General features: G+C 34.0%; 8 protein-coding genes and 1 pseudogene across 12 annotated transcripts; 6 read left to right on the top strand and 3 right to left on the bottom strand.

Annotated features, from left to right (window-relative positions):
- The first annotated feature begins 13,512 nt into the window (after positions 1-13,512).
- On the top strand, positions 13,513-14,548 carry LOC104702907 (defensin-like protein 181). The gene is made up of 2 exons (XM_010418828.2): positions 13,513-13,612; positions 14,137-14,548. Exons 1-2 carry the CDS (start codon positions 13,555-13,557, stop codon positions 14,445-14,447), a joined length of 369 nt encoding a protein of 122 aa, XP_010417130.1. The 5' UTR covers positions 13,513-13,554; the 3' UTR covers positions 14,448-14,548.
- A 2,007-nt stretch (positions 14,549-16,555) lies between these two features.
- LOC104702906 (putative polygalacturonase) lies at positions 16,556-18,849 on the bottom strand. The gene is made up of 5 exons (XM_019228177.2): positions 18,704-18,849; positions 18,241-18,582; positions 18,010-18,130; positions 17,519-17,767; positions 16,556-17,387 (listed from the first exon to the last, which is right to left on the bottom strand). Exons 1-5 carry the CDS (start codon positions 18,734-18,736, stop codon positions 16,699-16,701), a joined length of 1,434 nt encoding a protein of 477 aa, XP_019083722.2. The 5' UTR covers positions 18,737-18,849; the 3' UTR covers positions 16,556-16,698.
- Positions 18,850-21,750: 2,901 nt separating this feature from the next.
- LOC104702905 (uncharacterized) lies at positions 21,751-25,352 on the bottom strand. Of its 2 annotated transcripts, none has more exons than XM_010418826.3 (14): positions 25,115-25,352; positions 24,964-24,997; positions 24,662-24,877; positions 24,427-24,563; positions 24,171-24,320; positions 23,987-24,088; positions 23,722-23,886; positions 23,507-23,617; positions 23,252-23,349; positions 23,030-23,153; positions 22,846-22,935; positions 22,678-22,722; positions 22,178-22,498; positions 21,751-22,049 (listed from the first exon to the last, which is right to left on the bottom strand). In XM_010418826.3, exons 1-14 carry the CDS (start codon positions 25,175-25,177, stop codon positions 22,023-22,025), a joined length of 1,683 nt encoding a protein of 560 aa, XP_010417128.1. In that variant the 5' UTR covers positions 25,178-25,352; the 3' UTR covers positions 21,751-22,022. The 2 variants fall into 2 exon arrangements, with proteins under 2 accessions (XP_010417128.1, XP_087315752.1); XM_087459626.1 differs by having other exon boundaries at positions 24,171-24,315; positions 25,115-25,266.
- Positions 25,353-26,535: 1,183 nt separating this feature from the next.
- On the top strand, positions 26,536-27,486 carry LOC147941825 (uncharacterized). Its single transcript, XM_087458658.1, has one exon. It carries the CDS (start codon positions 26,536-26,538, stop codon positions 27,484-27,486), a length of 951 nt encoding a protein of 316 aa, XP_087314784.1.
- Positions 27,487-27,771: 285 nt separating this feature from the next.
- LOC104702904 (uncharacterized) lies at positions 27,772-41,486 on the bottom strand. 2 transcript variants are annotated; one of them, XR_015562479.1, is made up of 8 exons: positions 41,116-41,486; positions 40,115-40,239; positions 39,994-40,031; positions 39,792-39,902; positions 39,554-39,670; positions 39,432-39,473; positions 39,030-39,342; positions 27,772-27,825 (listed from the first exon to the last, which is right to left on the bottom strand). XR_015562479.1 is itself a non-coding variant. In XM_010418825.3 (7 exons), the coding sequence occupies exons 1-7, from the start codon at positions 41,386-41,388 to the stop codon at positions 39,272-39,274; spliced, it is 777 nt and encodes a 258-aa protein (XP_010417127.2). In that variant the 5' UTR covers positions 41,389-41,486; the 3' UTR covers positions 38,955-39,271. The 2 variants fall into 2 exon arrangements, 1 of the variants encoding a protein (XP_010417127.2); XM_010418825.3 differs by lacking the exon at positions 27,772-27,825 and having other exon boundaries at positions 38,955-39,342.
- A 3,996-nt stretch (positions 41,487-45,482) lies between these two features.
- LOC104702902 (uncharacterized) lies at positions 45,483-46,038 on the top strand. Its single transcript, XM_010418824.2, has one exon. It carries the CDS (start codon positions 45,559-45,561, stop codon positions 45,868-45,870), a length of 312 nt encoding a protein of 103 aa, XP_010417126.2. The 5' UTR covers positions 45,483-45,558; the 3' UTR covers positions 45,871-46,038.
- Positions 46,039-48,592: 2,554 nt separating this feature from the next.
- On the top strand, positions 48,593-50,389 carry LOC104702901 (tetraspanin-8). Its single transcript, XM_010418823.3, has 2 exons — positions 48,593-49,377; positions 49,905-50,389. The coding sequence occupies exons 1-2, from the start codon at positions 48,871-48,873 to the stop codon at positions 50,217-50,219; spliced, it is 822 nt and encodes a 273-aa protein (XP_010417125.1). The 5' UTR covers positions 48,593-48,870; the 3' UTR covers positions 50,220-50,389.
- A 5,197-nt stretch (positions 50,390-55,586) lies between these two features.
- LOC104702900 (heterodimeric geranylgeranyl pyrophosphate synthase large subunit 2 pseudogene) lies at positions 55,587-57,037 on the top strand (annotated as a pseudogene). The gene has a single exon (XR_015560797.1). The product of XR_015560797.1 is annotated as a heterodimeric geranylgeranyl pyrophosphate synthase large subunit 2 pseudogene (transcript).
- Positions 57,038-61,627: 4,590 nt separating this feature from the next.
- On the top strand, positions 61,628-63,630 carry LOC104702899 (calcium uniporter protein 3, mitochondrial). 2 transcript variants are annotated; one of them, XM_087459627.1, is made up of 2 exons: positions 61,628-62,309; positions 62,553-63,630. In XM_087459627.1, the coding sequence occupies exons 1-2, from the start codon at positions 61,746-61,748 to the stop codon at positions 62,610-62,612; spliced, it is 624 nt and encodes a 207-aa protein (XP_087315753.1). In that variant the 5' UTR covers positions 61,628-61,745; the 3' UTR covers positions 62,613-63,630. The 2 variants fall into 2 exon arrangements, with proteins under 2 accessions (XP_087315753.1, XP_019083730.2); XM_019228185.2 differs by having other exon boundaries at positions 61,641-62,309; positions 63,118-63,630.
- Positions 63,631-68,643: the final 5,013 nt, after the last annotated feature.

Raw genomic sequence — 68,643 nt, 5'->3', positions numbered from 1 at the left:
TATTAATAAATTAAGTATGGCAAAATCCATAAGCTATCGTATCAACATATATTATAGCACTACAGATGACTTGTTAAATAATAAAATTGAGAAAGCGATTAGGATATATTTGCAAAAGAAAAAATGAGATGATAAGATATATCACAGCATAAAATCTTTGCCATTATATGGAGATCTTTCGTAGCACATCGTAAGAGCTATTAAAAAAAACATTACCCAAAAATATATTGCTATAGTATAATAATTAAAAACATACAGAAAACGTTATGTTATCTACATATATCATTGCATTAGAAATGTGCTATCGTAGGGGTGACCTCTACCACAGCTCCGGAGGACACAACAGTTACTAAAACGCTATTAATAACATATTATAGTGAAAATCCCGTGCTATAAATGTTCATTTTTCTTGTAGTGGCACTAGGCTCAGCTCAACAATCTCAATCCGACACAGTCACACAGGGTATATTCCAATCAAGTCACGCAAGTCAAACAATTCAATAGGATAGTTGTCTAAGTCGTTTAGACCAACCAAGACAAGCAATTAACGAGAATAAATAAACCACGGGTCAAGAGAATCGACCTAAGGTGTTAAATCTCTCGATTCCTATGCCCAAATCTGATCCCCGCTTCTATACGGACAGATCAACACTGTTAACAACCGATGTATACCCCATATACTATCGACGAATCAAGGTGGAAGGATACTTACCATTCCTTTCTCGACTTAGACTTAGGATCTCTTGGTTTAAGCTTCGATGGAAACTCTTCCTCTTTCTCGCGGCGGCTCTTGGATGTGTATGCGAATTCAAGAGAATTTCTAAGGGTTTCTATCTCTTATACATGGGTGACCAATTCACCTCGAGTTTCCTCAAAACGATAAGCCTTATCGTCCCCTAACTTCCCTTATTTTTCGCATTTATCCTTATCCGATCAATTTTGCCTTTTCCGCGAGTTTCCATTTCTCTCGGGTTTCCTTTCCCGTGAGTCGGCTTAAATCTCTGCAAGATTACTGAGTTCCCGGGCCATTCATCGGCCCATAGTCTAATCGATCCATCCTTGTCCATCGGCCTGATCCATCGTTCACCGATGCAACCATTTCCGGATAGTCCTACTTCATTATCACTCTCACTATCACTATCACTATCACTAGGACTTTCACTATAATGACCCTCACCACCGGGTAAAATTTAAAATAAAAACCCATGACCAAAGGACCTGGAAAGGACTTGAAAAGAAGGCAAGGAATGAAGGTAGAAGAATCGCCGAAGAAATGTCCGAGAGAATATTAACGGATCGAGAGATGGCCGATGGTACCGTACCACGTACCGCGTACCATGGACTGTACCATGTACCTCAAGTCCATCTGTGACCCTACCATGATCCGACTGTTGACCGTACATCGTCCGTTGACCGGACCGTTGACCCGTACGCCGTACCGTTGACTTCGAAGCAGAACTGCGACCTGGAATTTTTGGACGTCTGTGAGGAGCGTGCGAAGGAGGAGATTCATCTTCCCTTGATGGCCAATGAAATTTCATGAAAGAATGTTGGAGACACAATCATTACTTTTCTTAAAAAGTAACCAATGAGAATTCATGCAAAGGAGGATGTGAGACAAAGGAGAGAAGAGGACATTCTCTAGCCAAGTATTGTGTGTTTCCACCAAGTATTTTTGTGGCAAAGAGGAGAACACTTGCTCACCAAGTTTTCAAGAAGATTGTTCACGAAGTTTTCGAGAAAACTTGCTCACCAAGTTTTCGCCAAAGGAGTGGAGGAGAAGCTAGAGACTTGCTTGCCATGATTGGTTGTTGAAACCGCCTAAACTCACACCTTTCCACTATAAATAGAGAGCCTTAGGAGCCATTTCGTTTTCATCCCACCCTTAGACGAAAGTTAGAGAGAGTTAGAGAAAAAGAGAGAAAGTTAGAGTTAGAGAGAGTTCTTTCCTTAGAGTTTTTCTCTCCCGCGAGTTGTTAGCCGCGTCCGCCTAGGTCATTAGCTGTGTGCCGCCGTAGGAGCTGTTCGCGTCTAGTGCTTGCCAGTTAGGACTAGAAGTCTGTTAGAGTCGATTTTTCCAGCCAAGTCTAGGTGAGTCTCGAAGCATGTATTATGGTACATGATAGGTGGGGTTTTAGTTGATTTTTGCTTAGGATTTTTGTGTTAAATCTAGGCATTATTGGGTAGATTCGTTTCTTTTCTTCTAGATTGAATTCTAGTTAGTTAAGTCTCGTTTATTGCTTCCTTGCATGTTAGAGTGAGGTTGCGTCTAGCTCTTAGTTTCTAGATTTCATTCTAGTTTCTTAAGTTGCTTGTTTGTATTGCAGGATTGCTTGTGTGCTTTGCATGTTAGTATTTAGCGCTTAGTCTCTAGATTACCTCTAGTTTCTTAAGTTGCATGTTAATACTAGTAGGTTTGCATGTTTAGCGCTTAGTCTCTAGATATTCCTCTAGTTTCTTAGGCTTGCATGTTAGTTGTTGCATGATTGCTTGTATGCTTTGCATGTTAGTATTTAGCGCTTAGTCTCTAGATTACCTCTAGTTTCTTAAGTTGCATGTTAATACTAGTAGGTTTGCATGTTTAGCGCTTAGTGATATATCATGGTTTTTAGGTATTTTTAGCCATGATATAAGTCTTATTTATAGAGTCTTTTTTTGTATTTTTAGAGTCTTTTGAGTCTTTATAGGATTTAGCATGGATGGGAGCAAAATTGAGCTAAGTAGGAGGATTTGGAGCATAATCAAGCATTGAGGTTGAGCTACGAAGTTGGGAGACCAGTTCAAGAGTAAGCATCAATCGATGCGTCATATGTGTCGATCGATGCAGTGTCCACAAGACAAATCGAAAGTTTTCCCACAAGTTTTGAAGATTTACAAAACCGCCCCAAAGTTTTTCCATATTTGCATTATTAGTCACTGGACGTGTTTTAGGAATATATATAGGATTTTTATGGTCATTGTTTAGACCTAAGCTTTATTTTTCCTGCAACTTTTGAGAGAAAACCCTGAGAGATTTTAGAGAGCTTTTGGAGAGAAGAATCAAGAATCCTTCAGAGAAGATTCAGAACTCATTTTCTTCTTCTTTAATCTCTTAATGCTATCTATTTTATTCATGATTTGTGTTCTTGCAATTATGTCTGAGTAGATCTGCTTGTTAGGTTTAGGGTTTCTCATTAGGGATTTCATGGATTGTTAAATTGATTAATTGTTTGGATTCATTATCTTTCTTATTCTTCACCATAGGTTGTTCTTCATATTAATCCTTGATTGGTCATCTAGAATTAATAATTTAGGAAAATAAATTGATATGAGAATATAATTGGTTTTTCTTACAAAAACCTTTGGTGAGCAAAATTACTTTTTGCAAAGAGATTTGAATTAGTGATTTTGTGAACTATTCTAAACTTGATTTTATTGCTGGTTTTAAAACTTAGATAATATTTGCAGTGAGAACTGATTTATTTTACAATTGTGTTTAAAGTTCAAGAACGGTGCTTAATTATTGAATCCTGCTTGTTTAATTAATTGATCTGATTTTCCATGATTTCCTGAGAATTTCCCTAGGCCTAGCGTTTAATCCTTCTGAATTTACAACTATTTTATTTTCTGTTTTTGTATTGCTATTTAAATTACAATTTTGGTTTAGCATAATCAAAAGATTATTAAATCTATTGTGTGATCTAGAGTCCTTGTGGATACTATCCATAAGTACTACAATTGATCTCTTAATTTGAGTGAGTAGCTCTAGGGTAAATTTGAGCATATCAAATTTTGGCGCCGTTGCCGGGGACTCTTTTGATTCACCATTAGATTAAAGTCTTTGATTTTGTCTAGATTTTTATTTTTCTATTTTACACGCTTTTGTTTCTTTTCTCTTGTGTGTTTCAGGTACATGCCTAAGCCTAACACCAGGAAAAATCCGACTGGTCCAATTGTTAAGCTTACAAACCAAGAGTTAGGACAACTAGAGCGTGAAAACACAAAAGCAGCCAAATCAGCAAGGATGGTCAACACAATCATATTGAGACCTGATGAGGCTGGAGTTTTGAGGGATCAAGAGGGTCATGTGCGCAACGAGCAAGGCCAGAAACTTGATGCTGAAGGACAAGTTATTCAGGAAGAACTCGTCGTGGCTGAGGATGATGCACGTGGCATCGAGCGACGCAACGACGACATCGATCGACACAATTAGGAAGGCATCAACCAACGCAACCTTGGCGTCGATCGATGCAATGCCAGAGCCGATGCAGAGAATGTTCAGAGGCGACAAGACGACAATGGAGAGCTTATCAAGACTCTTGCGGACTTCAACAGACCAGACTTGTTCTATGAGAACCGCTCCGCAATTGTCCCTCCTCCATTCCCCAAGAATGATTTTGAGCTGAAGCCTGCTTACTTCGCTCTTGTTGGACAAAGACCATTCCAAAACTTGTCGCATGAGAAGCCTCTAGACCACATTGAGCATTTGGAGGATATAGTCACAAGCATCAAAGCTAATGGAGTTACAAAGGACTATCTCTACTGCAAGCTTTTCCCCTACTCTCTTGCTGGGGAAGCTTCTCATTGGCTACGACAACTCAAACCACGATCTCTGACAACCTGGCATGACATCAAGGTAGCATTCTTGAACTACTTCTATGATGATGCGATGTCTGATGAGCTGAGGATTAAGCTCTCCGCCTTTAGACAAGGACCATCTGAATCTTACAAAGCTGCTTGGGTAAGGTTCAAAGCATACCAGAGAGATTGTCCGCATCATGGGTTCTCAGAGATGCAACTGATTAGTATTTTCTTCAGCGGGATTGACTGGGGGTATCAAATGGCTTTGGATGCTGCTAGTGATGGGAACTTCAAGACAAGGTACCCAGATGAGGCTGAAAAGTTGATAGAATGGCTATCATCAAGCAACAGTACCAAGAATGCAGACTTAGAGCGGAGAAGAGCACATGAAGGCAATGGTTCAAATCAGTTTGCTGCGGTGAATGCTAAGCTGGAACAGTCCACAATCTTCTTGTGGGAAAGAAGTCTGTTCATTTTGCTGAAGATGTTGAGACTTTTGAGCCAAAGCCAGAAATTAAAGAAGATGTCAACAATGTGTATGGAACTGGGTATCAAAATCAGAGATTTGATCAGAAGAATTCATTCTCAGGAAATCCAAACAGCAACTTCACTAGGACCTATGGATCTTCTTCTTACCAACCCCTCCCTCCACCCAATTCAGAGAGCAAGATGGAATCAATGATTGAGCAGATTCTTCAAGGTCAACAGAAGTTAACAATAGACTTCAATGGAAAGATTGATTCTGTTTACACTGAGCTGATTGGGAAGTTTGATGCATTAAACACTCATGTCAAGAAGCTAGAAAATCAAGTAATTCAGAATGTTGGGTCTGTTAAAAGACAAGAAGAACTTCTTTCTCGAAGAACGGAGACGGATCCAAGGCATGCTTGCAATGCAATTCTTGTGAATGAAGGAGAAAACCATGATACGATGAAAGTAAAACCAGCATCGACCGATACACATCAGCATCGATCGATGCAACTACCATCTAGCGTCGATCGATGCACCACCATTATCGATCGACACTCCCCATGACCAGCTCTAGTTTCTCCTCAAGTTCAACCATCTGATATGTGAAGCGGATGGTCACCAATGGTTTGAGTCCTGAGGAAGGAGCTTTGCTAACCAAGGATGTCAGCTCAATTCTGTTGAATCAGCCTCCAAAGAGGAAGAAGGAGAGGAAGAAAGAAGTTGTTGTATCTAAGGAAGTAAGTGCACTGATTCAAAGTAGGATTCCAGAGAAGTTACCAGATCCTGGAAGCTTTGTACTTGATTGCTCTATCTCTTCAGCACGGTTTGCTCACTCTCTTTGCGATCTCGGTTCTAGTATAAACTTGATGCCACATTCTGTTGTTGTAAGACTTGGGATGACAGATTTCAAGCCAACTATGATCTCTCTTATCTTAGTTGATCGATCCAGAAGGATTCCTGAAGGTGTCTTAGAAGATATTCTGATTCAGATTAGGGATTGCATGATTCCCGCTGACTTTGTGGTGCTGAAATATGACAAAGAGCCTAATGATCCACTTATCTTAGGACGCTCATTCTTGGCTACAGCTGGTGTCATCATTGATGTTAAGAAGGGACAAATAGCCTTGAATGTAGAAGATTTGGTTATGAACTTTGATATGGACAAGCTGAGAAGGGTTCCCACTATTGATGGTCAGACATTTTCTGTGGAGGTTGTTTCTGATGACAATCCGATCATAGAGCTTCATGGAGACATTACTGCTGGGTATGTCAAAGAATTGGAGATTGTTGAGAAAGTGAGTAAGCAAGCTGTTAAGCTTGAGGATTGGAGTGGAGATCATCTCATCAGTACTAGAGACCACAATGAGGTTCTTATCCATGACAAGTCGCTGGTAGATGATGTTTTTGTAATGGAAACACGGATTGCTGAGGAAAGTTGCAGAACTGTTGAAGAAACACGAGTTGCAGACACATCATCGATCGATGCAGCTGTAGCATCGATCGACGCACCTCCACGAGAACGTCCAAACTTGTCCAAAGCCAAAGATTCTCGAGTTGATTCCTTAGCTGCAAATCCTACACCAGTTGAACAGTTGAAATCTCACCATTCCAAAGTCCAGAATCAACAGGTAAAGCCAAGGTATGTATCTCCTTCACCCAAACCTTCTCCTATCATCAATAAGAATTTCAAAGGTACAAAAGCTGTTTTGTAGTTAACCAAGCCACAAGATTATCGTAGAGCGCTTGTTTCTTCTGTTGATGATTTTGCATGACTTAAAAGAAAGCCACCTATACCTAAATCCCGCCCTTCTCATGTTCTTCATATACTTGGCAGATCTCATGCACCTAATGCCTACACACCCCCTTGGATGAAGAGGACATTCACTCGGAAGCATTCATTGCCTTGTTCCGATCCACCGGATGCCTGAGATCCAACACAGTCAAGCTAATGACTGAAAACAAGCGCTTAGTGGGAGGCAACCCACTCCTAGGTTTTTCTTTTCCACTTTGAGTCATTTTTATTCTTGCTTTGAGTCAATTTGAATTTGTATTTAATTATGAACTTCTATCTATCATGTTGCGTTTAATCTTGTGTTCGAGTGATTCTTAGCAGTGCTAACATCCAGGAGTGAGAGAAACACAAATTAATCGCAGCTAACTCAGGAGTAATGTTTGAACTCTCTGCATATGCAGAGTGCATCGACCGACACACCATCATCATCGGTCGACACAGAACATCCGGTTTGGTAACACGATTTTGTTCACAATTTCAATACTTATTCGTTTTTGTTGATTTTTCTTCGCCAATCTCTTACTTGATAACACTGGAGACAATGTTGTTTAAGTCTGGGGAGGCAGTTACTAACTACGTTTTCGTTTTTGAGCGGCAAAAAAAAAATGGTTTTACTGAGTCAAAATTGTGTTGGGAACTATGATTTTTCTTTTTAGTGTATTGCCTTGGTTGATTAATGCTGCAGATTGAATCCAGAATCCGACTAATAAAAAATCCAATGGCTGACCAGTAAACCAGTGACATCCGAATTTCCAACAGAATCCATAAAAGCCTGAGGTAATTTCTGCGCTTTTCTTTTTACCTCATCAAAGAGATTAATGTTCATAGAGTTTGACTCCTTATTCATACCTGACAAGTAAGATTCCAGAAAAGATAAAATGGTACTCCTCTCACTTATTAAAGTTTGAAATATTTTTCCTGAGAGCTTTGTTAAAAACAAAAGAGTGAATAAAAGATGAAATGATTTTGATCAGTTTAGAGAGGTAGGTAAATTACCTGTGACCTCATTATTCTACTCTTGAGTCAAATGATCACACAAAGCTTGGAAGCGAGGGGTAGGTAAATTACCGATGACCCCATTATTCACCTACAACCTTGAGAAAAAAAAAAGAGAATAGTAAAAAAAACATAGCAAAGCTCTAAGGAAGATAAAATAGAATAAGTCTGGGGGAGAGAAAGAGTACCACATGTTGTAAAATATATATCTTGCTTGTTATGGTATTGTACGGGAATGAGTCTAGAAGGTTCTTGACGTTGATCAAATTGATGAGACCCACCAATGAAGGCTTAATGGAGGAAGTAGTGGAATTTGGTTTGAATTTGGGAAGCTATGAAAGTCAACGGAGAAGTACATGGTGGTTCGATTTGGATTTATCTGCTAAGCATATGGATTATGGTTTGGATGATCATGGCAATACTTTAAAAAGAAAAAGAGTTTCTGCGTTTTCAAACCTCTTTCACAGGTGATGCTGCTGTTTTGCTTGAGGACAAGCAAATGCTAAGTCTGGGGGAATTGATATATCATGGTTTTAGGTGTTTTTAGCCATGATATAAGTCTTATTTATATAGTTTTTTTTTGTATTTTTAGAGTCTTTTGAATCTTTATAGGATTTAGCATGGATGGGAACATAATTGAGCTAAATAGGAGGATGTGGAGCATAATCAAGCATTGAGGCTGAGCTACGAAGTTGGGAGACCAGTTCAAGAGTAAGCATCGATCGATGCTTCATATGTGTCGATCGATGCAGTGTCCACAAAACAAATCGGAAGTTTTCCCACAAGTTTTGAAGATTTACAGAACCGCCCCAAAGTTTTCCATATTTGCATAATTAGTCCCTGGACATGTTTTAGGAATATATATAAGATTTTTATGGTCATTGTTTAGACCTAAGCTTTATTTTTCTTGCAACTTTTGAGATAAAACCCTGAGAGATTTTTAGAGAGCTTTTGGAGAGAAGAATCAAGACTCCTTCAAAGAAGATTCAGAACTCCTTTTCTTCTTCTTTAATCTCTTAATGCTATCTATTTTATTCATGATTTGTGTTCTTGCAATTATGTCTGAGTAGATCTGCTTGTTAGGTTTAGGGTTTCTCATTAGGGATTTCATGGATTGTTAGATTGATTAATTGTTTGGATTCATTATCTTTCTTGTTCTTCAGCATAGGTTGTTCTTCATATTAATCCTTGATTGGTCATCTAGAATTAATAACTTAGGAAAATAAATTGATATGAGAATATAATTGATTTTCCTGACAAAAATCTTTGGTGAGCCAAGTTACTTTTTGCAAAGAGATTTGAATTAGTGATTTGTGAACTTATCTAAACTTGTTTTTATTGCTGGTTTTTAACTTGAATTTTGCAAAGAGATTTGGATTTTTGGGTTTTAAAACTTAGATAATATTTGCAGTGAGAACTGATTTATTTTACAATTGTGTTTAGAGTTCAAGAACGGTGCTTAATTATTGAATCCTGCTTGTTTAATTAATTGATCTGATTTTCCATGATTTCCTGAGAATTTCTCTAGGCCTAGCGTTTAATCCTTCTGAATTTACAACTATTTTATTTTCTGTTTTTGTATTGCTATTTAAATTACAATTTTGGTTTAGCATAATCAAAAGATTATTAAATTTATTGTGTGATCTAGAGTCCTTGTGGATACGATCCCTAAGTACTACAATTGATCTCTTAATTTGAGAGAGTAGCTCTAGAGTAAATTTGAGCATATCACTTAGTATCTAGATATTCCTCTAGTTTCTTAGGATTGCATGTTAGTTGTTGCATGATTGCTTGTGTGCTTTGCATGTTAGTATTTAGCGCTTAGTCTCTAGATTACCTCTAGTTTCTTAAGTTGCATGTTAATACTAGTAGGTTTGCATGTTTAGCGCTTAGTCTCTAGATATTCCTCTAGTTTCTTAGGTTTGCATGTTAGTGTTTGTTGTTGCATGATTGCTTGTGTGCTTTGCATGTTAGTATTTAGCGCTTAGTCTCTAGATTACCTCTAGTTTCTTAAGTTGCATGTTAATACTAGTAGGTTTGCATGTTTAGCGCTTAGTCTCTAGATATTCCTCTAGTCTCTTAGGCTTGCATGTAGTGTAGCATAGTTGCTTTTCACTTGATTTTCTTGTTTGAATTTCTTGTTCAGTTGCACTTGCTAAGAGGTTAGTCTCGGACTAGATCGTGCGCAAGGTGAAATGCCCGTACACAGGTTCTAGTGCCAAAGAGCTTAAAACTGGTAAGGATACTTGTAAATTATGAGCTTAAAAACAATAAAAACTCAAGGTATCAATTGTTATAGGTCTTAATGCATGTATTCGCGAGAAATTCCGGCTAGCGTAGTAAGACTTGGTATGGCTGTCCTCATGACTTCCGTACAGCATACAACCGCGTTCATGTAACCCATGTCATGAGTTGTAGGGTCTGGGGACGAAGAGCTCGGAAGTTACTGGGCTCGCTACCCTAGCTGCAGCTGTCTACACGACGGTGTAGCTTGAGTGAAGTTCCGGTTGCGTGCCTTTGTGGCTGCAGCGCGGGTGTTCACAGGACGATTGAGGAGAGGAAGCATACCGGACCCATAACTAAAACTTGTTTAAAAAGACATTTAATTTTTCTTTTATTCAAGTTTATTGAAGTTGTTGTTATTGCTTGCTTGCTTGGTTAATTGCTTTATTGTTTGCTTGATTGATTGTTTGATTGCTTGCTAGATTAGTTTGCTTAGCTCACTATCTTCTGCATTGCCATCTCTGATTAGGTGTTGCATTGTTTGCATAGGCTTTCATGTTGATAGCTTCGTCTTTCATGTTGATAGCTTAGCATTGCATATTATTAGCTTAGTCTTGCATATTGTTAGCTTAGGCTTTTATGTAATTGTTTAGCTTGCTTGTTGTGTGTTGCTTGTTGGGGTTGGGGTTGGGTTTTGGTTCTTGTTAGGTTCCCAAACTCACTGAGTGATTAGCACTCAAGACTCCATATTTTGTTTTGCAGGTAACCTTAGTGAGGAAAAGCCTAAGGGGGAGCTCAGGACGTTATGCCAGCCGGTGTAGAGTTGTATTGCCTTTGCAAGCTGTTATTGTAATAATTTAAGTTAATCGTATTTTGGCCTTAGGCCTGGCGCCATTTTCGTATGAATGTTTTCTGAACTCATTTTATGAATTAGTAAAGTATGAAAGTTATTTTCTTTAAGTTGTGTGGTTTTCAAATGGTACTAGCCTTGTCCGGGCCAACACAACGCACCAGGCCGCGAGGGTTGCAAAGCCTAAGTAGTCTCGGTTGCGGGCGGAATTGTGCTACTGAGGACCGGTCGGGAAGTCTGCAGCCTCCGTCCCTCGGCTGGACCACCTCGGTGTAGTTCCCATCGTAGCGTTCTGTGGCTGTCCGTTGGCCTGCGTGGTCATAGGAAGGTTCGGGGGCGTTACATTCACTCCCACTTCACTCGGACTGTCACTTAGACTAAGTACCGAAAATCTCCCATTTCCATCCAGAAACTTACATGCCTGCATCATCTACAATGTAAGCTAAGGATCCCTTTTCTTCAGTTCAAACATTTGTTCACTACTTCGGTAGTCTCGAACTCCCTTCTTTGGTACGGAGGTTCGTACCAAATTCGTCATGACGACGTCCCATTCGCGTACCGCTATCGAAACTTATCCGCACTGATTGTCGTACCGCTATCGGCACTTATTGGCAATGATTTCCGTACCGCTATCGGCACTGGTTGCCGTACTGCTATCGGCACCTATCGACACTGATTACCGTACCGCTATCGGCACTGGTTGCCATACCGCTATCGGCACCTTTCGGTACTGGTTGTCGTACCGCTATCGTACCATTTCATGTACCGCGTACGTACCATCTCATGTACCGCGTACGTACCATCTCACGTACCGCATACGTACCGTGTACGTACCATCTCATGTACCGCGTACGTACCATCTCCTGTACTGCGTACGTACCATGGAAATGGGTCGTTACACTATACCTCAGTGCATCATTTGATCATCCTTAGAGTGGCAGTTTCGAGCCACAAACCAAACGCAAAAATAAAACTTTGATGTTCCATGAGTGAGTGAACCAAACCCCCTTATGCCACGTCACCGTGGTTTGTGGTAGTAATAGTGCGAGTGTGATTCCAAGTGTCTTTGGTGTTGAAAGTATCCAAGTAGGCTTCTTGACATGATCTTTTTTACCTTTCTATAATACAACGTCTTCACACTCTCATTTCTGTTATGACGTTTCCAGAGTTATATATTACAAGTCAACTAGGTACTAACACGCACATAGTGCGGGATATATCGATTCAAATAAAATATTATGAATAATATTATTATTTGAGATTTAAGATTTGTTTGTGTAAAACAAAATCTGTAAATAAAATTTATTTTTTTGTTTATTCAAGTTTGCGTTTATTTTGTGTAATACGTTTCACCCGTAAACTATTTAAACGTGAAAAAAAATTTCAACGTGGTGAAAATTATAGAATGTCCCCTTTGTGATCAAACAGTCCGTCTGTCTAGGACTCGATCTTGGAAAAGGTTTTGATGTCTTTTTGTGTTTCTAAACTCAAATTCACATCTTTTATGTTTCACATTGTTATCTATATCATTATGCGATTAAATAGATAAAGCAATATTTTTTAGACTAATCGAATTAATTTAAACTAATCCTAAGTGTAAAAATGCAATGAGAAAAATGTATAAAAAGTGGTAAATAATCAAAAAGTGTAGTTCTGGTGAAAACATATAGGAAAAATGATTGTCCTAGGGTTTTAAAAAAATTTAGTAACATGAATACCATGTTAAGATTGCTGAGTCGCATATATTTAAATAGTCAGTAGAATTTTTATATAGAAGACAATGTTTTTGTTTTTCAAAAATTTGAATTGGTGAATAGATTTAAAATTGTTTGTGAAATGTTATTTATTTTTAAGATTATATTGTGATCATTAATTTTTAATACTTGAAACCGGAGAATAAGTTTTGCGTTTCAAAAATTTAAATTGGTGAATAAGTTTAAATTGTTTGTGGTATGTTATTTACTTTGATGATTATTGTGATAATTTATTCATTTATTTTTTAGAAATATAGTTGAAAGTCATCAGACTTTTTCAAAATAAGAGAATAACTTTAGCATTTCAAAAAAGAAATAAATGGTTTATAATTTTTTTGTGAAATGTAATTTACTTTTAATAATTAAATAGGTAATGTAAGTGATAATTAAATCTATTTTTAGATTTTAAAAGTTGATTAAATCTTTCATTTTTATAAACTAATAGAAAAAACATTAACTTATATATTTTAATGGCATATTTATGTAAATAGTAATGAGAAGTAAAGGCATTTATTAAAATGGTACCAGAGCTTTGTGAGCGCGAAACCTCAGCTTTTTATTGAAAGTGCTTCTCTATTAATATATAGGGGATAAAGAAAAATAATAAAGAAATATCCTTCAAAAAATCTTGCAAAAATATAATATGGGAATTTTCTTCTTAATTTTGAAATTATATTGAAACTGTTATGGATTGATGCCAAGCATTTTATTGGTTTAGAAAAAAGGAAAAAGAAGATTTTAGCACTCAAAAATATGTTTATAAGGAAAAATATCATAAGAACACATTAATGGCTGGTTTTTGTGAATCCTCAGCTTGCTTTTAAATAGATTATAACGAAGTGCCACAATAACACAAAAAACAATTATCTTATAAAAAAGTTTAGAAGAAAACTAGAAAACGTGAAAGCATGGAGAGGACACCTACACTTGTATCCCTTGTTAGCCTACTTATCATATTTGCCTCAGGTATTTTATTTTTTTATTTACACCGTTCAAGTGTCATGTTTCTTTTATTCATTTGATAAATTCTGTTACAATTATAAATTCACAGTAACTAAAATGTTCAATTGCTAAGTTTGCATGGAAAAGGGAAGAAACAAAAAACTCTTTTTATATACACCGTTCAAGTGTCATGTTTCTTTTATTCATTTGATATATTTTTCACAATTATAAATTCACAATAATTAAAATGTTCAATTGCTAAGTTTTTGCATGGAAAAGTGAATAAACAGAAAACTCTTCTTGAGATTTCTTCTAAAACACCATAGATGAATTAACGTTTTCATGGCATCGAATGAAAAATAAAAATATGTTATTATGATATTTTTTATTAAATGATTATTACTTATAATAATTATTTAAATAAACAAGATATCTACTAATTTCACGACATAAAAGCTTGGATTCAGAGTGAATTAGGTATATGATAAGGTATACATATTCTTATATTAAAGTTAAATTTAATATGGTATACATGCACAATGCTCTAGTTGTTGAACAGACAAGAGCAGATAAATGCAACGAGAGGCTAGGCCCTTGCAACGGTTGTGACCAAAGATGTAAGGCCAGATACGGGGGATCGTGTGAAAGCAAATGTGACGGTATCGTTGGAATGTTGTCGTGCACGTGCATTTACCAGTGCCACCCCCGAAAGATTTGCAATGCTGGGCTTGGCTATTGCGGTGTGAGCTGTAATAGTCAATGTTGTAATGCAAAATGCGCACAAAGATACAATGGTGGAGGTGGATTTTGTAACAACGTTGCTGGCTTTAGTGTGTGCCAATGCCAGTACCCTTGCTGAAAACAAGACTACAAATTTGGTAAAACCATAAGATGTTTTTTTTTTTTTTTTTTTGTAACCGTAACATCAAAAATATGGTAATAAATTTCCTTTTCGTAAAACAATATTTTTAGTTCCATATAAGTACTCATCCAATACCCATGTGACCATGGTATGAAATTATATGATACAGCGTAAATTTGCACTTCTCGAGGTTCCAGAATGTTCACTTTAGTTAATTAGGTTTTTCATTAGTTTTTTTCATTATTATATTTGAGCGTAACTTTGGTTTTTTCAAAATCATAACTCTATAAAATATAGAAAATTTTACTTATGTGATTGGGTTTATTCGAATGATTGTTTTTGTAGGAAACAGTTTTTTTTATTAAGATTGTAAAATAAGCAATTCACTTACGTAATTAACATATAATAGATTTTTTAATTTAGGTTTAATAGTTAACTAATTATATAGCAATCAATGCATTGTCGAAAGAAAAAAAAGCAATCAATGCATTATTATATATATATATATATATATAATTTTACTAAATATAGAATGTGTTTGTAATTATATAGCATTATAAACTATTTAATAGAATCGAACAAATTTTTTAAAAAACACATTTGAAATTTTTTAATTGTTTGGTCAATGCCGAATCATATACCGAAATAAAATGGTCTTTCTGTTGACAATAGGCGTGAACATAAAAACCGTACCCGAATACCAAATCCGGAATCCGACCCGAAAAACCGGGTTTGGGTTGGGTACGAGTTTGCCTATAAAATTCTATTGGATTCTATTTTCTAATACTCGTGGGTACGGGTTAGGGTCGGGTAATACCCGGTACCCGTTTAGGTACCCATTAAACCCGAACATATAAACATATTTATAATATTTATCATTAATATAATACAATTACCCCAAAATTATGATTATAATTTTGAATATTTCATTTAGTTTTATACCTAAATATCAAAAATAATCAAAATATCTAAAATATTTTGTTATGTAAGTCAAAATTTAACTAAATTTATTTAAATTTAATTATATTTTTTCGGGTACCCGGTAGTTCGGGTGCTAATCGGATTCTAAAATTTGTAACCCAAACCCGATAGTACCCAAACCGAACCGAACCCATATATCTAAAAATACCCAATGGGTTTTATTTTTCTAGATCCGTTTACCCGAACCCGAATGGATAATATCCGAACCCGAACGGGTTACCCGAATGCCCAGCCCTAGTTGACAACATGTTATCTTATAATTGATGTATAGTCATATATTCTGTTATATTTCTTTTAGCTAGCTTTATTTTTCCAGAAAATAATCATGAAACGAGAAGAAAAAATGCTTAATCATTATCACACTATAATGGAGCATATATCTATTACTGGGGGGGGGGGGGGGGGAGGAAGATAATAAGAAAGTGCACGCAAAAAAAAAAAAAAAAAGATGCAAAAAGATAAAGGTGATATTAATAGTTGACACTTGACAACAAAGTATCCAGAAATTAGTAGGTAGCGATTGTGGTGGAGAGATGATTTACGATGAAACCATGAGTGCAAGCTTCATCCTAGCTAGATTCTGAATGATAGGTACAACAATCAAAATACATATATTTTGTGCTAAACGAACAGAATAGATAACACCGAGTAGCACAAACGGAATTTTAAATATATCAACTCTTGTATAGATGGAATGTAATCTTGTAAATGTAGTTAACATTGTAAATTTTGTAGTTAGTTACATTAAAATTTTACATTCTTTTATCATAAATATATAAACTAATCAAGGCATATAATCATTTTTTTGTATGAATGTAAAATTTATTTAAACAAAACGTTGTTATATATGCATAATGCATCCTTGTTGTTAGAGTAGTTTGAAATTTAAAACAGAATATGTTTGAAAAATATTAAAAGAGGGTTTCGTGTCTTGATTCAAACCATAGCCGTAAGCCGTCTTCAAGCTTTAGCTGGTTTAGTTCTGGTTTAGATTGGTTAATGTATTTGGTTTAGTTTGCCTTTACGATCGAATAAAACAAAATATATTAATTGTTTTTTTTTTGCAGAACCTCAACGAGGATGCTTTAGCTTTGTATCCGTATATTAAAAACCAATATCGCATGTTTTTAATTTATTTTTATTTATTTATTATTATTATTATTATTTTGATTAATAAAAGCTGGGGAAATTTTATCTGAGGAAATTAATACATTACACTGTTAAAAGACAATGTATATATAATTAAGTAATTTCTCAGGCACAATCTCTAAGCAGAACATTTCTTCAGGACAACAGATTCAATAGGAATCTTATCAACCGGAAAAGCACAATGAACCGGAGCTCCTCTCTCCGGCAACAAACTACACGGTTTGGGCGTCACCTTACTTGAAACCCCGGAGATGTGAGTACAATTCCACAACAACTTCTTTGGTTCAGGAGCCAAAGTAATGTTTATATCCGACATACATATCTTTGTGAAAGGATCGTTCTTCAACCCATCTAGCTTTGCGGGTTGCGTGACATTATCCGCGGTCATGTCACTGTAGTTAATGTTCGTAATTTGGGGCATAGCCTTGGGATCAAACCCTGAAACGGGGTGTTGGTTATATGCACCGCTCATCCAGAAAACGTATTGCATGGTTTTCATCGTAAACCGACGGGCGAAAATATCCTTAACGTAACCACCACGACCAACTGCGGTTTTGATTCGGATAGCGGATTGTGTCTGGAGTAATGTAATGTCTTCGATTCTAACATCTTTGATTCCACCGGACATTTCGCTTCCGAGTGCTATTCCAGCGCTGTCGGGAGAGATGCATGTGAGCCGTCTGATCGACAGTTGTTGAGTTGGCTTGCCGACTTTGATACCAAACTGATCCCAACCGCTCTTCACGGCGATGCAATCGTCTCCGGAGACTACGTAACAGTCTTCTATTAATGTGTTGGTGCATGAATCTAATAACGAAGAAAATAGACAATGCCACGTGAATACAAAGATTATAATCTTATAACATGAAAACAGAAACGCAAACACAAACGAACATATACTATTCAATATATATGCGACGTGGGATATATGGACTTACCCGGGTTGATTCCATCGGTATTAGGAGAATCGATAGGAGCAATAATGGTAACGCCTTTGACAATAACATTGTTACAATACACGGGATGAATGTTCCATGCAGGCGAATCAATGATCGTGATGTCTGAGATCTGAACGTTTTTAGAGGATATGATTTCGATTGTGTAAGGTCTCGTGATCGACTTAAATCCACCACTCCGGTACTTCACCCACCAGTATTTCCCTTGCCCGTTGATCGTTCCGTTGTTACCTAACCAAACAAATTCGATCAATTCTTTTTAACCAAAAAAAAAAAACACACACACACACATAATTCAAGATCTTATAGAGTAGAGCCTTGATTCTTGGTCGTTAACGATTCTTTATTAGATGATATATTTTTCTTAGTATTTGACTAATTACTAGACGTATTGAGTTTATTATGGTCAAATAGTTCATAATTTTTGTTATAGCTTTGATATGTCATTGTATTCATTTTTTGGCTAATCTTACCGGTAATAACAACATCAGTTAGGTTTGTGCCAGAGATTAAACTAGCAAATGTTGGTCCTGCTGCATCTCTTCCTTGTCCGTACGATGGCAAAGGTGCAACAACTGGATACTCGGATTCATCCTTTTTATATAAACCAAAAGATAAAAAAAACTTGTAAATAAATGACTAATTCCTTACACAAAATATTTTATCCAAATTTACTTTTGTATAATACAAGATGGAAACCATACCTGAGAAGCAAGAATAGTTGCACCTTTTTGGATGAACAAAGTAAAATGGCTGGTGAGGTTAAAACTTCCCGTTAGCCATTTCCCTGGTGGAACAATGAGTTGCACTCCGCCGTCGGCCGCTTTTGGAGCAAGCTTGGTTATGGCTTCTTTAAACGCTTTCGTGTTCGAGGTCTTTCCATCACCAACTGCTCCAAATTCGGTTAAAACTGCGCTATGTTTTCGACAATTCAAGGCCATATATTTAACATTTGCCTTTCCTGTGATGTCTAGATCCCGAGATTCCATCATCGAAAAACTACTAATAGCCAAAACTACTAATATACAAAAACTTGTTTGAATCATCTGTTGTAAAGAAAAAGAGAAAAAAAGGTATATCATTTATTTGTTTTTTCATTCAAAATTTTAAATTAAACTCACTAAAAACATAAGTTTTGAAGGATGTCATAGTTTAAAATCGTGTTACCTTTAGAGTTGAAGATTTCATAGAGAACTCCATTTTGATTCTTCTGACTTGTTTTTGTTGTATTTTTGGTTGGTCTGAAAACAAAGTAATTTATAGAAGAACAATATAGAGAAAAACATGCTTAAACTTTTATCTTAATCAAAGCATTGAATTGAATTACCAAAATAAGTAAAGCTAAAATAAGGTGAGATCATGTACCAATCTTTTTTCATTAAATTTCTGTTATCAGAATCCATTTTAAATTAATGTAGATAAAGACTAACATTCCCCATTTTGGTAGAAAATAGTCCAACTTAAGTAGTATATCTTAAATTAGGTAAGTAGTATATCTTAAATTAGGTATAGTTTGACTGAAGAAAATCTGTAGAAGCACTGACATATCCGGACCTTCCTATAAGACTTATCAGCTTTACATATTTAGATTTAGATTATATGTGCTAAGGCATTTTTTTATTATTATTCAAGATCTTATCTGTTTTTAAATTATCATCTTGGATCTTTCCTAAACACTTAATAGAATGCTGATTTAATCTTATATAGTAAATGTTAAACTTTTAAAAAGTTTAATTTATTATAATTGATATATCTAAATTTAATTAAAATAAAAATAAATTATGAATATTTAAACATATTAAATTTTCAAAATAACAATACTAAAAAATAAAATATCATTAACATATACTTCAATATAGATTAAATCCTTATTTTACTATTTTAACAACAACCATATAAAATACTACAATTACTAGAATTATACCCCAGATTATATTTCTACCAAAAAAATGTACCAATCATTTTTCTTTAAAATTTATGTTCTCATAATCCATTTTTAATTATTTTTTTCAACCAAACAATAAATTAGAAAATAACTCTAAGGTAGGTTGCCTAAACCGGAGGATAAGTGTTTACAAAAGTATTAGCAGAAAGTAAAGATCTTGAAGAGCGAGCAAGGCAGTCAGTCCGCTCATTTGATTTGCGCGGAATCTTCAAAAGCATGAAGGATGGAAAGGATGATCGAAGTAAGCTGAACTCATCCAAAAAATTGGAGAAAGCGGGCCAATCATCAGGGGACTGCACCATCGTCATTAGTTCTGCACAATCCATCTCAAAAACCTGACAGTCAACACCCGCCGCCAAAATGGATTCCATCGCTCAAATCAACGCCTGAAGCTCCGAATGAAGGGGTGTAGGACCGCGTCGCTGGCTTCGTGCACCCAATAATAATGTTATATCCTCACAATTGCCAAGCCAACAGCCTAAACCTACCAAAGGATCTGAAGCCTTTCAATATCCATCAACCTGACATCGGGAAACAGGATCCCGAACCTCCAAGGGTATAGGATCTAAAGAAACCGAATCGAGGGACTTGGCCTCCTCCCATAACAATTTATCAGTATCCTCCTGATTAATAACATCAATTGGTTCTGCCTCAATACCCTGAAAAACTTTCTTATTCCTATCTTTCCAGATTGACCAAACAAACCACAGTAAGCGAAGACTAATATCTAGAGCAGCCGTCTGAGACGGCATCCGCCAATATAGGAAATCTAAATTCGAAAATACTGAACCATAGGGGAAGCCATCAAGGGATATATCAAGCGGGGACAAATCCCAAATCCGGCGCGACCAGGGACACTCAAAAAGTGCATGATTTATAGTTTCCACCGCCGAACCACATCGTTTACATAGATGATCACACCGGACGCCCTGATGAGCAAGACGTTCCATCACAGGGAGGGAGCCGGAGGAAATTTGCCAGAAAAAATGCTGAATCTTTGGGGGAACCTCAAGGTTCCAAGCCTGTGCCTTAAGGGCCGTACACAACGGTCCATATTCAACCTCTTTAATTAATTCATGTGCAAGCTGGTACCCAGACTTGACCATATATTTCCCTAATTTAGTATAATGCCAGATCAGTCTATCCGGTTTAAATGATTTATTGATCTCCATCGTAAGAATAATTTGAATATCAGCCGGATCTATAAACTCCTCAAGGATTGACATATGCCACTCCTTCGTAATTGGATAATCCATTTTAAATTAATATAGATAAAGACTAACATTCCCCATTTTGGTAGAAAATAGTCCAACTTCTAAAGTAGTATATCTTAAATTAGGTATAGTTGACTGAAGAAAATCTGTAGTGGCACTAACATATCCGGACCTTCAAGACTTATCAGCTTTACACATTTAGATTAGTTTTTACTATTCGGGATTCCAGATCTTATCTGTTTTTACACATTTACTTTTTTTTTTGTCAACAAATAAATTAGCTCAGACGAGCCAATTTGGTGGAAAATTATTTACAAGCAAAATATGATGTGGACTTGCGCGCGCTTGACGTGCCAAAAAGTCCGCCCTAACATTTACAATTAGTTTAATTTAGATTAGTTTTTACTATGCCTTAGCACATAGTTTTTACTATTTGGTATTCGAGATCTTATCTGTTTTTAAATTATCATCTTGGATCTTTCCTAAACACTGAAAGGACTCATATCCACACTTATTCATAAGAAAGAAAAAAAAAACTACAAGATAAAACAAAAATGTTTTCAGATTTTTTTATATAAAAATATACTTAAATTACCAAAAATATATTCCATAATCTGTAATAGTATTCCATAATCTTAAATTACCAAAAAAAGTATATCATTTATAGATTATGATAAATAAAAATAATTCTAATATTTAAACATATTAAATTTCAAAATAACACAAATAAGATATATTATATATCAAGTTATATGATATGATAGAGTTGAATTGATAATACTAAAAAATAAAATATCATTCATAAGATACTTTAATATAAGTTAAATCCTAATTTTACTATTAAATATATGAAATCAAACTGATTTAATTAAGCTTATATTAAACAAAAATATATATAAATTATTGTGTGGTATACGGCAGATTATATATTAAATCACTAGAATTAACAAAATAGAACATTAGCAAAATTAATATTAAAATAATATATTAACAAAAAAATAAAAAAATAAAAATAAAAAAAGTACCAGAAAATATTAATCCATAGTTGTAACATCTTTTACCAAAAAAAAAAAATCCTTTATTTTTAAGTGAAAGCCACATCAAAGTTATGCAAATGAATGATATAACACATTGATTTGGCCCAAAAGAATCATCATCAGCATTCAGCAGCAATAATCTGAGATTGATTTGTAAACCTTCTTGTTGTCCTTTGGCAATCTGAAACCCTAAAAGCTGCTTGCTTTCTTCTTCGGATCAAACTTCCGACACAAGAAAGATTACCATGTATCGCAAAATGATATCAGTTCTTAAAGGAATAAAACCCATCTCAGGTTCCGAAAAGGTTTGAAGCAACCTGAAAAGAAATGGTTCAATTGAAAAGTATGCAAGAGTTTTGGTTAAGCTCTATAATTCCAAATTCACAAGTCGAATCCATCAAAAGAAATCGAAATGTGGCTCTTTTAAGGTCATGGGTTTGCATACCTTCACATGATGTGGCATGATCTTGATATCATAAGGAACGTGAAGCCAAGCTTCGGGTCGGTATAACAGAAAGTTCTCAGGTTTACTGGTGTAAACGTCTGCGTATTGGTGGATGTGATAAGAGAATGCTGATTCTTGACCAGTGTCTGTGACAAATGTAGCTCCGAACGATCTGTTGAACATTTGTTTCATCGTGTCTCGTGCTCTCTGTCTTGCATTGTTCAGCTCATCCAAAAGAGATTGGCATGCTTCGCTTCTATGAGTGTCTGATACAGTCGCGTGAAATCTACCGAGTAACTCTTGGATAATATGGAATTTTGCCTGAGTTTAAGCCAAAAAGTTGGTCCTATTAGACTTAGTAACACATACGAAAGTATCTATATTTCTCCATGTCTCCTAAGTACTTATGGCTTATGTCCTCGATCACGTTACAGGAATGTATGAATACTATAAGCAGAAAGCCATTCTTGAGAAGTTAAAAGACGAAGCTGTGACTATACCTGCTCAAACCGGTAGCTATCACCATTTTGTATCTGTATCTCTCGCTGAACCAAAAAACATCACAAAGAGAAGAACTCAAGTGTACAAGATTGGGTTTTAAATGATGTACAAACGTTTTTGAGATTACAATCAGATGAAAGGCTACATATCATGTATGGTAAACTAACCTCGAGCTCATGAATTATCGCAGCAGTTCGCCAACCAGCTTTTGAAGGCCCTCTTAGATCACTAAATAAGTGATCTCCGAAATAGATAACCTATGAACAGAACATGTTTCATAGTCTGTCGTTAAAATGCAATCAAAAGCATGAAGTCACAAAATGGAATATATCATCTTGTGGCAAAGAGTACCTCAGGGCCATGCCACTTTGTGATTTGAAGGAAGGATTTTAGACAGCCATGGTAGTAAACTTTCTTCGGGTCAAATGCATCCACTTTTGTAAACGCCAAATTATCCCTCTCAGAATCGTAGCAACTACAAGGATTAATAGCAATAAAAGCGTCAAGCGATCAATTCCGCAAGACAAACAAACTTTACAAAAGAATATAGCGTTCTGAATAAGGAAAACTAACCGGAAAGGATGCTCAGATGTGTAAAATTCTGGTTTATTTGCTTTAGCAATCACAACATCGAAGAGCTCTCGCCAGGAATCTCTGAGGCCAAAAGAGTCCTAACGAACAATAAGCACACAAGTAAAGGTCATGAACCATTAAGAACATTATGGACAACTACATAAAATCGAAGAGTGTTGAATATAATTTGTCCCTAGTGATATTAAAACGGGAACACACAAAAGTTTTAAATGGCTATTCAATAATGTGAATCACCTCCATCAGATAGCGCATTCCACCATCAACAAAATGATAAGGAGAGTTGGTCAGCAAAAAAAGCTTCTTTCCTTTATCTTTCAGCATTCTCAGGAAACGTAGAAGCTGACCCTGAGAAATAAATCGCTGTTCAGTAATATAACAATCAAAAGTAATATAACTTGCATTTTTTGTCGATTAATAGCCATTTAAGGAATATAAGAAATTTCACTTGCATTTTTTAGCAAATATCTGTTAGGATCAGCAAGAATCCCTCTATGAACCAATCCACTTCTATGGACATGTTGAATAGCACGATTGACATCATTGTAGATGTTAGAGGCATCAAACTCAAGTTTGGCGTCAACAAAATATTGAACCATGTCTGCAATTAGACAGGCCTGGAAAAAAGATAAAAAAAAATGTTGCGGTCAAACAATTTAGATATGAGAAAATCATGGTTCCTCTATAAGAAATCACTTATCGACTTATTAAAATCACCTCACTGAAACAGAAGAAATCCATCAATCCCACCAGACCTCTCGCTTGATCACGACCAATGTGTCGTGTTCCATACATACTCTCTATTTCCTTCCTACTAAGCTGCACAATTATAAATATGCGAATGGCTCAGAAACCATCCATCCCACAGCAACAGTTTCAACAAAAGAGACGATCAAAATACCTTACGTCGACCGAAATAACACCCGTCTGGCTCAATAGAACCAAAGAAGTCCAATTTCATGAGGCAACCTTTTTGTTTATCATAGTACAAACCTCGGATGGGAAAAGTCGGATCATACTTAAACTGGACGCAAGCATCAGGATATCTGAACTACAAGAATCAAGACCAAGTAATTCTCAAAACAATGCTCACAACCCCAAAAAAAAAAAAAAAACAGTTTGGTTTAAAGAAACTGCCATAAGATAAGAGAATCTACCTCATTAACCATATGCTGCTTGGCTAGATCATAGATCAAGCTCTGCAAGTGAGATGAGTAGTGTGCCAAAGTGTAATCATAATCAAATCCATAAACTTGTATATTATCCAATCTCAGATTCTTATTAACATATATCCCTACACAAGCATCATCATCATCATCCAAAATCAATCAGTAACAAAGAACACCAACCAAAATAATGTATATATGAATAGCTCAGCTCAGGTCAGCTCACCTTGAGGATTCATCTTAGGCATACTATTAATTGCTTCAGGGATATTAAGAAACCTCTGTTTCGCCAGCTCGAATTCGCGCCGGATCTTCGTGATCTCCTCATCCACGGCAGAACATTCCGGCAAAGCGACGGCATATTTCGCTTCGAGATTGGCTAAAGCCGCCTCCGACTCCGACGAAGTAACGGTGGCGAATCCTCGTAAACTTGTTAGAAATCCTGAGGCAGATTCAAACGATTTTAATTTTTCGGAACTCTCACCATTTTCGGATTTGATTTCAGATCATAAGAAGAGAGAAACTCACCATTTCGGATTTGATCGGTAACAAATGATACTCTCTGCAATTACAACGAACTCGATGATCATCGTCATCATCGATGGCGAATGAGGTGATAAATTAGTACTAAATGGAAATGTTTGGGGACAGAGAGAGAGAGAGAGAGAGAGAGATTTACAGTGAGCGATGCTCCGAGAGGAAGAAGACGGCGAGACGAAGTCATATAAGTCAGCTTTTTCATGTTAGGAGATGATGTTATCTTTTCCTGAGAGTGGACTTTGAGAATTTGGTTTTGATGGGAGAAGAAGCTGATGACGTCATTGTTATATCAGTAGATAAAGATAAATGGCGGTTAGGGTTTATCGTCGACGGCGTCGGCCAGCGAGATAAGTCCGGGAAGAGCAGATTTTTCGGATGATTTATGAGTATTGGGCCCTGGTGGTTTATGTAACTTTGTGTTTCTTGATTTTGGGCCCAATTATATATCCACCTAGGTGTACATGTACAAAACTAATTTCAGCAAACTTGGAAGCCCAAAATCCTATATCATAATAAATTTCAAGCGATAGAAACAAAATCGTTGTTTAATTATTTGAGATTATCTGTCTTCGATACGTTTCTGTGGTTAATTAGGATTTCCGATTGTATGAACGGGTAAAATAAATAAATATATATATATATATATATATTACGTATTGTTTTTTTTTTTCTTTTTTTTATAATGATATTTTATCGGTTTCAATCTCATCTCCTCCACCACTCTTCTAATTCTCTTGCTAAGTGTTCTTAGAGCAAGTGCATTAGCGTTAGTTTGGTCCGTCTTTTGGTATTAAAATTATAAATTTAAATCGAAATAAACAGATTATCGAAGAAATGTTCCTCCAAACGGGACGTAATTTCGTTACATGTGGCAGCGTCTGCGTGGTTGGTGTTATTTGGGTAGGGCGAACCCAAAAATCGGTCCGTCCAGTTCATTTGTGTATTCTCTCCGACTCTCTCTCTTGACTCTCTCTCTCTAATATGTTTAATATGTTTTTACTTATTAATTTAAATAATTAATTTTTTTAATTTAAAATATTATTATTTTATTCAGAGGATCAACTGTAAGGGACACCAATGCTTATACCAAACTTAAAAAACTCTGAAAATAATCTTATTATATTTGAGAGACCAAAATGTGTCCTACACCAATGCCCATGCTCTTAAGCCGCAGTTCTAGCCCCATGGTTTTTCCCTCTCTCTAAAGGTGAAGTGTATGGAGACCATGTCAAAAGTTGTGACACCGGATCTCCGACAACAGATCTGAGCCTCTCCTTCCTCGTCTCACCCATCCTACTTGCTTTTTTGGATCTGAACTCAGTTGGTGTAGATCTACAGTTTTTTTTGTCACCTTTAGACACACTCTTCTCACTTGACTTCTTTGAGATCTCCTCGGAATTGGGTGTTAAACAGAAAAGTAAAATAAAAATTGATTCAAAGAAATCAAAATGATTAATGTGATTTCTACTCCTTCTCATTGAGGTGTCTTTCTCTACGTTAAAGTAAGGTTATTAAATCGGATTAAAAAAACTCAAACCCCCATTTAAGATCACCACATTCATGAGGATTCTATCGTGGAATTGCCAAGGGGCAAGAGCCGAACCCACAACCCGTAGATTAGAAGAAATGCACAACATGTATTCTCCTAGTTTTATGTTTCTTTGTGAAACTAAGAATGACCGCTCGTTTATGGAAGACAAACAAACCTCTCTCGGATATGACAACCTCTTCACGGTGGAACCAAAGGGAAACAACGATGGAGGACTAGCTCTTTTTTATTCTAATGATTATCCGGTTCATATTCTAGTCTCAGATGATCGCTTCTTGATTGACACTGAGACTGTCATTGATGGAAATCGAGTATTCATGACGTTTGTTTATGGTGATCTTGTTGTTAAATGCCCAGAGCATGTTTGGGAGTGGTTAACCCGTATCGGGATTACTCGTTCTGATGCTTGTTGGTTCATCATTGATGATTTTAATGAGATTACCGGGAATCATGAGAAATGTGGTGGCAAAAAAAGATCCGAGAATTCTTTTCTACCTTTCCGTGCTATGATCCAAGCATGTGGATTTATTGATTTCCCTTTCCAAGGAAATCAATTCTCATGGAAAGGACAACAGACGAATGGGAATATACAATCTCAGTTGGACAGAGCCATGGGGAACAAAGAGTGGCACAACATATTTTCCCACACGGGTGTGGAGTATTTGAAGATGTGGGGTTCTGATCATAGACCCCTCCTAGCCTCTATTCCATCAAGTCCGGAAAAAAATTTCATGTTAGACAAAAGAGAGAGTGGAAAAGCTAGACTCAAAGAAGCCATAATGGGAGGATCACACAAAAACCATCATCCTCTATGGAAGAAAATCCAAAATTCTAAAAGAATTATCTCCTTTGGGAAGAAATCTACTCAAACAAATGCGGAGAAACTTATCAAGGAACTCCAGAATATGATTGATGAAACATATGAGGATGTTCTTGCTCCAGCGGAAACTCTTCTGATCTGAAATTGAGGCTTTGTGATGCTTATAAAGAAGAGGAAACATTCTGGTTTTAAAACAGTCGGCAATAGAACGGCTTGCAGTAAGAGATACGAACACAAAAAATTTCCATGCCTAGACGAGAGTCGGTAAAACCGTAAAAGAGTCGGTAACTATCTAGCCTACATTTTATTTCATTTATATGAAAGCATCACTGTTATAACAAGAGGTTTAGGGAATTGTTCTCTTGTATTATTAATCTATCCCATAGGATATAACATATATATAGTGATACAACTTTAGGATTTAGGGTTTACACTAATGGGCCGATAATGGGCATCCACATAATACAATATATTCATAACACTCCCCCTTGGATGACCATTATAAAATTTTAGTCCCAAATGCGCATATGAGATGCTGCCTCGTTAAAAACCTTACTAGGAAAACCCAGTGGGAAAAACCATGGTTAAGGGAAAAAGAGTGCAGCACGCTTTTACTCCCCCTCTTGAGTACATCACTTGAAATCTTCGAGATGACCGATCCAATATGATGAAGTAGCTTCTTCAAAGTAGTGGTTGGAAACGCCTTGGTAAATGGTTCCCCAAATCTTCACTTGAACGAATCTGTAGTAAGCGTGTATCGCCATTCTTCTATTGGTCATGGATCTCGCAAGTGACTCATCTGTATGATTATCTTTGTTTCTCACAATCTCATCAATGTATTTCAAAGACTTTGAAGATGATAATCTTTCACCATTGGAATCATAATATTCCCTTTTCAGGTGTTTATCTTTCGTGTGTTCTTTTGTTGTCTCATTAAAAACCTTTCAAGGAAAAACCCAATGGGATAAAAACCATGATAAGGGAAAAAGAGTACAACCACGCTTATGATCATATTTCTCCCCCTGAAAGCATCATCTTCAGGTTATGCATTATGATCATATATATATCATCTTTTCTGAACTGTTATAAACAGCGCTTTGAGGTACAAACTCATATGATCATCATATATTCTACTGGGTCATTGAACTTCAAGTCATTTGAACCCCTTTCATAAAGAATATCTATTTGAACTTTAAGTCCAAATCTTCTTTTACATACAATCTTCCAAACAATCATCTTATACATAGGAGTTATTCATACTCTCCTTGTAACACTTTCTCTTTCAACTCTTCTTCTTAGTATGGTACTACAAGATCAATTCTCTATGTAAGATAATGTAAGCATCTTGAGATAACATCTCTCTCATCAGATGTCAAATTTGTAACCTAAAGAAATTTTATGAAAGATCTGATCTTATACAATCCGGTTTCTCCATCTTTCAGGAGTAATATTTCATCATTGATCATTTCTCTATATATTCCTTAGTATGTGAAATATATACCGGAGTTTAGATAATATTTTCATTATCAACATATTCGCACTTGTTCTTGTACATTTCTTTTAACAAGAACCACTTGTAAGTGCTGAAGAGACAAGAGACATATATAATTTTTCTTTTAACGAGGTTCAGCAAAGGCCTACGTCCTCAAACTTTCTTGAAAATACATCTTGAACACAATTACAATTAGTGTTTAATCTCGGATTTACACAACCCTAAGATTTTTCTTAGTTTGTTCCCGATTTATTTTTAACCCACTATGAGATCCCTAAGATCAACAACAATGATCTACAAACATGATTCTCTCATAGAGATAAACTCTCACCTTTTTCTTTCCAAATGTGTCAAAAGGCATGAAGACTTTTTCTTGCTTTTACAATATACTAAATCAAGTCTTGCCTTATTTTCAAAGGCATAAAGGATCTACATAGTTGCTTCTACCATATGAGAGTGCATTTCCCATAATAAATATCAAGTATTTATGAGAATCATTGTACTACTATATGTACTTTATTTCTCATAAAGATCCCCTTATGTCCCACTCATTTTACATTTTCAAGTGTAAGGACTACAAATCCAAATATTATCTCTTTAAAAGATTTGAACTATTTCATAGTATCTTATTTCAATGATTAACCAATCATTCTTTGTGTACACTTTTCAATAAAACTTTTTCTATTAACCGCGGTTTATGATCCTCGATTTTTATCAATAACATCATCACTACAGGAAAACAAGCCTTTTGCGAGGACACATTGCGACGGAGTACAGCTCTCGCAAATTTGCGATAGATTTGCGAGGGATTTACTAGGAAATAAAAAACCGTAGCACATCCCTCGCAAATTTGCGAGGAACTAATCCGTCGCAAATCCGCTGCTCATTTGCGACGCATTTACGACAAATTCGCTGGGAAGGTCCCTTTCCTCGCAAATCCATCGCAATATTGCGAGGATTTTGCGAGAACAACCTCCATAGCAAATTTGCTATGGAATTGCGAGTGATTTGCGAAAGCCATAGCAAATTTGCTATTACAAAACTTAATAGAATTATTATGAAATACATTTGAATGTGTTCATAAGGTGAATTTACTAACTTTTAACATTATTTTGATGGTTTTTACAAATTAGATATTCAAGGTTTGCGACAAATTGCGACTGATTTGCTAGAGCCATAGCAAATTCGTCGCAAATCCATTGCAAAGGACTCAAAACATAGCAATTCCCTCGCAAAAAAAACTTTAAACCCTAAACCCTAAACCCTAAAGACTTATTACATTACTATTAATGATTAAAAAAGATGAATCCAAAATTGTTAATCAAAGATAGCAGTGCAACACAAAATTGTTAGAGAATTGGACAATTTGGCAAATATTTGTCTCAATGTATTGAACATATATGTGATATAGTGTAGAACATCATCATGTTTAGAGTAAGATGCAAAATTGGACAATTTTGGAAAGTTTGATGATAGAAAAGAGTATGATGACACCATTGGACCTTATAATATACTTGAAAGTTAATTTGACTAATTTGCTACAATTATTTTGATGGTTTTTGCAAATTAGATATTCAAGGTTTGCGACAAATTTGCGACTGATTTGCTAGAGCCATAGCAAATTCGTCGCAAATCCATTGCAAAGGACTCAATACATAGCAATTCCCTCGCAAATAACAACCCTAAACCGTTGAACCTTGACCTTTAAGATTAATTACATTACTAATAATTATTAAATTGAAATAATTCAATATTTATAATATAAGATAGGACACTAATGACAATTGCAAATCCTAAACCCTAAAGATTTTGCGAGGGATTTGCTACGTTCCCTCGCAATTTGGTCGCAAAAAACTGTAAATAAGAAAATTTATATTAATTATTGTTTGGGATGCTTTTGCGAGGGACTCTAGTAAATCCCTCGCAAATTTTGCGTTGGAATTGCGACGCCATTAATTTCCTATATAAGTAAAAAACCTAGTTTGAGCAAAGCTCAAACCAACACCCGCAGCCGACAAACACTAAAAACTTCTCTTCTTCTTCCGATTTCATTCTTCTCCGATTGTCTTCTCCGGTTGTCTACTCCTCATCTCATCCTTTCTTCGGTTGTCGACTCCTCCTCTCATCTCTTCTCCGGTGTCTACTCCTCCTCCCATCCCTTCTCAGGTTAGTCTACTCCTCCTCTCATCCCTTCTCCGACTAATCTCCTCCTCCTCTCTCTTCTTCTGTTGTTTTTTAGATGGGTTTCGATTTAGGGTTTGTCAATTAGGGTTTCGATTCGATTAGGGTTTCGATTCGATTAGGGTTTCGATTAGGGTTTCGATTCGATTAGGGTTTCGATTAGGGTTTCGATTAGGGTTTCGATTCGATTTTAGGGGTTTTAATTCGATTCGATTGGGATTAGGGTTTCGATTGGGATTAGGGGTTTTAATTCGATTCGATTAGGGTTTCGATTAGGGTTTCGATTCGAGATGGGTTTCGATTTAGGGTTTGTCGATTAGGGTTTCGATTAGGGTTTCGATTAGGGTTTCGATTAGGGTTTCGATTCGATTTTAGGGGTTTTAATTCGATTCGATTGGGATTAGGGTTTCGATTGGGATTAGGGGTTTTAATTCGATTCGATTGGGATTAGGGGTTTTAATTCAATTCGATTGGGATTAGGGGTTTTAATTCGATTCGATTGGGATTAGGGTTTCGATTCGATTTTAGGGGTTTTAATTTTTGTTTTTAATTTAGGGTAATGATTAATTTTACATGTTCTCACTTCTCAGATGTCTTCTCGAGACCAAAACGGATCTGTCAACCAAAACCATTACTCAAGGTTCATATCTTCACAAGGATAATCTCCTCCCGTCCCTTCTCGAGGGGTACGCTCTACTGGCTCGGCTCAAAGGCTACATTCTACCGCCTCTTCTCAAGGTACCTCACCGGTGCAAAATGATCTTCCTCCTCTGCAAAATGATCCTCCTCAGCAAAATGATCCTCCTCAGCAATCAACGTCGTGTGTCAACGGTGCAAGTGCCTCTCAAGTGTTTTTCACTTTGGAAGAGTTACTTGCAAGTCCCGGGCGTGCTGGCTTACCAAAACTGGATCCTAAGCGACCTCCGGGTACTATTTGGTGAGAATGTTATGTATCTAACATATAGTTTATCTTTATGTTTTGTAATTTCAATGATCCTAATTCCTTTTATCTTATGTTTTGTAGGTTTGACCAGGATTCTTCGGTTGCTGCTACTGTCCGGGCCATTTTTGAAAGAGATTTCAAGTCAGCTCATGCCAATTGGACCCAAACACCAGGTCCGGTTGTAAACCGGTGGTTTGAAACTTTTGCGGTAAGTTACAAATTGTTGTTGTGTTTAAATTACAGATTTTGTGTGTTTATTATTCGAATTTGGTTCTGATTCTGTTTCTGATTCATTTTATGTCTTTACAAGCAAACATACAATTGGGATGCGTCCATCAATGGAAGAGTTAGAGCTGAGTTTGAAAAGAAGTTGAAGACCCGGATGAGTGATCAAGTGTCTCGGTGGAAGGGTAAGTGGAGGAAGAAAGGTAATGACGCAATGTCGCGGTGGCTTGATCCTACTGTATCGGATGGCTTGTTTAACTTTTGGTGTGAACCAAAATCAGAAGCAAAGAGTATCAATAGCCGTAATGCTCGCTATAGTGATCCTGATGGCACCGGAATACATAAGCACCGTTCTGGTCAGACCTCTTTTAAAGCCCGAGCACGAAAGCTTGTAAGTATCTATGTTTAACACAAGTTCATTAATCATATCATATATACAATATAGTAATATAGTTGTTTGATTTCTCTGTTCTTAGTCTGAGAGTACTGGTGAGCCACTACCTGATTTCCTGCGAGTACTAGAAGATACTCATAGGAAACCTGATGGGTCGTTTGTTGATGGACTGTCTGAGAAGGTGTCCAATGAAGTGTCGTCAAAGATAGCTGAAGCTGAGTCTTCCCTAATATCAGCGGATAACATGGAGAGTAGTGCTTCTGGTTGGTTCTCACTAATTGTGAAGAACCAAATTTATGCCGAGGTAAAACATGCTTCATTGTTTATGTTAATGTTTGTGTTTGTGTAAACACTTATGGTGTCTATATGTTTTGTTGGCAGGTTGCTCCGAAGAAAAAGAACCGGATATATGGTGTTGGTAACATGCAAGCAGAAGCATCTTCAGCTCATATTGTTCAACCGCCTCCTCCTTTTGAAGATCCACTTGTTCTAGCTGCGAAGCTTGCTGCTGCCGAAGCTGTTCTTGAAACTCAAGCAACTCAACTACAGGCCAATGCACAAAAGATGCAAGAAAATTCTGAGAAGATGCATAGTTATGATGCATACTTTGATTATCTTGCATCTAAAGATCCAGAGTTTGCTGCTAGATTTCGCCGAGAAGATTCACCGGCCAGACCTGCCACCGGAGATGGAACCGCCGGAGATGGAACCACCGGAGATGGAACCGCCGGAGATGGAACCACCAGACAGTAAACAATGATGAACTTGATTTGTAAACATTGATGAACTTGTTTTATCCTCTCATATCTATTTTTTGTGTAGAACAAAATCGGTTATTATGTTTTGTTATTGTAAACTTAGTACTTCTAATTACAGCATTAATTTGCTTAAGTATAAAGTTTAATTATAATTTCAGGTTTAATTTTAATTACAGGTTTAATTTAATTACCAAAATGAAAATTCTATTTTTTTTTACAATTTGCACCGTTATTAAAATTTGCAACGGAAATTTTAATTGCAAAAGCATCGCAAATTTGCGAGGGATTTACTAGATCTAGAATTGCTAGGATTTTGCTAGAATAATAGTTCCTCGAAAAATGCGTGGGATTTGCGAGGGACAACGTTTCCTCGCAAAAGTTGCGAGGGAATTGCAAAGTTGACCGATTTGCGAGGAACAGACTTTCCTCGCAAATTTCTCGCTTTTGTCGATTTGCGAGGGATTCGCGATAGATTTGTCCATCGCAAAAGACGTGTTTTCTTGTAGTGCATCAACTGCAACACTACATGCAAACATATTTACGACGTCGATTTGCCTTTTTGGTTCCTTTTCATTCTAGACATGACTCAACTTGTTGAGATTTCTTTTCATTTTGATTCTCAGGTACCTGAATCTCTTTCTTACTCATGTCTTTGTCTCTAAATCTCCTCTAGAGATTTACATAACTCTCTGCTTCTCCGGTGCCATATTAATTTATGCTCTTTTTCTTTACCGAGGATGCTTATATTAGGAACCATAAGACTATCACACTTCATGTGATCTTTAGACTTATACTAGCAGTTGATCTTATCCTTCTAGGACATTGATATTAATTAGAGCAGAGCTGGTATATGTGACTTTTTCACTGTCAAGGTCAGTGATATGTCTATATTTTGCATCTCCTTAGCATGCATTTGTCATACATTTAGCTAGGATAACTAGTCATTTTGCAGCACCTCTTTTATACACTTTGCATGTTTAGGAAGTTTTTGCATCATCCTTGCATGCATTGTGCATTTCGAAGTATTTCAGGTGTTTAGGAGACGTCGGAGACGCACACGATCGAGCCACTCTCAGCGGCCACAATCGAGCCACTCTCAACCTCCACAGTCGAGCCACTCTCAACCTCCACAATCGAGCCACTCTCAACCTACGCAATCGAGCCACTCTTAGGGCACCAGTCGGACCACTCAATCGAGCCATCACTCGAGCCACTGGTCTAGGGATTCATCTTTTGACGTCTTCATAAAAGTTATAGATAATTGAGTCATCTTTCCAATGCCATTTATTTCAAGCCAATCGGAGGTGTGGTTCAATAGTTATCATTGTTTTAGTAGATGTGTATACACCCAACTCGAGCCACTTTCACCAACCACGCTCGAGCCACTTTCACCGACCACGCTCGAGCCACTTTCACCGACCATGCTCGAGCCATTTTCACTCGCATGGCTTGACCCACTCCTACTCACACCAATCGAGCCACTGGACGCACACGGACGAAATTACGCATGCCAGGAAGACGCTCCGTCTGACACGCTTCAGGAGACTCCCGAACCGACGCTCTATCTTGTCGTTTTAAGTTTTAGGGACTCACACGTTTTTACTATATATACATTTTGTTAAGTCTTGGTTTAGGATATCTTATCTTTTATTCTCGTTTTGTTCTTAAGGTTCTACCTAGCCACCTAAAACTTTTGAGACTTTGTATCCAGATATCTTTTAATCCGTTTAGTTTTTTGCATCTGATTTCTTCTACAAAGTTGCCCATCTCATTCTTGTCTATATTATTATGCTTTGTTCAATATTTTCTGGATTTATGTCTTTGGTGATGATTTCCGGATCTGAGTAGTGCTAGAGTTCTTGGGGATGGGATAGATTATGTGGAGGATCATAGGATGTAGAGTGTTTAAGCTTGATTTGTATGATTCCCTTCTGGACTAGTGTTAGAATTACTAGTTTCTCTCTGATCAATTGGAACTAGGTTCGAGACATTTCCACACCCAAAAGGTGTTTGATGAAATGTCTGACCAACTAGTGCCAGAGACTTACGTTCCTAGCCTAAGAGATTAGTTGTCTAGGATGTTTGTTAACGTGAATGAACTTGTTTTTCATGCCATGCTTGATCATGTTTCTCTAGCGAGATCTAGGTATGGAAGTGGTTGAGTCTGAGTAGCTTTTGTCAAGAGATTGGATTAGCTAAGTTGTGATGTTCATTGTTTAGGGATAGTTTGCTTGTCGTATGTTAAACACTCTGTAGACTAGGAGACTCCACCGACATCGATTACTCCCATCCTTAGGACTTTTATTTTTTTGATTGATATTACATTCCTGAGACTGTTTCGTTTGTTCATGCTTAGGATCGTTTTCGGTTCCACTTATTCTTGTTCGCTTCGTGTCATACATTTTCGTTTCTAGTTCTGTGACTCATTTCCGTTTTGCATTCTGATCACTCTAGGATTCTTAGACATAAAAACACTCTTTTTGAATTGGCTTAACTTGTGATTTCTTGATTGCATCTTGAGTGCTGGCAACATCCCATTTGGATTGACACCTTAAGTACTACAACTGCATAATGTTAATTGAACCTACTAGGAGACACACAAAAATCTTAGTATCAATCAGAAAATGGCTTTTGCATGCTTTTAGCATCTTTGCAAACTTTGCCAATAAATTATCTTTTTAATTTCTAACGCACATTTCTTAGTACAAGGATCAAGATAATTTCTTATAATATATTTCTCTACCAGCTGTTTATTTTCTCTCCCTCATGTTGGAAAGGCTGACTCACCGAAACAACAATCTTTGCATCTCGAGATATTCAATCATCAAGAGATATTCATATCCAACATATTTCCAACATTGTTTCAAATCCCATCTTAATCACTGTGGTGGAGCAACTTAACATGTATAACACATTTAGATAGAATATATCTGGTTTCTGACCCAAACCAATTGTAATGGGGAATACTCATGATAATTTGTTGGCCCGATGCGAATTTACTGACATATAGAGTCATTCATGTCAATTATTTAGCATGGTTTCACCACCATTGTCAATTTATCAAATACTCTTGCAAACTCAAGGTTGCAAAATGATAACAAGAATATAGTGGATGATCAGTCCACAATATCTCTTTGTATACGTACCATAAAATTGACATTATCCAAATTCATGGGGTCGGTGAAAACCATATAATCGGCTTGCTTAGTAAAGCAGCACGCATAATAAATCACTAAGAAAACTCTTCAGGTTCTCTAGTGAATATTTTCAGAAATTTCTGATTATTCTTTTGCATCACTACTAAACCGGAATGGCTTAACCGGTCATGCCAAACAGTGAGATTTTCACAAAGCATTTCATCTTCTAGATAATGCATGTAATCTCTAAAATACTTTTATTGTCTTGGGTAATACTTATGATTTCAAAGTATTTTCTTCGCATATTGTCTCAACATGATTACTTTTCAAGTCCTCAAGATTTGCTTTTTCATATGAGTGATTAAACTCATTTTGGGTGTGAACATAATCTTATATCTGTTCCATCACCTCTGTATGTGGGATTCATGAATTATCCCCCTCGAGATGATGACACTTCATGTCTATCAATCTCGATTTGAATTCCACTTTGTAATCAATAACATTCTCAAATTGGGTAATGTATTATATCTTAGACCCTTTTAACTTTGAGACTAATTGGAAGATTATAACACATAATTATCAAATTATGTTCCCATAGGCAATAGTATATATACTCTTCAAGAGTTTTCAATATTTTTTCTACTACTTCTTATTATTGTAGTAGAATAGTGGAAATTGTCTCACACTAATTCTTTCATCATCATATATGTATATGAGATAAGTACCTCTAGTACTTATTATTCACTTCTAGTGGTGAAACTAGTTGACATTAACCGCGACTTTATATATACTATCCACATTCATGACCACTTTTATAGTAATTTTCTCGACTAATGTCATTAGTGTTGCTTTCTTTTTCGTTTATAACATAATTCACATAAATAGAGCAACCCAATAGGATGTGATTCATGATCAACATCTCACTATTTTACTCATTTACAAATAACAAGATTATAATATTTTTAAAATATATTTTCATTATATTGTGTCTACATGACAACAATATTTTATAACAAGTAGAATATATTTTCTCTTCTATATTTTCAAAAATGATACTATCTTCTATTATAATCATGGTTATAAGTGGAATTAAGTTGTTTATATATATTCTTTTATAGACTTTTAGTCATTTACTTTCTTTAGATTATTCCAAAGAATAAGTAAAATTTTTATGTTTATATACTTGGACTTAAACCTCTTCATAGAAGTGATGCCAAGAAAACATGATCAATAATCATTAGTTAGTAATTTGTTACTAAATTTTCAACGTATTCACCATTTTTTTTGGAGACATGATTTAAAATATTTCATAATGATATTATATCTAATTTTAATTAGATTTAAATTTGTGATTAAACAAATAAAGTAAATCACAAACATTATAAACAATTATATAAATGAGTGCTAAATAAATATTAAACATCATTTCTTTATATATATATATATATATATATATTGCTTAAACATTTTTTTTCATTAAAGAATTTTCTTATAAAATTTAAAACATTTTACCAAAAAATATAATTATATTATTATAATTATTTCTTAATAATAAATTATATATATATATTAGCAGCACATATATTTATATATTATAAAGTATATGTGCCAGTTTGGACGAATCAATCAAACATCAAGCTCAACATATAATAGGTCATGTTCGATCATTAAAGTAATAAACAATATAGTTTAGTTTTCCAATTTAAAATAAAGTCGATTGACCATCAAATAGTAACAAACCATGCAACCAATTATAAAGCATGGTATTGTATGACTTTATTAAATTCGAGATCAACAATCATGAAACATAGAATTGATACCTTATAATATATTTCACACCGATCAAATAAAGTATGGCACAAATGTTTCAAACATCTTAATCTTTTTTTTTTTTTTTCTTTTTTTAAATTTATCCATGAATTCATGTTTGGGGTAAGACATACCTCGATGATTAGAAAACAGAGGGATCAAAAAGTAGTACGTGCCTACGTGGTAACGGAGACGGTGTAGCATGATCACAAACAGACACGACACCTCCAAACAATAAACCAAACAAAACCAAACATGAGTAATAGAATATAAACCACGATGGTAAAACTATGAATCGATTATATATCTACAGTACCGTCTAATAAATTCATCGTGACAGTAATTAAATATTAATTCTATCATGAACATCAACTAATATTATGAACAATAACACCGTAACCAAAAACTACTCCATCAAATTTTTTAATTTACTTATCTTGATGGAGTACTCGGAGAAATAGATGATGTCATAAAGACATAGATGCCTTTAACAAGTTTTTTTTTCGGAAACAGAGGCAAAACCGAAGACAGAGGCAAAGACGTGACGATAAGATGACGGCTGCTGGATTTTTTTAGACGGCTAGACTCGGTGCCGATAACTGTTATAACAAGAAGTTTAGGAAATTATTCTCTTGTAATATTAATCTATCTCATATGATATAATATATATATAATGATACAACTTTAAGGTTTAGGATTTATACTAATGGGCCGAGAGCATCTACATAATACAATATATTCATAACAATCACAAGTTTTTTAAAAAAAGTATGATAACACAGATCCAATACTTTTTTTTAATTAAAAAAATTGCGAGCTTGATTAATTATTTTGATCCTATACAAATAGTCACTAGTAAAAAAGATCGCTATTGAAACGTAAAAGACAGCAACGAAGATTAAAATTTGAAACGTACGAGTATTTTTAACTCCGATGAGAACTAGACGTTAAGAAACCAATTTTTTTTTAAAAAGTATCAATGTGTGAACTAATGTTGCTTTCGTCTTCTTGAAACAATCTCCGACGCCCAAGCCTTGCCTATATCAGTCTGGAACTTACCTGAATGAATCAAACAGAAACAAGTTTAAAAAGGCTTCAACCATATAGAGATTTTATGTATTTGGATTCTAAATTACAACAGCAAATACCAGCGGTCGATTGGAAAAACTCTTCCAGATCTTTCCCTTGCGCTGCCGTAAAATAGCAAACAAACAATATGAGATTTAGTCTGTTGTCATTCTCAAATTAGGATTTTTGTTGAGGTCATTACCTTGTTCGTATTCCAAAGCTTGTAGTATCAGCTCAACCTTGTCGAAATCTTTAACAACTTTGGCTTCAGGTGAAGAGTTCTCTTCATATTCTCTCCAAAGCTCAGCGATTTCATTGGCTGCAGTTACCGCGTAAAATATATAATGGTAGAAGTGATAAATAAGTATCTCTGCAAATGAGCCACAAGAAGATAGAGAACGAAGATATATAAGGTATTTGAAGGATAGAAGAGAACGGACCTCTTTCTCCTCCACCCAAGAGTTTGCACATGTGTTCAAGTGCTTCACTTTCTCTTCGGTTTTTCTCTTCTTTTGAGATCCCACAAGAAGGTGTAATGTCTCCTACAATGGCTACTCACCAACAATGATAGAATTCAAACAATCATTCCTAAATAACTTGTGATTTGTGATGTACACTCTAAAAAGAAGTTAAAGAACTAACCTTCTGCAATGTCATGAACAATTGCCATTTTCATGCATCTGTAAAAAGAAAGCAAATATGAATGATTTTAAATTCCAGCAGGAGAACTTGAATATAAAGACGGAGCAAGCACGAATCTTACTTGTCTCTGTTAACACCAGGGATATCTGAAGATATTAAAGCCATAAGACCCATCCGATACATGTGATCCGCTATTGATTCTGGATCTTTCACATCTCTTTTAATCCATCCAGCTCTTGGAGTTGTCTATTTGATGTACAAAAGGTGGTTTAGCAAAGGAAACAACACACAAATTCTTATAGATAAAGCAGCAAACACAAAAAAAAAAAAAACTAGATTCACATAACAACACCGGAAAAAACTTGATATCTACAAGGACTTTAGTAATCACAGATCATAAAAGTAACCACGTCGATTAAACTCGTTTCATTTCCCAAACGAATTTCTACAATCCATCAACAGTTGCATTGCAGCCACATAAATTTTACAACTTGACAATGTTTCATTTTTGCAACGCGCTACAGATTCATGAAACGTGTGAAGATATCTCCACACAGATCCATCTTAACATTGGTTACAAACATCCACAAACATGATCTTATAAACAGATACACAATTGCATCAAATTCCACAATCCATCAACAGTATGACCTCCGCACAGATCCATCTAACATTGGTAACAAACATACACATAAATCTAAACAACGCATCGTCTTATAAACACTACAACAACATTGCATTAGAGGTTTGAAACCAACATCTTTATAAAATCATACTTTCTCAAAGATTCCATGAATGAGACTTGCCCGAGAAGAAATGGCTTAATCACAGAAACTACCAGAATCTTAGCAAAAACACATCAGTGAGGAGGACTAAGGTTAATGTAATCTACGAAGCAGGAAACAAAACCTCACCCAGATTCACATAAAAAAACACATCAGTGAGGACTTAGATCCTCAAAGCAACCACATAGCTTGAGAATCATATCATTTCCCTAACTAATTCAGATTCTATTACGATCCATCAACAAGAACAACGCATCAACATTACATTACGCTGTATAACCACAGAATCCACCGGATCTTAGCGAAAAGAACTCAAAGCGGATCATAGAAAGGTTACCTTGAGGCGAGTACATAGAGAGAGGAAATCGATGGCGGAAGAAGCGGAAGAAGTGGGAACCGCCGCGGAAAGAGGAGGAGGAAGAGAGACGGAACCATCTCCGGGTTGAGGGGAATCGGAAGCCATGCAGTGAATCGCACGGTTGGGAGAAGAAGAAGCTGCGGAGGCGGAGGCGGAGGAGTAAGTGAATCGGAGAGTGGAACGAGTGAAAGAAGGAACGAGGAAGACGAGAGAGAGTGAATTGCAGAAGAAGACTCGATTCACATTCTTCATTCTCTTTTTTTTTTTTTCCCTTTATCTTTTTGTTTCTGCCTTTCTGGGAATTCGTGTTGTTTGTTCCCTTAACTGTTTCGATAATTTTTGTTTACCTGTGGAGATTTTTATTGGGCCTTATATGAAGACCCAATACTGTAGTGGGTCATGGATTTTAAATACATTTTTTTTTTGAACAAAAGGATTTTAAATACATAAATATATATAATAGTTGATAAAAATAATATGTATACTAGATAAGGTCTGCGTTATTAGGCGGATAAAAATTTGAAAAAATTATTAAGTAGTAATATACATGTTTTTAGATTTTATCTTATAACATTTTAATATTGAATATGAACCTCTCATATTTCATTTTAATACTCTCTCAGTTCCATTATATACTAATTTTAAGGCTTTTTTGCTCTATTTTATAATATTTTTTCAAATTTCTATGTACAATTTTTATTAATATAACAATTTATGACTATTTGAACTATGCAGTATATTTTTCTGTTGGTTGGTTGAAGTTTTATAAATGACATAATATTTATTGTTTATTAATCTTTGTGCTTTTTTTACCCAAAAACTATTATAGGAAAAGGAGTACTATTTAAATATCTATACCATCATAATAAACCATATTTTAATTTTAATTACACATTTCATTTTAATGCATAGAAATAAATATTTTATATCAAACATAATTAATACATCATATATATTTTTTAGTAAGAATGGAAAATACAAATAAAAATTAACAAAATGTAATTCGCAAAAAAACTGAATCAACATTTTTTAAGATATATTTGTTATGTTATTATCTCATAAGTACTAATTTTACCTCATGTCTTAATCAATTTTACATGAGTGAAATTTATAAAATAAAAAACATATTATAAAGATATAAAGACATTCTCATCAAATAACTGAAGATTCATTCCTATAAATTATAATTTATTTTGAATTATCTTATGTTTTGACATATGCATTACAAAAATACATGTGTTGAAATTATAAAATTAAATATTAAAAATTACTAATATTCTTAAATGATTTTTTTATAAATGATATATATTAATATTTGAAATTTTTTAATTCTAAAATAAATTTCATCGTTAGAAATTCAGTTTAGTAATCACATTTAACTATCTATTTCATCGTAAAACCATAATTCACTTCTTCATGGATTAGAGTAAAAATAATAATAAGAGAAATAATATGAGATAATATGTATATTGGTTAGTATTTTAAATTTAATAATAAAAATAAGCAAAAAAATCATTTAACACCCACAAAATTTTTGGAATCCAAAAATATCCTAAATATTATTGTTCTATATTTCATAATTTCATAAGTAATATTTTGTAAATTTTCATCAATTAACCAAAAATTCATTCGTACAAACTCATTTTTTCTATTTTCTTTTGAGGTTTCTCATATTACTACATGCATTAAAATCTTTAAAATAAAACATGTAAAACTATACTAACACACATCATCTATTGAATTTTTTTTTTTAAGTTCATTATTCTTTCAAGGTTTTGTGTACTTACTTACAATAAAAATTTACATATTATCTCATAAGATTTATATTATCTCATACAATAAAAAAAATATATATTACAACGATAAATACAATTTATATCTGACTAAAATTATGTTAAATAACTTATGTTATTCTTTTAACTTTGTTATTTATTATTTATTGATTAATATACATGTTTAATAAATTAAGTTTTTGCTTACACATGAAAAATTTTATTAAGAACACACATATAATATAATTAGCATACAATGAAAAATATATTGATTTTGTTAGTTTTCTTTTTTGATTTAGAAAAATAAATTTTTTAAAATATAAACATGTAAAATTCTGTAAATCTATTTTTTTGTAAATTTTGATACGTGTCAACATCTAATCAATATATTTGACACGTGTCACGATCTTGTTAATGAGTAACTTTGACATCAAGTTTTTGAAAAATTTGACATGTGTTAACATCTAATCAATATATTTGACACGTGTCTTAATGAGTAACTTTGACATCAAGCTAATATTTATTTGGAGAGGAAGAAAATCATGTAAAACAATCAAGTATGAAAAAAATACATGGTTATTAAATTATGAAATCAAATATATATGTAAATTATGAACAAAATTTTGTTTTTATAATTTTTGAATTTAGGGAACAAAAAATGTGTGACAAATTTTTTTTTTTTCTTTCTAAATTCCATATACTTATATCCATACAAATAAGTTTATTGTGTGACTAATAATTATGTAAACATGTGTGTCATGTGTTGATACAATTCTTTTTCTAATTTTTTGTGATTACATAAACTCTAATAGTGAATATCATTTCGTAGCATAACATGCGATAGAGATGTAGTTGCTTCCTATTACAATGGCTTACCATCATGCGACAAGATATATATATATATATATATATATATCACCAAATGGTCATATCCCATATTTCCATAACAATTAAGAAATGTCTTAAATGTAAAATTATGATGATTTAAATACTAATAATTAAATGAAGACGATTGAAATTCATAAGTTTTTTTCAAAAATTGTGCAATTATATGTTTCAAGGATTGTGTAAAATCAAAGTGGAATGAAAGGAGATTAGAGAGTAGTTTGAAAATCCATATTAGAAATGTGAAATGACATGTTATTAATATTAAGAAAATGTGATAAATACAAGGAGGTCTCTGTATAAGGAGATCTATCATAGGGAAGAACAAATTAGTTGTGTGAGACTTTCTTGTACAAAAAAAAAGTATGCATTAGTTAGCAAAATATAAAATTATCGAAAGTAAGCATCATTTTATTTCATTTCTTAATGTGTATTATTCTGTTTATAAATTTGTATGGCTATAGAATGTCTAAATTAATGTATCAAAACTTTGTAAACCGCTCTTTCATTACTCAAAACAAAGTGCCATAAAATATTCTCAATGTGGATGAGAGAGTTTATTCCGTTTCTAGTGGCTTGATTAGTATTTCTTTTGTCTTCGTTTAGGCATTTTGGCAGTGGTAGTAATCATCTTACCTAATCTGTGTGATAAGTATATACCGTTAATTAATTTTAGAATAATTGATATATTCTTATGGGTAGTCTAATTTAAATTTAATAAAATTCACATTAATTTTAGACATTTTAATTAAAATTTGGTAGTCAATTTTATTAAAATTTTAGTGGTGAAGTAGTAAGGATAATGGCTATCGTACATTTTATTCTTGAAGAATCTGTTGTATAAACTTTAAAAGAGTTACATGAGACGGGATGAAAAACTTCTATCAGGAAGCTCATCCATATGGGAAATGCTTCAAACGCTTTTAAACAACTTCTTTGAAGGCTGATCCATGCTTCCTTCATATCAGTAATAACTATGTATGAAATATATATATGTACCCGACATTTTATGGTATAAAACCTAAAACGGAGAATTGTTTTTACAAAGTAAATATTGTTTGGACTAAATAATCAGTAAATTCTGGGAACATTTTCGAACGGCATTTGTTATGCAGTATGCGTGCGTATTTGTCCTTGTTAACAGTATAAAATTTCAGTATGTAAACATGAACTTAAACCGTAAAACGTGCTTGACAGGATCGAAACGACAAACTCAATAGATTTTCGTATGTGCATCGATTTTACGGTCTATGACTACGTATCGTTTTTGAAGTTAAAATGCTTTTCGTGTTACAAAATAAATGGTTTTGATTTAAGAACGTGTAATTAATGTAACAAAGAAAAAGTGGAATCATTGTTTTTTTTTTTTTGCTATTACGAGTGATTGATTTCACCGAGTAAAATCCACTTACAATGCCTCATCCACTTACAATCGTCGTGAGTGGGTGGGTAGCGCCAAAATATGATTCAATTCACACTAAATACACTATATGAAAATACAATACATAATTTGTTAATTGTCTAATAGTTGAATAACTATTCCTTTATGTAGCTCTGAGTGTACAAGTCAATAACATAGAGAAAATGATCGAAGATAGTTGGGTCCAACGTTAATTAAACTTAGTGGCATCCACTTCAAAGCTCACTCTACCTCAAAGCTACTATAAATACACTAACATATTTCCAGTCTTCGATCTCATAACAAGACTTACAAATATAAAGCACAAGCGATATACTGCTTTATTAAATAGAAAGGTATTCTAAAATGGCTAGGGTACATGGTCTCGTTCTTCTTAGTTTATTGGTTATTTCGAGTTTGGTTATGTTAACCGAGACTCGGGTAGCAAGGAAGGACTTGGGAATAGGTTTGGGTCTTGGGTTGGGAATTGGTATTGGTGGTGGTGGCTCAGGCTCTGGTGCTGGTGCGGGCTCGGGTGCTGGTTCAGGCTCGCGGTCTAGTTCATCATCTAGCTCAAGCTCATCATCGAGTTCAAGTTCTGGCGGTTCTGGTGGTTCAGCTGGTTCATCTGCTGGTTCTTTTGCTGGATCTAGGGCTGGATCCGGATCTGGTAACTAAATCTTAAATTATGTGTGGAACAAACATAAGTGTGAAATTGAATGTAATGTTTTTATTTTCTAAGACTGGGGTTTGTATTACGCTAAAACTGTGTGGATTGAATAAATCATCCATGTAACTAAGTTATGCTTTTTTTTCCTTGCAATAAGCGAAGTTATGTTTTTTTAATATATATATATATATATAGAAGCTATGTTTAGTTTTAGTACCTTTTATTACAAAGAAAATATTATATACTTAAGTGACTATTACTAAAAGAAGGAACGCCCAAATTAAAGACTAAGCATCTCATTTTTACAGTATTATTGTTCAACAAGATTGAATAAATCAATAAAATAGATGTAAATCCAAACCAGAACTACAAATTTAATAGAATAAATAAATGAAAAAATAAGATGAAAGAAAAAGATTCTTGAGCCTCATATATTCATATAAATTAGGAGCATACAACGTGCCACTCTAAAGGAAAAGACTTCATCTTAACCAATTTGGAACGAACCGTGAATTATGAAACCGCACCGAGGTCCGCTGATACTCAAGCTGACGAGGAGAATCAAGTAATCTTTGCGCACACACACCTTCACTAAGACATCGGGTGATCATAACCATCCAGCCTATTAAATATTTAACGAGTGATCATATGTAAGACATAAAAAATTTCAAAAATATGAGCTTTTCAAATTAAACCAAAGAATCCAAGAAATTTAAAACTCATATCTTTCAGGTCTGATTTCATAACTCTTGCATGGTTGTCTCCCAAGACATCTAAGCAGTTCAAATAAATTGATGATACCCAAAAAAATTCCTTATGCCAAGAGAATCCTCAAAAGTGTATATATTTATTTGAAGTGGTCAAGAGCACGTAAACAAGACATGATTTATTGTCTCCTCCTTGCTTCCATACCTAGAACACTGATTATTATCACACTCATGTCTTAGGATTTTAATATTGAGGTCACGGCTAAACATCCTACTAACAATATTTAACATTTATGCTACAATTAATGTTATGTAAATAAATTCATAAATTTTGTAATCAAATTTAGCATTTGGAATTTTTGTGTTATTGAAAAATCAAAAAAATAAATTTAGAAAGATTAGTTGTATCTTACCAATACATTTCTAATTAAAAATACTCTGGTTGATTGAAAGATAAAAAACTCAGTTCTGAAATCCTTTAAGACCAAATTTCCGATTTCCGCATATTTTAGATGTCTTATGTGAATTTGATACCCACATGTCATAATGACTTTAATGAGATTTGTCAAAACTAATACTAAGCATTAGTATTTATGTATTTCCAACACTTATATATACTATTGACATTATTGTTTTCTACCTAATTTAAAATCAAGTAATTTAAATCTAACTAAAATTACAATTTATTTTGATAGCAGATTAGAGTAAGAAAGATTTTTTTTTTTTTTAGGTTTTTTTTTAGTAAGAAAGATTTTAGCTACTACTAAATGTAGGGGGCCATCAATTATTTTATTAATTTATTTGGTTTAGATATTAATGAATATGATCAAATTGAATTTCAATTATCTCATCTTGTATAAAATTTGGTTTTCAAAGTTAACGTGATTGATGCATATCATGTTTGTGATTGGATTTTGATACGTATAAAGAAAATTATATAATAAATTACAAATCCTTAAACGTAAAAGGATAACACCTATTATTTGAAAATATATATAATAAAATAAATTACAAATCCTAGAACTAAAAAGTTTACATTTACTTTTTTGAAAAAGTAAAATAATAATAATAATATAGTAAACTACCAATCATAAATACTATAAATAATTTTTACAATTACTAGAAAATTTGGTTTATTTAAGTGCCGGTATTGGCCTAGTTTTTAAATTTGTTTTGGTAAACAACATCTATCATGCGGGTTCAAACAAATCTAATTTGAATATGTTTTAAAACAAGAGTTCATGTAATTTGAATTACTATTTCTCATTATCTAATTTCCATTAGTAGGTTAGGTAGCAATGCAGCCTCCAAAAGCTTAAAAACAAATTGCAATTTTTTCCAATGGCATACATTTATTAATTAAATAAAATACGAGTAAAACGTTGACCAAAAAATGGGAGTAAACAATTATCAAATTGGACTTTTAAAACCTTTCCATCTTTCTCACGCAAGTAAAAAACAAGAAGAAAATAATACTCAAATTTATTTGACATAGTAGAAATAAGATAATCATATGAAAGCGAAAGCTACTTGATCTTTCAAAACCTTAATACTTTTCTTTTAGGTTTGACATATGGTTTTCAGATAATATATAGAACGAAAAACAAATTATTATACATATTTAAAAAAATGATAAAAATACAATTTGTCATCATATATTATATATATATAAGACTATTTAATTGTATGTCATAAATTATGTATTAAAATAAAAATATGTTTTGTTAAAAAATTATTAACTTTGTTATATAATAGTTATTTAGTTATTATATTCAAAAGTATGGTTTAGATTTCTAAACCGTTTACGAAATAAAATTTATTTTTGTTTGACAGATATATATTTAAAACTCTTTATTTAATATTTAGTCATAATTCATAAATAAGATAAGATCAAATATGTAGAAAACAATATAGTATAAAAAGAAAATAAAATAATAATTATTTACAATTTAAGTCATTATCCAAAATAATCTCGACCACTCGCCATAAAAAAGCGCGTGGGAAACTAAAGAGTCCTTCTTCCAATACAACCAAGTCTTCAAGTCTCCAACTACTTTTCCTTAAGACAAATGAGAACCAAACTAAAGCAAAACTTAAGAAACTTCTCTGTAAGAGACGCCTCTCTCTACGCGTTTCAATCTTCTCTATATAAACTTATTTCTCTCAACCAACCTAAACCCACTCGATATACACGTTTCTGTGTTCCTCAAATTCTCAATCTTTTTTCACTGTTTACATCTTCTTAACTCTTAAGCTTCCCTCAAAAGTTTCAATCTTTTTTTTTTTCCAAATCAATCAACCATGGTTCGTTGTAGCAACAACCTTGTTGGTATACTCAACTTCCTAGTCTTTCTCCTCTCGATCCCAATCTTAGCTGGAGGAATCTGGCTAAGCCAAAAAGGGTCAACAGAGTGTGAAAGATTCCTAGACAAACCCGTGATTGCTCTTGGAGTTTTTCTCATGGTTGTAGCCATAGCTGGTTTGATCGGTTCATGTTGCAGAGTCACATGGCTTCTTTGGGTTTATCTCTTTGTCATGTTCCTCTTGATTCTCCTTGTGTTCTGTATAACAGTTTTCGCCTTTGTTGTTACAAACAAAGGCGCAGGTGAAGCTATTGCTGGGAAAGGTTATAAAGAGTATAGACTTGGCGATTACTCTGATTGGTTGCAGAATCGTGTTAATAATGGTAAAAACTGGAATAAGATTAGGAGTTGTCTTGTTGAGAGCAAAGTTTGTTCTAAGCTTGAAGCTAAGTTTATTGATGTTCCTGTCAATAGTTTCTACCAAGAACATCTTACTGCTCTTCAGGTAAAGTGTTTGATTTGACTTTTGTCTTTCTAAATTTATTCCTATTATTAGGGTTTTTAGTGATTTGTGATCAAAAAGTTAGAAAGTGATTAAGCTTTTTGATCGTTAAAGTTCTCTTTTTGTGATTCTTGAACTTTTGATTTTTTTTTTAACACAAAAGGTGTGCTTTTTGATTCAAAGTTTCAGTTTTTTTTTTTGTTTTGATTGAGAATCTGAACCCATAGACATATATGCCTTAGTTCCTAATTTTGATTAAAATTGATGGGTTAGTCTCTATAAGATTTTAGTTGAATTGCTAAAATTTTGATCAAATGTTTGAAAAGGATTGACTTTTTTTTAGTGATCTCCAAGTGTTTGATTCTTACTTAAGATGCAAGCTTTAATTTGTAACTTAGTTATGCTCTGTTCTTAGCACTTTTGTATGTGATTAGTTTGTTAGATAGTTTCTGAAGATGAATCTTTTTTGAATGTTTCTATATCTGAAGGCGGCTATAACTTAACTAACAAATCTTTCTTTTGTGTTACAGTCTGGTTGCTGCAAACCCTCAGATGCATGTGGATTCGAGTACGTAAACCCCACAACCTGGAACAAGAACACAACGGGAACACTTGCTCATCCAGACTGCCAAACCTGGGACAACGCAAAAGACAGGCTTTGCTTCGATTGTCAATCTTGCAAAGCGGGTCTACTCGACAACGTCAAGAGCGCATGGAAGAAAGTAGCGATCGTAAACATCATCTTCCTTGTCTTCCTCATCATTGTCTACTCTGTTGGTTGCTGTGCTTTCAGGAACAACAAGAGGGATGACAGTTATACCCGTACCTATGGATATAAGCCTTGAACATAGTTTATTGGGTTTTTTTAGGACAGAGAGATTCGTTGATCCTTTTATAAATTACTCTGGAGTTTGCTTTTTATGTTTGATTTTATCTTTGGTGTTTTATGACCATATTGCTTGTACAGCTCACTTATGATATTTATTTATTAGTGTGTTCTGTCTTTTTGGCTAAACCTTGATACTATTGATTTATCATGTGCTTTTCATTAGTTTATTAATTGTTTCGTTATACATATCATGTGGCTCTAGTGGCTTCAATATTTGGTGATTGATGATGTGATCTCTATCGGACTTGATAGAATTGTAAACTCCAAGCAGGAGAGAAAAAACAATGCACTAACACAAAAATCTCAGAGAAACAATATTGTAATAACACACCATACATAATGAAGATTGGTTTCCTGACGCATTTAGCTAGAGTCTCAGAGATTGATCAAACTGAAGATCACCTCACTCCTCACATACAGCATCATCATCTGTGATCACCTCAACAGCATAATCACCAAGTCCCTTTTTCTACTTTGGTTGATTTGATGAGCTTGGATGTGCAAACATCTCCGACCACTAAACCTAACTCTTTGACCAAACAAATCCATCCAGCAATGAATATCTTGATTGTGTACCAGTGACCTTATAACCTTCCATGACTTGTTCCCTTTTGGATCACGAATCTTGAACATCATTCTCTCCTTTGGCATATGCATCTCCTCAAACATCTTCGGGATCCCCAGAACCACAAATTCTTATCAGACTATATATTTCACATATATATGGACAAATTTTACACTACATCTTGGTTATCTCTTATCAAGAATTTGAGTGTAACACCCCGAATTTACGAAATATAATTAATGATATATATAGAGAAGTCTAATATAATTGATTTGAACATTATGTCATCAAAGTTCACTTATTTTTTTGTTTAACCATCTCATGAGAATTCTAGCGTTAAGTGTGCTTGAGCTGGAACAATTTCAAAGTGATTTTTGATACCATGTGAATGATAACAAAATATGAAGAAAAATCACATGGTGATTTATGGAGTTGGTAAACAAGTTTTTCGAGCTTCTTGGACATAACTTGTCGGCCGTCGAATAAGGATAGGTTCACGAACAAAAAGAAGATGTGTGGCCTACTAAAAGTGGTGGTGAGGGTGTTACAATAAGGTATGTTTTCTTTATAGTGAAGTTAAATTGTGAAAGAAGAGAATTGTGAAAGAAGAGACAAAGTGTCATCTTTAGAAACGTTTCTAACAGCTTCCACTTTGTCTTCTCCTTCTTGCTTTGACCTTATTCATCGAAGATCAACTATAAAAGTAAAGATTGTCTTCTTCATCTTCTCCATAAGCATTTATAAGCAATCTCGGAGATGAAAACTTACAGGAAGAAGCAATAGTTGCAGAGACCTGCGTGGTTTGTGATTTCATCTTTATTTTTTTTATAACTTAGGAATGATTTTAAAGGCTTTCTAGAATTTCATAATTTGTACTACTTTAATTAAGAAGGGTCTGCTAGATCTTTTAGTCAGGTTGACGTTTTGGGTATTAATGTATTATAAGTTTAACCACATGCACAACTTAATCACGGTGTTTTCTTATAACACATACGATGAAGTCAAATGTATTTATAAATGCTAGATTGGTATCCGCGCTACGCTGCAGGATTAATTTTTTTATATTATTTTTGTCATATTTTTGTTTTGTTTTTCTCGATTCATAATTTAATATATATTATTTAGAATTAATTCATAAGTTTTTGAAAATTTCAATAGTATTTCTTATTATTATTATTTACATCATCATATGATATTTGTGTTTTTTTTTTCTTAAATTTAGTTTCTGAACAGATTTTAAATTTTATTACTAAATAAGTTTAGGAATTACAAACCATTAGTTCTTGATTTGTTTCTCACTCACAAATCTTCTAGAACAGTAAGATATATTACTCTTTCATGTCTTCATTTTAAATGTTTTTGATGGATCTCTTAGAGTATTTTAGGTTTAGTCACTTCAATCTTTTGTCTCGTAAATCTGACATAAACCAAAGATGAAGCTTTTGAAATTTACTAAAATGGAAAGAGAACTAAAAAATGATAATTTTCACATAGAGAGTTCTAGAAGTAGTAGTAAGTAACATGTATTATACTAAACCTTAAAAAAAAATGTTCTTATCCAAAGCAGCAATCTGTTCAATATCATCTTCATTTAAGACCTAAGTCAACAAAGAACAGGTGAGTCAATTTACACAAACACTAATATTTCTTCTTGAAGCAATCCTAAAAGCTTGAATAAAAATGACATCTTTACCTCGATTGGACCTGCGATTCTAAAAGAGATTAATGAACTTTGTCATGCCCAAGTTGCTCTTTTGTGAATTTTTTAATCTTTTGTATATCAGATGACAATTGTGTGGTTAGTGAGAGACTTACCAGAGGAATTGATATATCTATGTCTCTCTTCTCTTCTTCCTTGTTCTTCACATCACAATGTGTTTCTCTCTCTCCTTTCTCCTTTTCTCTCTCTATCTATTCTATCTTATCAAATTTCTTCCCTATCCTAATTTTTAACTTCGCCTCTTCTTCCAAAGAGTTCTCGATAACCGGAGAATATGATTTCAGAATATGTAGATTTTGATGAAACTCTTGTTCGAATTAATCAAAGGTGAATTTGGTAAGATTGCTTTGCCTCTTTAACAATGACTTATGCTTCTTCCATGTCTCATGCCGCACGAGTCGTGCGTTTTCTTCTCTTTATGTTTGTTTCATTGAAGGCAAAACTTTGTGACGATTTTTTTGTTTATTCTCTCTAACTAAATTCAAAAGCAGTCTTATAGTGTGAAGGAGAAGAACAAACGATTAGAGTCGTCGTGTTTTTTTATTATGTTGGAAAAGGTTTATGAAGTGAAAGACAACGTGATGTGGCACATAGAGGTGTCAATCGGGCTGGCTCGGCCCGGTCCGGCCCGAAATCCCGTAAAATCCGCATATATTTGAGTCCTTCTCGGCCCGGCCCAAAATATTTTCAAGCCTATATTTCAAAGCCCGACCCGGCTCTAACAGGGCTACAAGCCTTTTTGGGCTTTTCCGAGCTTATCTTACGGATCAAAAATTCAAACTTATAAGTTAGTTTATAACATGTATTAAAAAGAAATGTTTAAAGGTGTAATATAAAACAAATCAATCAAAATTTAAATAACTTATCTATATTCACTAAACCCAACTTAATCTAAAATTAAAAATTTAAAACCAAATAAAAAATATATATTTTATATAAAGTATCACAGATAAATTTTTTATAAATATAAAGTAAGGTTATTAAGTAAATATGAAAACTAAAATTAGAGTTTTAAACTTTATTTACAATAAATCATTAAAAAAATATTGCAATCAAACAAAAATGTTAACAAAAAAAAGTATAATTATATTTGTATAAGGGTTTTCGGGCTTGTCCGAGCCCGATCGGTTAAGCCCTAAAAACTCTAAAGCCCGAACGGGATGAGTCCAAAAAGCCCGATTTTTCTAGACATATATTTAAGTCCGAGCTTGGTGTTTTTAAAACCGGGCCGAACCGGGCCAGCCTGCGGGTTTTGGGCCTAATGATACACAGATTTTTATTGGTTTAGAAATCTTAGTTGAATTAATCGAAATGTTTTTATTGGCTATTGATTTTAATTGAGGTATCAATACTAACTTCAATGTTAAAGCTGATGTGTCACACAAGGAAAGCAACACATTTTTCTTTTATCGTATTGATTACGATATAAGAATATTAGGATTTATATAACCCAACGCAAACTATATGCAAAACATAATAGACAATCATCTATGATTAAGTAGTCTAATAACAAGGATATCCTTATATAATTTCGTCATGTTGATAAAAAACGAAAGCCTCTTAAATACACTTCCGATGGTGATATTAATTGTCGAATGCATCGACAAAAACAGACAGCAAGCATTTGACCATCCTCTTGTAAAATATTACAAACTACAGGTAACTTGTTTTGTTGTTTAATTTGTCTGTTTTTTTTTCTTTTCTTTTTGGACAAAATTGTTTTAATTGTCTATTTTATGTTTTTATACCATTATTAGCCATTTTATCTCTTAAATTTCAGTGTTAACAATCTCTTTTGTTTTTAATGAAAAATAATACAGGAAACACCATCTGAGATGCCTAGAGTGATGGAAACTCTAAAAGGAAGAAGCTAGACATGGGAAGCTTGTCTCAGCACCACAAGGTGTCCAGAAGGAGTCGTGCCAATACTACTGCCTAACAGTCACACTAATAATTAATGGGACACAGCCTGAGACAAAAAATTACCACCCAGGGCATAAGATTAGGAGTTGTCTTGTTGAGAGCAAAGTTTGTTATAAGCTTGAAGCTAAGTGTGTTGATGTTCCTGTCAATAATTTCTACCAAGAACATCTTACTGCTCTTCAGGTAAAGTGATTAATTTGATTTTTTCTTTAAAGTTTATTCTTTTTTTAGGGGTTTTAGGATTTATATAACCCAATGCAAAATATATGCAAAACATAATGATTAAGTAGTCTAATAACAGGGATCTTATACTATAAAATATTTCTAATGAAATTTGGTTTGAAACTATATCCATTGGTATCCTTGTCTTCTTCTATGGTTTTAAATTTTTAAAGAACTGTTTGTAGTATTTATTTATGTTTTCATATTTGAAAATTAATGTAACAAAAAGATTTAGACATTTGAACATTTTTTTTCTTTATATCGGGTATGCTTTATAGAAGACCAAACATATAATTTCTTCTTGCGTTTTGGTTTTGGTTAATGCACTTTCAAAAGTGAATACTGTATGTTCGAAAGGCACAAGCTAGCCCAACCCTTAGATACCCTATGTATTTGTCAATGTATGCATATATATATGATTCGAATAGTAAAATTAAACTACTAATGTCTAAACATATATATATATATATATATATAATTTTAACTAAATTTTAGAAACCTTTTTTATATTTCTACTAATAATATTTATATTAGAAAGGAACTTTACCGCGGCATAATAAAACCAAATTGTGTAAACTACTTCAAAAGTTCATCGAATAGTTTTTTATAAATAGGATAATATTAGTTTTATGGATTTATTCGCCAAACTTTATCATGGTCTTGCTAATGGTGAATGATCACACAAGACATAACAGACACGTTTGTAAGTGAATATCGTAATGCTTGAACTGGGGGGACTCCTAAGGTGGACACTAAAGAATCAAATCCATTTTAATAAAATTAAAAATAAAGAGGACGTGAAGTTGTATGAAGTTCAAGTAAATAATGCGTGTTAATGAAGATTAGTGCTTGAAAGAATATAAAGGAAACGTGCAGAGAAGATGAAGTAGTCTCTCACGAGGTCCATGTTTTTTGGGTTCTGCTTTCTTTTACGTAATTGAGGACATGAAGATGAGACGTCTTCCTTCTCTAATCGGCAACAACTAAAGCGTTACGGGAAGATATCAACATCACTCTCAAGTCCGGTTGACATATACATAAATCTCCCTATAAATTAGACTAATGGGACAAATAACTCGAGAAAGAAGTTTTTTGATTTTATTTGGTGAAATGGAACCTCAAATTCTTTTTCTCTATCTCTCACTTCTCATTCTCTCCATAAACTTCTTCTTCACGAATCTTAAACCGAGGCTAGCCCGTCTCCTCCAGCCTTCTTTGGAAACTCGGGCCAGGGCTGCGTTTTTATCACAAAAAGAAGTAGCCGAGTTTCTTGATTCTCCCAAAGACGAAGAAGATGAAGATATCGATTCAGATGACGACTTGACGTTTGAATTTGATCCGTACATGATGAGCAAAGCCGAATCAGTTAACAAAGCTCTAGAGGAAGCCATTCCAGTCGGCGAGCCACTCAAGATCCACGAGGCCATGCGTTATGCGATTCTTGCGGCTGGAAAACGCGTTAGGCCAATACTTTGTCTCGCTTCTTGTGAGCTGGTAGGTGGCAAAGAGAATGCAGCAATGCCAGCCGCTTGTGCGGTTGAGATGATCCACACGATGTCTCTTATCAAAGACGATTTACCTTGTATGGACAATGATGATCTACGCCGTGGGAAGCCCACGACGCATAAAGTATATGGTGAAGGAGTAGCTATTCTCTCCGGTGGGGCTCTCTTGTCTCTTGCCTTCGAGCACATGACAACGGCAGAGATATCACCGGAGAGAATGGTATGGGCGGTGAGAGAATTGGCTAGGTCTATTGGCACGAAAGGGTTAGTTGCGGGACAAGCGATGGATATAAGCAGTGAAGGTGTGGACTTAAGCGAAGCCGGATTAGAGCATTTGGAGTTTATCCATGTCCATAAAACCGCGGTTTTGTTGGAAACTGCCGCGGTTCTTGGAGCCATTATTGGTGGTGGATCTGATGAGCAGATTGAGAGAGTGAGGAGGTTTGCACGGTGCATTGGGTTGTTGTTTCAAGTGGTGGATGATATTTTGGACGAGACGAAGTCGTCGGAGGAATTGGGAAAAACTGCCGGAAAAGATCAGCTCCTCGGAAAGCTAACGTATCCAAAGTTAATGGGGTTGGAGAAATCGAGAGAATTTGTTAAGAGATTGACGAGAGATGCACGGCAACATCTTCAAGGGTTTAGTTCGGAAAAGGTGGCTCCTTTAGTGTCTCTTACTACTTTTATTGCTAACAGAAATAAGTGATTATTTGTTTTATTTGTGTGTTTATTGGGTTTATGTATACATGCTAAAGTAGTGTGTTCCCTTATTTTTAAGTGTAACCACATTTTACTATGTTTATTAAAAGATATATTTAAAAATGTACATAATTTTATAACATGCATGTAAAGAAACTCAAACAAAACTACAATATGAGCTACGTACCTATAATAAACTCATACAATTTCTTTAGTAAAAATTAAGTGTACGTCAAACATATATCAAAATAAAACACTTAACTGGGAGACAAACTGATAAAGAGGATGTTTAATTTGTGGTGCTTGGGGACGTCTTGCTCTTTTTTTTCTCCCGAACCGGTAAGCACTTCCGCCGCATGATGGTTTTGCTTTTGCAATTCTTCAAACTTGTTTTGCTGCGGACACCCTTTTAGGATCTTAGAGAGGCAGCGGAAGTTGGTCTCACAATGTGCATGTACCTTTTAAGATAGTTGTCACTTTTTCTGAGCATGCATGCACCTCAGAGCGCAAACACAGCACATAATACGTATAAAGTTATTCTTAGATCTGAGTTTGAGCCGGTAAGCAGGAAATTGACCACTCACAAAAATTAATTACATGTGTTGGAATAAGCTTAGTTTTATGATATTCAGAAATCATAGCTTGGTACATAAACCTTGGATCTAAATATAAAGGATCTGAGAACATATATATGACATAACATGTTGTAGTAGTGCTAGCGGCGCCACACATATTTCAAAGAACTTAGCTTGTTCGTAATTTTTTTTACCATATCTTTTGGGTACACTGTATCCGAACGTAAGAAATGTATCTTGTTATAATTCTCTAACCAATTAAAATGATCATAAAGCTTTCTCTCTAAGATGGCGTCACTCTATATTGGAGAGTCTTCGCATGAATGATAACAAGAAAATGACAATGGTCTAGATTGTAGAATACCCCAATCGTTATCATCACCATTGTATTCATGCTTTTTACATAAACCGTAATCATAAAAGCTAAATTTTTTGCCACCCACCCATTGGCCTAGCCATCGCTTTCACAACCAAACTAATTAAAAAAAAATTAAGTTCGACATGAAATCTTCGTACATTAGATTTTAACGATCGAGAATCCATTTCTTGTCTTTGTATGTGACCTAATGTCTAAAACATGTTCCCGTTTCTTTTTCTTCGTTGTTGATAAAATAGAAATCAATTAGTGGTGTCAGGTACAATTATATGGTTAATTGTATCCATCCGTTTTGGAGTACTTCCCGTGTCTAAAGGTGATGGTACAAGCAATGCGAACCTTCCGATGATGTCCTTTTATTTCATATCGTTTGTTATGCATTGTAATGTGAATCACTATTAAAACAAATGCACTGAACTCGACTTATTAAAAAAAAAAGAAATACAGATCGATTACTCTTTACGGTGTTGATGCTAGAGTCCAAAGAATATTCCCTTTCATTATACATTTATATTTGTCTATCATCTCATAAGAATATGCTTTTCTGACGCTATCTTGTAAGTTGTAAACATGGTTAATGAAAATAACTTAATAAAAAAACGTTAAACCAAAGTTTAAAAAAAAAAATTGCAGTTTGGTTTTGTGTTTTTTTTTTAATTATGACAAAAGAAACACCATGGATTAAATTGCTCTAAACCCATATACGAGTTTTCTTCTTTGTGTATTTAAGTTACCCATATAAATATTCTAGTCGAATAAATCTAACCCATATAGGCTTATAAAATTTGAACATTTACTACAAGACAATAAAATAAATTGTACTAAAATATCAACTAAAACGGACGAACGCACTCGATTTGTCGCGATATACTCTATTCACACACGTGACACGTCCAAGCAGATGGTGACGATATTCTGAAGTAGTAGTCCACTTGTTATATTTCATTCTGAAAGGTGGCACCGAGAGAACATAGTAAAATGTGTAGATTAGTTTCTTCGTTTTCAAAAAGTTCATGAATCATATCTTCATAAATGTTTATAAATCATATCTTGACCTCTAAAACTTCATCTAGATTTAACATATAACCAAATGGTCTATTTTCTAAATTCTGATGGGTTCAACATATTTTTAAAATACTTTCATGTAGATGTTTAAGTCAGTTAACCCATAAACTAGATTACCTCTTGCATAATTTAAAAGATGGATTTCTATCATTAAGTAGCATTGATTGGGTCTAATAATATAAGTGGCAACTGCCACTTGCTGGCATCACCATTAGCCCCAAGTCAAAGTTGATATAATTGTGTAATCATAATTAATTACATCTTAGACCTAAGTAAGTCGATTAACCATTTATGTAATAAATTTAGAATTTAGAATTTTTCTGCCAAACTATGTGGCAAATATGTGGACATTGCTTGTCACCTTCCAATAAGTTTGTAACTAGTGGCTGTAATACTATGAACGTGTCAGTGTACAACTTGCTAATACAGTACTATAATAGTTTTACCAAATTGTTAATTATAGCTCCCAAAGTCTCGGGAGACTTCTTAAAGCTTGAGGAACATATGCGAAAAGTATAAACTACAAAATAGCCATCATTTTAATTTACGTTTGCTTTCAAATAAACACGTTAACGTATCATTCTTTTGTCTTGTATGCAATAAATTATATGCACTAGATAATGTAAGTTTAATAGCAAAAAGTAATAATATGGTGGAAGCTAAAAGAAAAATATTATTTTGTTAACACAAATGATTATCTGATTTATATGAAATTTTTCAACGGATTAGTTTTAGATCCTAAAAAGATATTCGTTTGGTTCACTCGAAAAACTAAAAGAATTTTTATTGAAAAAAACTAAAACACTTACTCAAAGTTTTTATGGATTACCATTATATTTGTCTACATGCGAATTTGTTTCATATTGAGAACAGGTGAATGCTTATCTATTTGATCCACTTGCTGTTGCTGGTCATTCTATACTTTATTTTTCTCAACCATCGAAACTATGATTCTTTTTTCCACTGCATTTCGCAAATGTGATGTGTTGTATGTGCGAGAGATTTTTGGTACTGTTGTTCTATAGTACTATACGTTTCTCGTTCGTTGAAAACCATAACTCTTTTTTCCACATAAGTTCACAAATGTTATGTATCCGGAATTTTTGGTATTGTTTTTTTTTGTAATTTATAATCTTTTTTTTTAGATCATTGGAAAATGTAAATAATATGCATCACATAAAATACGGCCTAAAACATTTGGTGTAATTGTGTAATGTTTTTTTCAGAACCCCTCTCCCCCCCCCCCCCCTCCTTAAAATATTGTTTTTCGTAATCTTTTAGAAACTTTTGTACCTTGATTTGTGTCTTCTTTTTGTTTGGATCTACTGTACATAAAAAGATTTATTTTTCTCGAATCCAAATATCGAATTACCTTAATCTTATATAATATATGTGGTATGCGCTTTTACGAATCATCTTTAGAACATGTATTACAAAAAAAAAAGTTTGATGAAAATCAGAATGATGGTGAGAAATGTACTATTTTGATGGACATATAAAGCGTAATTTGTATGTTTTACATTAGATTGTATAAAGGACTATTCACTTGTGTTAGTGGAGCAAAATGTTGTTTAGTAATGTAACTATATGAAGTCATCACTTGAAAATTTTCTATGATTTCAATAGCGTTTTAAAAAAAAAATAGCGTATGTATAATTTTTACACACATTTAAGATGTAGAAGTTTTATCGATATATAGACAATCGTCTAAACCATAAAAGATTAATGTTTAACGGTTTAATTATTAAATAGATGTAAGTTGTTTCAGTCGATTCAAAAAAATTATACAAGAAAAAACAGTCTATTATTATTTAATTAAAAAAAGTTTAGTATAATTTTTAATTTCCAAATATAAAGATTTTAATTTATAATTTTTAACTTCATAGTCATGGTTATAAATTTAATATCTTCTGTGTTTTACTTTTAATGTATGTTTTCGTATAATTTTTGTTAATAATAACATATCTATAATTTTTTATGTAAACGTATAAAGCATCTAAAATCAATTAAATTCCAATTAAGTGTTTTAGATGTTACGCACCGGGTCAACGTTCGTTTATAACACTTTCTTAAACACTGAATAATAAGTAAACAATCTAGACCAAGACTATTTCAAGGTTAACAAAAATATTACAAACTTTATTTTTCAAAATAAAAATTTAAACTAACAAAAACAAAAAATGATTTTTTTCTGAAAATTATAATTTAAAATTTATTATAATGTCAATAACTAATAATTAAGAATAACATATTGGAGTATTTATCAAATTAACCTAGTAAACTAGTTAAAAATAAAACTAAAAAGTAAAAAAATAACAAATTCAAATAAATAAATAAAAAAAGGTACGTGGATCCACGTCTGCTTGCGTGTACGTAATAAGTCTTTTCGTTTCCTACTTTCTTCATTCTACTCTGTTTTGCCTGCCGTTGTGAACTAATTTAGGTTTCTCTCCAAAACAAAACAGTACATCCAACGGCTACAACTGCACCGCAATGCTATCACCACTACCAACCCTAACACGTGTACGGCTCTCATCACCTCCATATTTCTCGCGAGAAAAAAAAAAGAGTGTCCAAAAAACGAATATTCCGTTACTGTAAATATTAATTTATCGTGTACGTTCCGATATACGCTGACGTGTACGAGCCTCTTTTATTTATTATTTATTATTTATTTTTAGTTATTATTGTAACAGTATATAAACCCCTTTTAGTCTCTATTGTTTCATTATTCAGTCGTAAATAAAAAAACGATTTATTTATTTTTATTTCTCTTTCTCTCTCTCAAAGTTTTCTTGGGAGAGTTTTTTTTTTTTTTTTTTTTTTACAACAATGGCGATGAGGAAGCTTTTATCGAAGAAGCTCTTCAACATGACGAATGTCGCGTCGCAGAGTCTTACGAATTGTCGTATCTCGTCTTCCTCGTTAGCCGTACGAACCAGAGTTCCGAATGATTCAGGCGATACGGCGAGGATCGCACCGGAGCCTGGGGATATGGGGATTTCGCGGCGGTTTTTGCATAACACTGCTATGATTAGGCCGGAGATTATGCAGATGCCTGTTGGTGAGAGTTTGATTGAGAAGATCCGTGAGATCGATGGGAGTAAGGATCGGATTCGATTAGACGGACTTGCTCCTCCGGTTAAGGAAGAGACGGAGACGGAGACGAGTCTTACGGTTGGGGATATGAAGAAGCTGCTTAGAGCGGCGCAGATCGAGATTGTGAAATCGAAGCTTAGAGAGACGGGGAGAAGCTGGATGCCGTATTCGGAGTTTGTTAGCGTTTGTGGTGAAGGTTCTTCAGATCCAGATCTAGGATCTAGAATCGCCAAGATGCTTGATGATTCAGCAAACGTCATCGTTTTGGGAGATTCCGTTTGTCTTAGACCTGATCAGGTACTTTTCTTCTTTTCCTTCTTCTACACCATTTTGAGTTTTAGCAATCTGAAATCATCTTTGATTTTGTGAAAATCTCTGAGTATGCAGCTGATTGATTGATTGATTTGGGAGAGATAAGATAGAGATTTTAAAATCTCGAATTAGGTTCCCGAAAAGTTTTTTTTTTATTTGGAAGATATCGAAAACTGATACCATTTTTATTTCGGTTGGATCTCTTTCTTTTGCTTCCAATTTCAACAGGAGAATCAAAAACCTCTGTGTTATTTACCAGAGAGTTCCGTAGGAGGTTCCCAAGTTTGAGGGATGGTGATTAAGACGAACAATTTCTACAGAGACCTCAACCTTTTAAAAAATTTCCTAAATCCAAAAAAAAAAAAAAAAGAAAAAAAAACCATTGGTTAGATTAGGGTTCAATTGAGTCAAGACCCTTTTGGTGATTTCATACCAAAATACAAAATTATCAAAAGAGAGAGAGAGAGAGAGAGAGAGTTGAGAGACGCTTTAGATTGTTCTACTAACATGGTCTTGGTGGGTTATTAGGATTAATCCAAATGGAAAAAATTGATAGAGATGATGATCTGATTCATGGGGGTTGGGTTTATGTGGATAGATTAGTAAATGGTGAAAAGAAACAGGGATATGGGGATGGATTGATTGACTTTATAGCTAGTCATATTGATTCATAAAGGTGTGTTTGTTGTGTGTGTTTTTGAGTGCTAATTGTGTGTCTCAAAAAGAAGGTGGTGGAGGTCGTGTTTTACCCAAACATTTTCTGTTTTTGTCTTTTGCTCTTGTGTCTGATCAGGTTACAAAATCCATTGAAGGACTGCTTCCTTTGCCAAAGATCCATAACCCAAACGACCCACGGAGAATCGAGTTGAAAGAGCTCGAAGCAGAGAAGGCAGTGATTGATGTGAAAGCGCATTCTTTGGTGCGGAAAGAGCTCTGGGCTGGTCTTGGTTACTTGATCCTACAGACCGCAGGGTTCATGAGGCTAACTTTTTGGGAACTCTCGTGGGACGTGATGGAGCCGATCTGTTTCTATGTCACGTCCATGTACTTTATGGCTGGTTACGCGTTTTTCGTCAGGACTTCGAAAGAGCCTTCTTTTGAAGGGTTTTACCAAAGCAGGTTCGAGGCGAAACAGAGAAAGTTGATGAACGAGTATGAGTTTGATCTGGAGAGGTATGATGAACTGAAGAAACTGTTTTGCTCTAAGACTTCAGCTCATGTTTCCAACATTCTTGGAGCTATCAAGAGTTGAAAATTTTGATTAGGGGGGAAAAAATGCTTAGATTCAATGTTGTTGTCACAAAAATGTTTTTCCTAACTAGAGAATTCTACCCCCCAAAAAAAAAGAAAGAAAAAGAAAAAAGAGAGAATAGTTAGTATTCTCATAATTTCAGCTTTAAAAAAAAAAAAAATACAAAGAATTGGTTTTTATCATCGCGGCTTATGTAACATCAGGGAGAGATATGTTTTTGTTTTCAATTTTTGTTTTGTTTTGTTTTGTATGACAGATCTTAAATTTAACATCGTGTAAATAACTGTTTGAAAATGTGAATATATTATAGAAATTTTTATTTGCAAAAAACTTATTCCCAAAAACAAAAGCAAAACTTGCGTCTGTGATATAATTGTTTGTAATAATGTTGTTGTCATGTTATACATCGAATAAAATCCGGCGTGATTCTCTGCGGTAATGGGAATACGAAAAACATGTACTAAAATTCTTATCTAAAAAAAAGAAATCATCGTCTAAATTTAATAAGAGTTATGTATAAAAATTAAAGCATTGACTTTTTGTTTTCAATTCTTATGAATCCAAAGAATTAATGTTGGATGTAATATTTGGTTTCAATTTTGTTAACAAAATTCAACAAAACTTAAATGGTCTGTATAGGGGCTTTCAAAACTATCATATATCATCAAATCTTCACAAAAACTTTACGGGGTATTGAATTAGAATTTTAAAAGATTTTGTAGGATTTAGAAAATTTTGGATTTTGATAGATTTCAATGAGATTTGAAAAAGTAGTTTGTCATTTGGTGATCTTTGTTGGTAGATTTTAAGAGAATTTTTTTTGTTCAAGTTCACCGATGTTGGCAACTTTCATTTTGATGACAAGGTTTGAGCAAAGATATTGAATACATCTACTGAAACCAAGACAATGATAACAAACTATTATTGATCATGATTATACCAATGGATTTTATAAGATTTTTATAAATCTATGATTGAATAAGAAGATATTCTAATTTATTTTGACTGATTTTAAGGAAATTCCAAATTCAATAACACTAGATTAGAATAGTATTTAAAAATGATAAATTGAATAACATAAGATTTTAATAAAAAAAAACCAAAAACTTTTAAAGTTCTAGTTCAATACAAAATTCTAACCTTATTTAAAATAAGATGTTGATTTTATTGGTTTTACAACCTTAACCAAGATCTTTCTTATCCTAAAAAATATCACGACTCAAACTTTATTTAGATGGAGAAATAATATAGATAATAAAGTTATGTTTAACTTATATAATCACATAAAGTTAATATAATGTCTAAAATCTATAGGTTTTGGTGTGAATATATAAGATGCACGAACGTTATACGGTATATGATTTTGGTGTAGATGATTCTGGTAGTCAAATCTATAATTTTTTTTAATTAGGGAGAATGACATATTTAAACCATAATAATATGCTCAATGTATTTTCGTCTTGAACAATGGTATAGTGAATTTTTCTTTCTAAACGCTTTGATAACTCACAAACTTACCGTAATTCTAAAATTGGTGCGTAAATCAGAGTTGTCGATAGCGAATGATGATTCAGCCAATATGTATGAAAATGTGGCATTGCATACAAGCAAAATAACAATTTTTTAGTTCAATTTAGCAAAAAAGAATTGAACTAAATTGTATGTTTAAAAGACACTGAAATAGGAAATAATACACTGAAATAGGAAAAACACTAAAATACACTACAATGTACATATTTATGTTTTTTTTTTTTTGTCGGCTATCCATTTTCATTGATTAACCCAAGAAGGGTAGATTACAAGAGAGATACAATGTGAATTTTCGGAGTCAAATAACCAAAATATAAAGCCCAAACGTAAACCCATACAAATGATACAGCAAAAAGAAGCTAGGTCTAGAGTGGGACATGTGGTAGACACGTGTTAAAGCACAAAGGTGTGGTGGAACATGACCGACTCAACAGTCAACACCGTCTTTCCACCGAAGCTGAAAATCCGATGACCTGAAAAAATTCCGGTGAGAAAATCACTCCTCTCCACCACAAAGTTCCAGTAGATTTCAGCTTTACTCCGAAGTTCACCAAATCCTTTTTGCAGTTTTCTTCTGAGTATGGAGAAACAGAGGCTTTAAAATCTTCAGATCCATTAACTCCGGAAGACGCGAGAAGATAAGATTGTCAAATTAGTCGCAAAACTTCGCTCTCCTAATTTGTTCTTCACCAGCCACGAATTCCACTCATCAGGATTCACAAACCCAAGGAGAAACCATCATCCAAAGCCAATAGTATGGTCACCAATATATGGTATGAGGATTTACTCTCTTCAAGAATGAGATCGAGCAATCAGAAGATCCAAAAACTCTGAATCCACTCCTCAGCTTTTGCTTGTTTTATCGATAAGAGAGGTTTAACGGAATCTGCAAAAGGAGAAGAAAAAAGATAGCCACAAAAGCTAAGTACATCTCGCACTTAGGCGAGAAAGGCAAAACCGGACTTAGCCGGAGACAAAAAACCGACGAGAACAATCGCCGAAAAGTATAAAACAGAGCTTTCTCTCTCTAAAAGATTGAGAAGAGAGAGAAAAGCGTTTTCTATATCACATATTTATGTTTAACTACATAAGGACCTGCTCAATCTCCGGATTTAAAATTTTATAAATTAAATTAAATTTAATAAAAATGTATTAAAATTTATTGTACATTGTTTATAATTTTTTTTTATTATAATACACTAATTTATATTTATTTATAAATATTTTATATATATTACTAATAAAATTGTATATTTTACATCTAGATATACTATATGTTATAAATATTTTATTTACCACCACCTAAAAAATGTCTATATGAACAAATTAAACCAACTATTATAAGTCTTTTTACTTTCACTTTTGCATAGTTTCTTTAATCACTAAAATTGTTGACTCAAAAAATATTTCGAATAAAAAATAAATTACATCACAATAATGTATGACCAACCATGCAGAGAACCTCGGTTCTGTCCTTTTCCTTTATAGAGAGAATCTTGCGTCCAACCTCCTCCACCATGAAGAGAATCTTGACTCCGCCTTCATTCCTTGGGGAGATAGTCTTGCATACAACCTCTCCCACATTCCTCTCTTAGGGGAGATAACCTTACTTCCAACCTCATCCATCATAGAGAAAACCTCGGTTCTGCCCTCCTCCTATGTGGAGAGAACATGTTCACGTCTTTTAGCTATCTCAAAGTGGCTTGCTCCAGCAACTAATGAAACTAAAGACCATTTTCCAACGTCACAAAATATTTTGATAGTAACTACTGTTAAATTTCCCAATATATTCGGGGAAGTTTCTTTGACCCACCATGATGTAACCTCTGTCTTCGAGCTCCTATGGATCTATCAACAACGATTTATGTTTTTACAATCTATCTATGTTTGTTGTAAGCTTGTGTTTGATTAGCCTATTTTATCCAACTATTAGGTTGATTGATGATCTTTTCCTTTTTATCTCTTTTTCGAATTGAACGAACGGTAACAATTATGTTTGCACAAAAAAGGTCTATGACCAACCAATAAGGTTGAGAAATTAGAAGAATATTAATTTGACATAATTAAAGAAATAATAGAAAATTAGAAGCGGTAATATATGAATCTCAAATAATTCAGAGATGAAAATATAAATAAAATAAAATAATCTACAACTACTACAATAAATTTTAAAATACAGTATTAGAAAGAAAAAAAAAATGCATAAATTAATTTCCATTTTTTTTGGTTAACATATTAATCTTATATCTTCCAAACTGAAAAAGGAGAATGTAGGAGTATATTTGGTTTCAAAAAGTAAGGAAAATTTGTCTTCCCATTGAAAAAGTTTCACCGATAGAACAAAGTTGAAAGCAATATTTTTGAATCAACCTCCTCCACCTTCCTCACAAGGGGTGATTACCTTGCGTCCAACTTCCTCCACATTTCTCCCTTAGAGAGATAACCTTGCATCCAACCTCCTCCACCATAGAGAGAACCTCAGCTCCGCCCTCCTCATGTGTGGAGAGAATATGTTCACGTCTTTTAGCTATCTCAAAATGGTTGTTCCAACAACCAATAAAACTAAAGACTTTTTTATAACGTCACAAAATCTTTTGATAGTAACTAATGTTAAATTTTCTAATGTATTTGTGGCAGTATTTTTGATACCATGATATAGCCTTTGTTTCTGGAACGCCCCGACTGCCACCTTGCTTACTGAACCCATGTCCATAGGCCCACCTTCCTTAGTGGGCTTCACGTCTACTCTTGGCCCATCCATATCCGACGGCTGGTCTGTTAAGTCCGGGAAGCTTTAAATACTTGTTTACCGATCCTACAAATTCCATATGATCTTTCCATGTGTTTTGTCCTCTCACAGTTCCGACAATCACTTCTCGAAAGGTTATCTATCCTGAAATATTATTTATAAAATTGAACATTTTCCTTAATAGAACAAAATTATTAAAAATATTTTACTAATAGAACAAAATTGAAAACAATATTTTTGAATAAATTATTTATAAAATTTAGAATTTAGAATTAACTGTATATTTTTCTTAATCCCATTTTTATTTTTTCGTAGAATGAATAATTTCAAATTAAAAATAAATGTTATAATTTCGAAGTTTATGAAATATATATATATATATATATATATAAAATCTCCTTGTAATTATCTTTAAAAACTTTGTATTTTTTATAAATTTTGTAATTTTTGATAATTATCTTCTTACATTATTAATATTTTTGAAAACAAAATATTTTATTTTTGTTGTAATTAAATTTATTCTATTAAATATTATTTTTTATATATGCCAAAATATGAGTTTGATAACTTGATACATGTCAAAATCTTGTTAATGACTAACTTTCAAAACCCAACTTTTAAAATTGGTCATCAAATAGGAAAAAGACACGAAATTAGCCTTAAAATGTATCGAATCAGGCCAAAATCAGTTTTAAAATCAAAAAATCAGTTTTAAAATCAAAATAATTGGGCCATAATTAATCAAAATATCCGACCAAAAAAAAAAAAGAGAGAAAAATTTAATAGTG

The sequence above is a fragment of the Camelina sativa genome, chromosome 7, assembly GCF_030686135.1.
Source record: "Camelina sativa cultivar CO46 ecotype springtype chromosome 7, ASM3068613v1".
In the NCBI taxonomy this organism is placed as follows: domain Eukaryota; kingdom Viridiplantae; phylum Streptophyta; class Magnoliopsida; order Brassicales; family Brassicaceae; genus Camelina; species Camelina sativa.
This window is presented reverse-complemented; position numbering and strand designations above follow the sequence as displayed.

Coding starts and splice junctions, on each gene's coding strand:
- LOC104702907 (XM_010418828.2), top strand. CDS start 13,555: ATGGAGAGGACACCTACACTTGTATCCCTTGTTAGCCTACTTATCATA. Junction 13,613..14,136: donor ACTTATCATATTTGCCTCAG/GTATTTTATTTT, acceptor ACAATGCTCTAG/TTGTTGAACAGACAAGAGCA.
- LOC104702906 (XM_019228177.2), bottom strand. CDS start 18,736: ATGGAGTTCTCTATGAAATCTTCAACTCTAAAG. Junction 17,768..18,009: donor AACTGATGTTGTTATTACCG/GTAAGATTAGCC, acceptor TTGTTTGGTTAG/GTAACAACGGAACGATCAAC. Junction 17,388..17,518: donor TACCGATGGAATCAACCCGG/GTAAGTCCATAT, acceptor CTTCGTTATTAG/ATTCATGCACCAACACATTA.
- LOC104702905 (XM_010418826.3), bottom strand. CDS start 25,177: ATGAAAAAGCTGACTTATATGACTTCGTCTCGCCGTCTTCTTCCTCTC. Junction 24,089..24,170: donor GTTATTTCGGTCGACGTAAG/GTATTTTGATCG, acceptor ATAATTGTGCAG/CTTAGTAGGAAGGAAATAGA. Junction 22,936..23,029: donor CAAAGTGGCATGGCCCTGAG/GTACTCTTTGCC, acceptor TTCTGTTCATAG/GTTATCTATTTCGGAGATCA.
- LOC147941825 (XM_087458658.1), top strand. CDS start 26,536: ATGAGGATTCTATCGTGGAATTGCCAAGGGGCAAGAGCCGAACCCACA.
- LOC104702904 (XM_010418825.3), bottom strand. CDS start 41,388: ATGAAGAATGTGAATCGAGTCTTCTTCTGCAATTCACTCTCTCTCGTC. Junction 40,240..41,115: donor CTCTATGTACTCGCCTCAAG/GTAACCTTTCTA, acceptor TACATCAAATAG/ACAACTCCAAGAGCTGGATG. Junction 39,903..39,993: donor TGTTCATGACATTGCAGAAG/GTTAGTTCTTTA, acceptor GTTGGTGAGTAG/CCATTGTAGGAGACATTACA.
- LOC104702902 (XM_010418824.2), top strand. CDS start 45,559: ATGGCTAGGGTACATGGTCTCGTTCTTCTTAGTTTATTGGTTATTTCG.
- LOC104702901 (XM_010418823.3), top strand. CDS start 48,871: ATGGTTCGTTGTAGCAACAACCTTGTTGGTATACTCAACTTCCTAGTC. Junction 49,378..49,904: donor AACATCTTACTGCTCTTCAG/GTAAAGTGTTTG, acceptor TTTGTGTTACAG/TCTGGTTGCTGCAAACCCTC.
- LOC104702899 (XM_019228185.2), top strand. CDS start 61,746: ATGGCGATGAGGAAGCTTTTATCGAAGAAGCTCTTCAACATGACGAAT. Junction 62,310..63,117: donor TTTGTCTTAGACCTGATCAG/GTACTTTTCTTC, acceptor GTGTCTGATCAG/GTTACAAAATCCATTGAAGG.